Source organism: Anomaloglossus baeobatrachus, chromosome 5 (assembly GCF_048569485.1).
Source record: "Anomaloglossus baeobatrachus isolate aAnoBae1 chromosome 5, aAnoBae1.hap1, whole genome shotgun sequence".
NCBI lineage: Eukaryota > Metazoa > Chordata > Amphibia > Anura > Aromobatidae > Anomaloglossus > Anomaloglossus baeobatrachus.
This window is the reverse complement of record NC_134357.1, coordinates 146,717,346-146,789,434: the sequence shown is the minus strand read 5'-3', so window position 1 is coordinate 146,789,434 and position 72,089 is coordinate 146,717,346.

The following is a 72,089-nucleotide window of genomic DNA, read 5'->3' as shown; positions in this document are numbered from 1 at the left end:
TCTATTCACACTATTGTAACGATATTTGCAGCACGTCTGCCTGCATTGCACACTCAAACTTTTTTAAACTAAGCCATTATACTAGCAAACACTCAGTGTACCTAGTGGCATCCTAAACGTGGCTATTGTACTTTTGTCTATTCACACTATTGTAACGATATTTGCAGCACGTCTGCCTGCATTGCACACTCAAACTTTTTTAAACTAAGCCATTATACTAGCAAACACTCAGTGTACTTAGTGGCATCCTAAACGTGGCTATTGTACTTTTGTCTATTCACACTATTGTAACGATATTTGCAGCACGTCTGCCTGCATTGCACACTCCAACTTTTTTAAACTAAGCCATTATACTAGCAAACACTCAGGCGGGCTTTGCACACTACGACATCGCAGCCCGATGCTGCGATGCCGAGTGCGATAGTGCCCGCCCCCGTCGCAGCAGCGATATGTGGTGATAGCTGGCATAGCGAAAGTTATCACTACGCCAGCTTCACACACACACTCACCTGCCGTGCGACGTCCCTGTGGCCGGCGACCCGCCTCCTTGTTAAGGGGGCGGGTCGTGCGGCGTCACTGCTACGTCACACGGCAGGCAGGCAATCAGAGCGGAGGGGCGGAGATGAGCAGGATGTAAACATCCTGCCCACCTCCTTCCTTCCGCATATCCTACGGAAGCCGCAGTGAGGCCGGTAGGAGACGTTCCTCGCTCCTGCGACTTCACACACAGCGATGTGTGATGCCGCAGGAGCGAGGAACAACATCGGACCGTCGCGTCAGCGTAATCATGGATTACGCCGACGCTGCACCGATGATACGATTACGACGCTTTTGCGCTCGTTAATCGTATCATCCAGCCTTTACACACTGCGATGTCGCATGCGATGCCGGAAGTGCGTCATTTTCAATTTGACCCCACCGACATCGCACCTGCGATGTCGCAGTGTGCAAAGTGCCCCTCAGTGTACCTAGTGGCATCCTAAACGTGGCTATTGTACTTTTGTCTATCCACACTATTGTAACGATATTTGCAGCACGTCTGCCTGCATTGCACACTCCAACTTTTTTAAACTAAGCCATTATACTAGCAAACACTCAGTGTACCTAGTGGCATCCTAAACGTGGCTATTGTACTTTTGTCTATTCACACTATTGTAACGATATTTGCAGCACGTCTGCCTGCATTGCACACTCCAACTTTTTTAAACTAAGCCATTATACTAGCAAACACTCAGTGTACCTAGTGGCATCCTAAACGTGGCTATTGTACTTTTGTCTATTCACACTATTGTAACGATATTTGCAGCACGTCTGCCTGCATTGCACACTCAAACTTTTTTAAACTAAGCCATTATACTAGCAAACACTCAGTGTACCTAGTGGCATCCTAAACGTGGCTATTGTACTTTTGTCTATTCACACTATTGTAACGATATTTGCAGCACGTCTGCCTGCATTGCACACTCCAACTTTTTTAAACTAAGCCATTATACTAGCAAACACTCAGTGTACCTAGTGGCATCCTAAACGTGGCTATTGTACTTTTGTCTATTCACACTATTGTAACGATATTTGCAGCACGTCTGCCTGCATTGCACACTCAAACTTTTTTAAACTAAGCCATTATACTAGCAAATACTCAGTGTACCTAGTGGCATCCTAAACGTGGCTATTGTACTTTTGTCTATTCACACTATTGTAACGATATTTGCAGCACGTCTGCCTGCATTGCACACTCAAACGTTTTTAAACTAAGCCATTATACTAGCAAACACTCAGTGTACCTAGTGGCATCCTAAACGTGGCTATTGTACTTTTGTCTATTCACACTATTGTAAACATATTTGCAGCACGTCTGCCTGCATTGCACACTCCAACTTTTTTAAACTAAGCCATTATACTAGCAAACACTCAGTGTACCTAGTGGCATCCTAAACGTGGCTATTGTACTTTTGTCTATCCACACTATTGTAACGATATTTGCAGCACGTCTGCCTGCATTGCACACTCAAACTTTTTTAAACTAAGCCATTATACTAGCAAACACTCAGTGTACCTCGTGGCATCCTAAACGTGGCTATTGTACTTTTGTCTATTCACACTATTGTAAACATATTTGCAGCACGTCTGCCTGCATTGCACACTCCAACTTTTTTAAACTAAGCCATTATACTAGCAAACACTCAGTGTACCTAGTGGCATCCTAAACGTGGCTATTGTACTTTTGTCTATTCACACTATTGTAACGATATTTGCAGCACGTCTGCCTGCATTGCACACTCAAACTTTTTTAAACTAAGCCATTATACTAGCAAACACTCAGTGTACCTAGTGGCATCCTAAACGTGGCTATTGTACTTTTGTCTATTCACACTATTGTAACGATATTTGCAGCACGTCTGCCTGCATTGCACACTCAAACTTTTTTAAACTAAGCCATTATACTAGCAAACACTCAGTGTACCTAGTGGCATCCTAAACGTGGCTATTGTACTTTTGTCTATTCACACTATTGTAACGATATTTGCAGCACGTCTGCCTGCATTGCACTCTCCAACTTTTTTAAACTAAGCCATTATACTAGCAAACACTCAGTGTACCTAGTGGCATCCTAAACGTGGCTATTGTACTTTTGTCTATTCACACTATTGTAACGATATTTGCAGCACGTCTGCCTGCATTGCACACTCCAACTTTTTTAAACTAAGCCATTATACTAGCAAACACTCAGTGTACCTAGTGGCATCCTAAACGTGGCTATTGTACTTTTGTCTATTCACACTATTGTAACGATATTTGCAGCACGTCTGCCTGCATTGCACACTCCAACTTTTTTAAACTAAGCCATTATACTAGCAAACACTCAGTGTACCTAGTGGCATCCTAAATGTGGCTATTGTACTTTTGTCTATTCACACTATTGTAACGATATTTGCAGCACGTCTGCCTGCATTGCACACTCAAACTTTTTTAAACTAAGCCATTATACTAGCAAACACTCAGTGTACCTCGTGGCATCCTAAACGTGGCTATTGTACTTTTGTCTATTCACACTATTGTAAACATATTTGCAGCACGTCTGCCTGCATTGCACACTCCAACTTTTTTAAACTAAGCCATTATACTAGCAAACACTCAGTGTACCTAGTGGCATCCTAAACGTGGCTATTGTACTTTTGTCTATTCACACTATTGTAACGATATTTGCAGCACGTCTGCCTGCATTGCACACTGCAACTTTTTTAAACTAAGCCATTATACTAGCAAACACTCAGTATACCTAGTGGCATCCTAAACGTGGCTATTGTACTTTTGTCTATTCACACTATTGTAACGATATTTGCAGCACGTCTGCCTGCATTGCACACTCCAACTTTTTTAAACTAAGCCATTATACTAGCAAACACTCAGTGTACCTAGTGGCATACTAAACGTGGCTATTGTACTTTTGTCTATTCACACTATTGTAACGATATTTGCAGCACGTCTGCCTGCATTGCACACTCAAACTTTTTTAAACTAAGCCATTATACTAGCAAACACTCAGTGTACCTAGTGGCATCCTAAACGTGGCTATTGTACTTTTGTCTATTCACACTATTGTAACGATATTTGCAGCACGTCTGCCTGCATTGCACACTCCAACTTTTTTAAACTAAGCCATTATACTAGCAAACACTCAGTGTACCTAGTGGCATCCTAAACGTGGCTATTGTACTTTTGTCTATTCACACTATTGTAACGATATTTGCAGCACGTCTGCCTGCATTGCACACTCAAACTTTTTTAAACTAAGCCATTATACTAGCAAACACTCAGTGTACCTAGTGGCATCCTAAACGTGGCTATTGTACTTTTGTCTATTCACACTATTGTAACGATATTTGCAGCACGTCTGCCTGCATTGCACACTCCAACTTTTTTAAACTAAGCCATTATACTAGCAAACACTCAGTGTACCTAGTGGCATCCTAAACGTGGCTATTGTACTTTTGTCTATTCACACTATTGTAAACATATTTGCAGCACGTCTGCCTGCATTGCACACTCAAACTTTTTTTAAACTAAGCCATTATACTAGCAAACACTCAGTGTACCTAGTGGCATCCTAAACGTGGCTATTGTACTTTTGTCTATTCACACTATTGTAACGATATTTGCAGCACGTCTGCCTGCATTGCACACTCCAACTTTTTTAAACTAAGCCATTATACTAGCAAACACTCAGTGTACCTAGTGGCATCCTAAACGTGGCTATTGTACTTTTGTCTATTCACACTATTGTAACGATATTTGCAGCACGTCTGCCTGCATTGCACACTCCAACTTTTTTAAACTAAGCCATTATACTAGCAAACACTCAGTGTACCTAGTGGCATACTAAACGTGGCTATTGTACTTTTGTCTATTCACACTATTGTAACGATATTTGCAGCACGTCTGCCTGCATTGCACACTCAAACTTTTTTAAACTAAGCCATTATACTAGCAAACACTCAGTGTACCTAGTGGCATCCTAAACGTGGCTATTGTACTTTTGTCTATTCACACTATTGTAACGATATTTGCAGCACGTCTGCCTGCATTGCACACTCCAACTTTTTTAAACTAAGCCATTATACTAGCAAACACTCAGTGTACCTAGTGGCATCCTAAACGTGGCTATTGTACTTTTGTCTATTCACACTATTGTAACGATATTTGCAGCACGTCTGCCTGCATTGCACACTCCAACTTTTTTAAACTAAGCCATTATACTAGCAAACACTCAGTGTACCTAGTGGCATCCTAAACGTGGCTATTGTACTTTTGTCTATTCACACTATTGTAACGATATTTGCAGCACGTCTGCCTGCATTGCACACTCAAACTTTTTTAAACTAAGCCATTATACTAGCAAACACTCAGTGTACCTAGTGGCATCCTAAACGTGGCTATTGTACTTTTGTCTATTCACACTATTGTAACGATATTTGCAGCACGTCTGCCTGCATTGCACACTCCAACTTTTTTAAACTAAGCCATTATACTAGCAAACACTCAGTGTACCTAGTGGCATCCTAAACGTGGCTATTGTACTTTAGTCTATTCACACTATTGTAACGATATTTGCAGCACGTCTGTCTGCATTGCACACTCCAACTTTTTTAAACTAAGCCATTATACTAGCAAACACTCAGTGTACCTAGTGGCATCCTAAACGTGGCTATTGTACTTTTATCTATTCACACTACTGCAAATCTATGTGCAGCACCTCTGCATGACACCCTCCTGCTCTGTTTTTAATAAGCTATAATGATAGCACAAAATACTGCCATTTAGTGGCATCATAGAACTGGCTGTTGTATTCCATTAGTGCCCCACTGGTGACAAGCTATTTCTAGAACCTCCACATGACACCCTCATGCACATTTTGCTACGCTAATGTTATAGCAAAATCATGGAATTCATTGCTGCATTTCATAATTCGGAGGGATAGAAAGTCAGGCTTCCTTTAGCTTTTCCTTCTGTTCATAGACAGCATCTCCAAGAGCAATTTCCCCTCCACGTCTAAGTGTGGAGAGGCAGCTAGTGCGCATGCGTGTGCCGATGTACCCCAGCTGCAGCATAATTACAGTGTTTCGCCTAGTGAGTATGCTCAGCCTGACTGTGTTATTCCTGACGCTAAGTCTTCTTTTCGGGATACAGCGCATGCTCCCACACTAAGTGTGAAAAGCCTCTTTGCACAGGTGCTTGCATTCCGTGCCGGGTCTAAGTCCTGTTTTGTGCCTAGACACCATGCTAAAGCTGATAGTCTTTTTTCAGAGACTGTATTTCATGCTACTGAGCATGCTCAGGCACTTCCTGCATCAGAGACTAGGTCCGGTAATGAACTCTTTGGCCCTGGCCCTGATGTGGGGGTCCCATATAGACCACAGGGCATCAGGTGTCCTCCCAAATGGCTTGCAGGGGCCCACACCTATGACTTGTCACCGCATTATTGATGGTCAGACGATGACTGGTGAGGTGTTTGGGTCATGGCAGCCATGAGGTCATCATTGAAGTTGCGGTTCCAAATAGGACGCTAGTTATGCCACTCATGACGTGTCACTCTACTTTTGTCTCCAGGAGTTGCATTGTGGTTCACCCTGGTTTGGGGTGGACCCAGGTTATAAAAGGGGCTGGAGCCAACAAGGAGGTGCGCAGTCTTCTATTATGCTCCGAAAGAGCACACCTCCATGTGTTGAACCCATTGCGGCTTTAGGCCAGAGGTAGGCAGGGATAGGGTGTCGATGCAGGCCACCACCACAGTTGGTAACGCAGAACGGTTAAGACCAGCTCCTGTCCTACCAGTCCTGCTTGTGCAGCACAGTGGCATTAACAGGCCTGCTGCTGCTGATGCGCCTGCTGTCCACAGGTGTGCCCCTACGCACACGGTCAGCGTACTCAATGGCCCCTGTGTTGTTAACAGGGAGTTCCTGGGCTGGGTGGGCATGTGGACCCTGTGACGCTAACAGGGCTCCCAGTCTCCAGATCCGAATGGCGTCTAACTCGGTTCAGGCTACTATTAGTTTCATAGCCACACAGCTCTGTATCCTCCACCAAACCTTCCAGTTGCCAACCTCTCCTTTTCCAACTGGGAGCACGGTGGACACTGACTGCTGATGGGGATATATACCTTTCTCTTTCTTTTCTTATTAATTTTCGTTATATAGCGGTCACAGATTATATACCACTTTATCCAAATCTGCCAGTCCCACTGTAACAGATGGTGTTTCTTCAGCAAATGTTACAGTTGCTTAACCACCAAATCCACGGACCAAAACTTTTTTCCCCTTTCCAACACATCTGTTCCCCTTTCCAACAGCATCTGTCCTTTTTCAACTCATTTTGGGATATGACCAAAAGTGCAACTGTGCAGGGACACCGTACTCAACGCCATCTCAGCACAGCAGCCATCCCTCGGTCCCTCCGATGTGGACAAGTAAAAGACCATTTCCTCCTATCCATGACAAAGCGTTGAGATTCACTCTGTGCAGCACTGGTGTTTAGTGGAAAAGTAGATCTAAGATTGCGTACCACACTCTGCAGATACTCCTGTATACGTGCGTCCATTTCTCTGGCAGGAATTAGTTCGCCAAATTTTGTCTTGTACCGGGGATCTAACAGTGTGGCAACCCAGTATTCAGGATTACTTCAAATTCATACAATCCGAGGGTCATGTAGGTAGTGCAGCAAGAAGGCGCTCATGTGTCTTGTGCATCCAGGAGGACGAAGTCGTTGGTGTGTTGGTGGCAGAGAGGTGAGAATCGTGCATCCTTCCTCTGCCCTCTCCCCACAACCTCGCACAACCGAAATGTGAGCAAGCTCTCACTCATCTGCTGAGTCTTCCATGCCCATCGCCAGTTCGTCCTCCATTTCTTCATGGGCTCCTGCACTTTCATCAACACTTTTTGCTGATACTATGCGCCCTTGTTAATCCCTCTCCCTCACCATGAATGCCGCATAGGTGCCGCTGACCATCTGGACCTCGTAGATCTTGTTATCCCTTCCGCATATGACTCCTCCTGTACTTCCTCCCCTTCCTCTTGTCCCAACACCTGACTCCGAATAATAATTACAGTGTGCTCCATCATGTAGATGACCAGAATTGTCACGCTGAGAATGACATTGCCAGTGCTAAACATCTTCGTCGACATTTGTGAACTGTGTAGCAGGGTGCATAGGTCCTTGATCTGACACCACTCCAGCAGCGTGATCTGCAGCACCTCTTGATCAAGTTATCCCAGGCTATATGTCATACCGTATTTCAGCAGGGCTCTGCGGTGCTGCCACACACGCTGCAACATGTGCAGATTCCAATTCCTGCGTGTCAGAACATCGCATTTCCGGCGTTTAACTGCCAGACCCTAAGACTTCCGGAGTGATGAAAGTTGTTGAGCTGCTGTGTGCGCACGATGGAAGTGAGCACATAGCGAGCGTGCCCGCTGCACAAGGCCATGTAGGCCGTGATGGTGTTTTAAAAATTGCTGGAGAATTCGGTTCAACACGTGAGCCATACAAGGCACGTGTGTCACATTGCCCTGAGGATGGCCCGCAGCCAGGTTTGCATCATTGCCGCACACGGCTGTTAAGTCACCAACGGAGTCCGCTACGTCAATTTGTACTGCGGTCGCCAGGTGACAACGTGTTCCTTTCATGAATAGTGCTGATGATGGGAGAGTAGTCGATGCCAGCGGCGCAGGTGGACGCAGGTTATGCTCACCCACTGGGCTGCATTACCTTGACAGATGCAGAATCTCTGGCTGAATGTAGCTGGTGGGTATCTCACAGATGAAATACCATCATTCAGCTACAACCAATGGGAAGACACCACACCCTTTTTTATGCCCATCCTGTCTGCAGACCACTGCCAGACATAGCTATGAACCTCTGGTTAATTTTACCCCCAGTTCAGTTTTATGATTTTGTGTGCTTGTTACCTGACTACTTTTCCTGCTTGCTGTTTATGTACCTTGTTGGCCGATCCGCATTTCACCTCTGCTTGTTTACTGATTAAGTCCTGGCCGTCCCATTCTGTTCCTGTTCCTCAATTAATGTTTTGACCCTGCCTGACTACTATTCTCTGGAATAGCGGTGTGACTCACATTTCCCATACATTTCAAAGTAAAACTTTGACCGCCTGATGGCATTGAGCTCTGCTGCCAGCATAGTAAGGAGGTGTGTGGTAGTCCTTGTGCGCAGTTGCAAGGAAGGGTGGCCTGACCACACAGGGTTTGCGCCAAGGTGGAGGACCCACACGAGGTTGAAGAGGCAGAAGCAGTGTATTAACTTCTACATACAGAAGAAGGATTGAAACAACTCGTGGGGACGGCAAGACTTGTACAGCAGACCCTTCTCCATCTCTCACCATAGTTTGCCAGTGCCCAGTCAGTGACATGTAATGACCCTGTCTATGCTTACTGGTCCAAGTATCTGTGTTGAAATGCACCCTGTCGCACACAGATTTTCTCAAGGAAGTGGTGATGTTGTGTGCGACATGCTGGTGTAGCGCGGGCATGCTTTTCTTGGAGAAGCAGTGGTGATTGGGCATCTGGTACTGGGGCACAGCGACAGACATAAGGTCTCTAAAATCCTGTGTGTCCACTAGGCGGAAAGGCAGCATTTCGGTAGCCAACAGCTTACAGAGGGATAAAGTCAACCACTTAGCTTTGTCATGGGTCGCAGGAAGTGGCCTTTTATTTGACCACATCTGAGGGACAGAGATCTGGCTGCTGTCTGTAGACGGTGTTGAGTAGGGTGTCCCTGGAAAAATGCAGGTTTGTGAGGAAAGTGCAGGCGGAGACATGATGTTGCCTTCATCTTGCCTTCAGATCTGTTCATCTTGTATCATTTTTAAAAAACACAGCAAGCAAGGGTTACTCCAAGTGGAGTCTCCCTTTTTCCCAAAAATTGGGCACACAGACACCCCATCAGTGGCAGCACTTGTGCCCTAGTTGCAAACAGGATGTTTTGATTTGCATCAAGCACATTCAAAAATACGCCATAATTAACCGTCCCCAGCATGACACCGGGGTAGGTAGATAAAGTCTTTGCTGAACCATGACTTGGTCATCTTGGCTCCTTTTAAAAACAATGTAAGCAAGGGTTACTCCAAGCGGAGCCTCCCTTTTTTCCAAAAATTGTGCCCCACACACACCCACCCATTCAGTGGCAGCAGTTGTGCCATAGTTGTACACTTCACAGCTAGATTTGCATCAAGCACATTCCAAATCCACAAGCATTTACTCTCCCCAGGATGACACAGGGGTTGTAAATTCCTTCTGGATCCATGACTTGTTAATTTTGATGAACGTCAGTCTGTCCACATTGTCACTGGACAGACGCGTGCGCTTATCTGTCAGCACACACCCAGCAGCACTGAAGACACGTTCAGAGACAACGCTGGCAGCTGGACACGACAAAATCTCCAAGGCGTAACTGGATAGCTCTGGCCATTTTTCTAGATTTGAAGCCCAAAATGAGCAAGGCTCTATTTGCAAAGTCATGGCATCGATGTTCATTTGTAGATACTCCTGTATCATCCTCTCCAGCCGTTGACTATGTGTCAGACTTGTTGTCTCTGGTGGCTTTGCAAAGGAGGGTCTAAAAAAATTATGAAAAGATTCCATTAAATTGCTGTTACCAGCACCAAATACGGTCCTACTGGTACGTGTAGACTGTTGAAGATGACGAGACCGTCCCATGTTTGTCAAGTTACAACTGGGAGATTCACTCCCTGCACCTGCACGGTTGTTTGGTGGAAAAGCGGATCTAAGATCGAGTAACAGCTTCTGCTGATACTCCTGCATAAGTGCGTCCCTTTCTATGGCTGGAATTATGTCACAAAATTTGGACTTGTACCGGGGATCTAATAGTGTGGCAAGCCAGTAGTCATCATCACTTCTAATTTTGACAATACGAGGGTCATGTTGGAGGTAGTGCAACAAGAAGGCACTCATGTGTCTTGCGCAGCCATGCGGACCAAGTCCACGCTGTGTTTGTGGCATAGAGGTGCTAACCGTTCTTTCTTCCTCTGACATCTCCCCCCAACCTCTTTCAACTGAAATTTGACCAAGGTCCCCCTCATCTGCTGAGTCTTCCATGTCCATGGACAGTTCGTCCTCCATATCTTCATGTCCTCCTGCACCTTCCTCAACATCTCGCCTGCTACCATGCGCCCTTGTTGATCTCTGTCCCCCATGGTCCCATGCCTGGCGCCTTGGTGATGATGAACGTCTGGACCTTGGTGATGTTGTTGTGTCTTGCGCATATGAATCCTCCTGTAGTTCCTCCCCTTCCTGTTGTCCCACCCCCTGACTCCGAATAGTGTTTAGCGTGTGCTCCAGCATGTAAATGACTGGAATTGTCATGCTGATAATGGCATTGTCAGCGCTAAACATATTCGTCGCCATGTCGAAACTGTGCAGAAGGGTGCATAGGTCCTTGATCTGAGACCACTCTAGCAGTGTAATCTGACCCACCTCTGTATCTCATTGGCCTAGGCTATACGTCATGACGTAATGCACCAGGGCTCGGTGGTGCTGTCTCTGTATCATGTGGAGAGTCGAATTCCAGCGTGTCGATACATCGCATTTCAGGTGATGAACCGGCAGGCTGAAAGACTTCTGGAGCAATGCAAGTCAAGTCAGCTGCGGCGTTTAAACGGCAGAAGTGAGCAGAGAGTGACCATGCCCTGTGCAGAAGGCCATCTAGGCCGTGATAGTGGGTTAAAATTGCTGGACAACAAGGTTAAACACGTGAGCCATACAAGGCACGTGTGCCAGCTTGCCCAGGCGAAGGGCCGCACCCAGGTTTGCAGCATTGTCGCACACGGCCTTACCAGGCTGCAGGTTGAGTGGAGACAACCATTTATTAAACTCGGACCGCAGAGCTGACCACAACTCCTCAGCTGTGTGACTCTTATTTCCAAGACATGTCAAGCTAAAGACCGCCTGATGCCGTTGCGCTCTGCTGCCAGCATAGTAATGAGGGTTGCGTGATTCCTTCTGCGCAGTGAGAACGCTGGTGGCCTGACCAGGCAGGCTTGGGGCGGAGGTGGAGGACCCAGATGAGGTGGAGGATGCAGAAGCAGTGGCGGAACTTGGACAGACAGAGGATTGACACACAAGTCGTGGGGACGGCAAGACTTGTGCAGCAGACCCTTCACCATCTATCACTATAGTTACCCAGTGGCCAGTCAGCGACATGTAACGTCCCTGTCCATGCTTACTGGTCCAAGTATCGGTGGTGAAATGCACCCGTTCACACACAGAGTTACTCAAGGAAGCGGTGATGTTGTGTGCGACATGCTGGTGTAGCGCGGGCACACCTTTCTTAGAGAAGTAGTGGCGACTAGGCATCTGGTACTGGGGCACAGCGACAGACATAAGGTCTCTAAAATCCTGTGTGTCCACTAGGCGGAAAGGCAGCATTTCGGTAGCCAACAGCTTACAGAGGGATAGAGTCAACTTCTTAGCTTTGTCATGGGTCGCAGGAAGTGGCCTTTTATTTGACCACATCTGAGGGACAGAGATCTGGCTGCTGTGTGTAGACGGTGTTGAGTAGGGTGTCCCTGGAAAAATGCAGGTTTGTGAGGAAAGTGCAGGCGCAGACATGATGTTGCCTTCATCCAACGTTGGTGCTATCGATGTTTGAGAGAGCTGTACACAATCACTTGTTTCCCCTTCCAAACCAACTGACGACCTACCAAGCAAACTGCCTGTTGCGGTTACAGTGGTGGAAGTTGTGGGTGGAAAAACAGGTGTGACAGCTGTCCCCACAGTCCTAGAAGATGACGAGCGCGCGGATGCACTGGAAGGGGCAGGCGGTGGATGGTTGGCTCCGCTAGGCCGCATTGCAGCACGGTGAGCTTCCCACCAGGCCATATGATATTTATTCATGTGACGATTCATGGAAGAAGTTGTCAAACTGCTGAGGTTTTGACCTCTACTAAGATAACCATGCCAAATGTTACAGATCACATAATTTGGGCGATCTTTTTTTATGTCAAAAAAGGACCAGGCTAGGCAAGGCTTAGAGGCCATGCGACCTGTTGATCCACCCCGAATAATGCTCAGAGGCAGAGTGGTGGCTGAGGATGCAGTTGTAGACGTGCTACCAGTGCTCCGACTGTGTCCAGGAAGACGCAAGGTTACTTCGTCGTCGGTTGCATCCTCCTCCATCGCCTCTGTTGACCTCCTCGAGTGTCTGACTGTGGGTTGACAGTAGGTGGGATCTAGAACTTCATCATCAATTGTTGTGTTTGCACTCCCCTCCCCCTCAAACCGAGCCTCTTCTTGCCCTGACCGAATATTTAAGTTGTCATCCCAATCGGGTATCTGCGTCTCATCTTCATCAGTATGTTCCTCATTGTCTATAACCACAGTTGTTGGAAAGGCAGCATTTTGGTAGCCAACAGTTTGCAGATGATGAAAGTCAACCTCCAAGCCATGTCATGCCCTTCTAAAAGCATGTAAAACACAGCGAGGGGACTCCAACCACAGTCTCCCTCGTTTCCACTAACTGGGCCACACACACCCCACTTGACTGGCATCGGTTGAGCCCCCTTTTGAAAAAGAAAAAGATGCTTTGCATGAAGCACTCTCAAAAATACGCGTGCCTTTCCCGTCCCCTGGCTGACCCAGGGGAAGAAAAGTCCTCTGAGAGCCATGACTTGTTCATCTTGGTTCTTTTAGAGACACAGCGAGGGGACTGCAACCACAGTCTCCCTCGTTTCCACTAACTGGGCCCCACACACCCCACTTGACTGGCATCGGTTGAGCCCCCTTTTGAAAAAGAAAAAGATGCTTTGCATGAAGCACTCTCAAAAATACGCGTGCCTTTCCCGTCCCCTGGCTGACCCAGGGGAAGAAAAGTCCTCTGAGAGCCATGACTTGTTCATCTTGGTTCTTTTAGAGACACAGCGAGGGGACTCCAACCACAGTCTCCCTCGTTTCCACTAACTGGGCCACACACACCCCACTTGACTGGCATCGGTTGAGCCCCCTTTTGAAAAAGAAAAAGATGCTTTGCATGAAGCACTCTCAAAAATACGCGTGCCTTTCCCGTCCCCTGGCTGACCCAGGGGAAGAAAAGTCCTCTGAGAGCCATGACTTGTTCATCTTAGTTCTTTTAGAGACACAGCGAGGGGACTGCAACCACAGTCTCCCTCGTTTCCACTAACTGGGCCACACACACCCCACTTGACTGGCATCGGTTGAGCCCCCTTTTGAAAAAGAAAAAGATGCTTTGCATGAAGCACTCTCAAAAATACGCGTGCCTTTCCCGTCCCCTGGCTGACCCAGGGGAAGAAAAGTCCTCTGAGAGCCATGACTTGTTCATCTTGGTTCTTTTAGAGACACAGCGAGGAGACTCCAACCACAGTCTCCCTCGTTTCCACTAACTGGGCCACACACACCCCACTTGACTGGCATCGGTTGAGCCCCCTTTTGAAAAAGAAAAAGATGCTTTGCATGAAGCACTCTCAAAAATACGCGTGCCTTTGCCGTCCCCTGGCTGACCCAGGGGAAGAAAAGTCCTCTGAGAGCCATGACTTGTTCATCTTGGTTCTTTTAGAGACACAGCGAGGGGACTGCAACCACAGTCTCCCTCGTTTCCACTAACTGGGCCCCACACACCCCACTTGACTGGCATCGGTTGAGCCCCCTTTTGAAAAAGAAAAAGATGCTTTGCATGAAGCACTCTCAAAAATACGCGTGCCTTTCCCGTCCCCTGGCTGACCCAGGGGAAGAAAAGTCCTCTGAGAGCCATGACTTGTTCATCTTGGTTCTTTTAGAGACACAGCGAGGGGACTCCAACCACAGTCTCCCTCGTTTCCACTAACTGGGCCACACACACCCCACTTGACTGGCATCGGTTGAGCCCCCTTTTGAAAAAGAAAAAGATGCTTTGCATGAAGCACTCTCAAAAATACGCGTGCCTTTCCCGTCCCCTGGCTGACCCAGGGGAAGAAAAGTCCTCTGAGAGCCATGACTTGTTCATCTTGGTTCTTTTAGAGACACAGCGAGGGGACTCCAACCACAGTCTCCCTCGTTTCCACTAACTGGGCCACACACACCCCACTTGACTGGCATCGGTTGAGCCCCCTTTTGAAAAAGAAAAAGATGCTTTGCATGAAGCACTTTCAAAAATACGCGTGCCTTTCCCGTCCCCTGGCTGACCCAGGGGAAGAAAAGTCCTCTGAGAGCCATGACTTGTTCATCTTGGTTCTTTTAGAGACACAGCGAGGGGACTCCAACCACAGTCTCCCTCGTTTCCACTAACTGGACCCCACACACCCCACTTGACTGGCATCGGTTGAGCCCCCTTTTGAAAAAGAAAAAGATGCTTTGCATGAAGCACTCTCAAAAAAAAGCGTGTCTTTCCCGTCCCCTGGCTGACCCAGGGGAAGAAAAGTCCTCTGAGAGCCATGACTTGTTCATCTTGGTTCTTTTAGAGACACAGCGAGGGGACTCCAACCACAGTCTCCCTCGTTTCCACTAACTGGGCCCCACACACCCCACTTGACTGGCATCGGTTGAGCCCCCTTTTGAAAAAGAAAAAGATGCTTTGCATGAAGCACTCTCAAAAATACGCGTGCCTTTCCCGTCCCCTGGCTGACCCAGGGGAAGAAAAGTCCTCTGAGAGCCATGACTTGTTCATCTTGGTTCTTTTAGAGACACAGCGAGGGGACTGCAACCACAGTCTCCCTCGTTTCCACTAACTGGACCCCACACACCCCACTTGACTGGCATCGGTTGAGCCCCCTTTTGAAAAAGAAAAAGATGCTTTGCATGAAGCACTCTCAAAAATACGCGTGCCTTTCCCGTCCCCTGGCTGACCCAGGGGAAGAAAAGTCCTCTGAGAGCCATGTCCACATTGTCAGTGGACAGACACGTGTGCTTATCTGCCAGCAGACCCCCAGCAGCACTGAAGACAGGTTCCGAGAGAACGCTGACTGCAGGACACGACAAGATCCCCAAGGCGTACGTGGCGAGCTCAGGCAATTTATCCAGATTGGAAGTCTAAAATGAGCAGGGCTCAAGTTGCACAATAATGGAATCGATGTTTCCTTGCATATACTCATATATCTGTGTGTCCTCCTCTTTTTCCTTGTCCACCTGTTTTGTTTTCGCATGAGTATATGTCCTTGTCACTTTCCCATGTGTTTGAGTTGCTTGTCACCTTTTGGACACCTTTGAGGGTGTTTTCTAGGTGTTTTTCTGTGTTTGTGATTGCCTGCCATTGTTTCCTATGCAGTTCGAGTTCGGTTCGTCGAACGTTCGACGAGCCGAACTCGAACGGGACCTCCGTTCGGCGAACCGGCCTCGAGCCGAACCGGGACCGGTTCGTTCATCTCTACACAGGACCTTCTTCCAAAATGTAACTGGCTTGTCCAAATGTGCTTTTGCATACCTCAGGCGACTCTGTTTGTGGCGTGCTTGCAGAAACTGCTTCTTTCACATCACTCTCCCATACAGCTTTACTTGTGCAACGTGCGCTGCATTGTTGACCGATGCACATTGACACCATCTGCAGCAAGATGATGCTGCAGGTCTTTGGAGGTGGTCTGTGGATTGTCCTTGACTGTTCTCACCATTCTTCTTCTCTGCCTTTCTGATATTTTTCTTGGCCTGCCACTTCTGGGCTTAACAAGAACTGTACCTGTGTTCTTCCATTTCCTTACTATGTTCCTCACAGTGGAAACTGACAGTTTAAATCTCTGAGACAACTTTTTGTATCCTTCCCCTGAACAACTATGTTGAATAATCTTTGTTTTCAGATCATTTGAGAGTTGTTTTGAGGAGCCCATGATTCCACTCTTCATAGGAGATTCAAATAGGAGAACAAATTGCAAGTGGCCACCTTAAATACCTTTTCTCATGATTGGATACACCTGCCTATGAAGTTCAAAGCTCAATGAGGTTACAAAACCAATTTAGTGCTTTAGTAAGTCAGTAAAAAGTAGTTAGACTGATGAAACAAAGATTGAGTTGTTTGGTCAAACAAAAAGGCATTATGCATGGAGGCAAAAAAACACGGCATTCCAAGAATAGCACTTGCTACCCACAGTAAAATTTGGTGGAGGTTCCATCAAGCTTTGGGGCTGTGTGGCCAATGCCGGCACCGGGAATCTTGTTAAAGTTGAGGGTCACATGGATTCAACTCAGTATGAGCAGATTCTTGACAATAATGTGCAAGAATCAGTGACAAAGTTGAAGTTACGCAGGGGATGGATATTTCAGCAAGACAATGATCCAAAACACCGCTCCAAATCTACTCAGGCATTCATGCAGAGGAACAATTACAATGTTCTTTAATGGCCATCCCAGTCCCCAGACCTGAATATCATTGAACATCTGTGGGATGATTTGAAGCGTGCTGTCCATGCTCGGCGACCATCAAACTTAACTGAATTGGAATTGTTTTGTAAACAGGAAAGGTCAAATATACCTTCATCCAGGATCCATGAACTCATTAAAAGCTATAGGAAGCGACTAGAGGCTGTTATTTTTGCAAAAGGAGGATCTACAAAATATTAATGTCACTTTTAGGTTGAGGTGCCCATACTTTTGCACCGGTCAAATTTTGTTTAAATGCGGATTGCACATTTTCTGTTAGTACAATAAACCTCATTTCAATCCAGAAATATTACTGAGTCCATCAGTTATTAGATATATGAAACTGAAATAGCTGTTGCAAAAACCCAAATTGTTATAAAGAAAAAAGGTTAACATTAATAGGGGTGCCCAAACTTTTTCATATGACTGTATCTTGTTTAAGTTTATAAAAATTAAAAGTTTGAAAATTGCTAATTTTTTTTTAACACCTCCATCAAATTTCAGACATTTTCATTTACCACTAATACAAAGTATACTGTGAGACGAAATAAAACAATTCTAGAATTGCAATGATTTGTATATGCATTCAAACGATACGATCACAGAAAGCGACATGCTAGATTTTCAAAATGGGGCTTGGTCATTAACGCCAAAACCAACAAAGCCAAACACTGTAAATATTGTAATTAAATTATAGTATCAATGCTTTGTTTAGTATCATGTTTCTAAGATAAAAAAATTGATGCTGTTAAAAATACCAAGCTAAGTAACCTGAATATTGGAATGTGAAGATTATAGGCAGTGTGTACGAAAGTACTAAGAATCGTCAATGGTTAATGTATATTTTAGGGGTGCCCAAACTTTTTCATATGACTGTATTTTTCTATGTGTTTTTTCTATAACTAATCTTATTTTTCTTTATGAGTAAAGCTAGTGTCACACATAACGACGACGACAACGACGTCGCTGCAACGTCACCATATTCTGTGACGTAGCAGCGACCATAGATGATCGTTAGTAAGCTGTCAAACATGTTAGAAAAAGCAGCGACGGAGCAGCGATCATAGCGACGTCGACGGTCGTTGTGTGGTTTCAGACGTAGCGTAGCGTCGCTGCTGCGGTGTCAAACACAAGGATTATCAGCTTATCAGCATGGCGCAGCGGGATAGCAGCGATCAAAAAATGACTTCGAGCATTCAGGAGCGAGCAACGATTTCGCAGCAGGGGTCTGATCGTTGTTATGTGTCACACACAGCGACGTCGCTGTTGAGGTCGCTGCAACGTCACAGAATATAGTGACGTTGCAGCGACGTCGTTGTCGTCGTCGTTATGTGTGACACCAGCTTAACAAGAGCCTGTAAGCATATCTAGGCCAAGGTCAGCATCTGATATTGTGAAACAAGGGAACAGAATTAAAATGTTGATAATGATGACTGCCTGTATCAGAGTAAGTTTGGATCTGTTCCTAATGTGCTATGTGATAAGGACTTAGCGAGCTATGGCTAAAGAGGAAATAAAATTCCAAAATCATGGATAAACGTTACAGGCTTTGTGCATATCTTTTTAATATAGCCAATGGCATACTTAGGAATTTTACTAAGAGATAAACTCATTATCGCTCTATAAAAGGCTTGTAAAAATAAAGCACGTCACTCTTGTGCACCTTCACTGAGAAGCAATTCATACCAGATATATTGTGTGGTCTGAATTTCTCTGCCGGCTTTCTGCGACCTTCAATCAGAGATTACATTGACATTCACTGTTAAGAAGGAGATTCCCAAAAACTATTGAATTTCTCCTTGACAGATGGTGCCAGACTCGGATCGCTCCAGGAAGGAATGGAGACTTAGGAGACCGATACCAGATGTCTCTGTGGTGACTGCGGGCCGCCTAACCCTTCGGAATCTGATCAATTCCAACGGACTACAATAAGAGTTTTGATTTATAATCATTCTCTTATCTGTGTCCTTGGGCAGCCCTCATTAGCCTTGGTCATTCTAGTTGGTTCCGTGAGTCTATGGGGTGCTTCACACACAGCGAGCTCACTGCCGAGATCGCTGCTGAGTCACGCTTTTTGTGATGCAGTAGTGACCTCATTAGCGATTAATTAACCCGATGTGTACAGCAGCTAGGAGAGCAAGGAGCCAGCGCTAAGCAGTGTGCGCGGCTCCCTGCTCTCTGCACATGTAGCTGCATTACACATCGGGTTAATTAACCCGATGTGTACTGTAGCTAGGAGAGCAAGGAGCCAGCGCTCAGTGTGCGCGGCTCCCTGCTCCCTGCACACACAGCTAAGCGATGTGCGCTGGTAACTAATGTAAACATCGGGTAACCATACCCGATGTTTACCTTAGTTACCAGTCTCCGCAGCTTCCAGACGGCGGCTCCGTGCAAGCGCAGCGTCGCTTGCACGTCGCTGCTGGCTGGGGGCTGTTCACTGGTCGCTGGTGAGATCTGCCTGTTTGACAGCTCACCAGCGACCATGTAGCGATGCAGCAGCGATCCTGACCAGGTCAGATCGCTGGTCGGATCGCTGCTGCATCGCTAAGTGTGAAGGTACCCTATCTCTACAACCAAATTCCCTTCCTCCTGGGCGAACTTAAAGAACCCGGAAGGTTGTGTCTGTCTGTTGAAATTGTTCTCGGGGATGTGTTTAGTTAGTTGTGTTTTCTGACGCTGGATTTTCTGTGGGAATTGTGTTGTGTAGACAAGGTATGCTTGATTGGTAGTAGTGGCAAACTTAAATGTCATAAGACCCGTTTAAGGTATATGCCCTTGCTACAGACTTTGGACTAGTCGTCTTCTGAGTAGTGGGAAAAGGCCAATCAAGGTCCTGGTTGGATGTCCCCCTGAGTGGACACAGGGTTAGGTACTGTCTCAGAATTCACAGCTGGTCGGAAAATTCCCCAAAAAATAGATGCCTTTAAGTCCATTTTTAAGTCTGATGGTGGCTTAAGCCCTGGACACATGAAAGCTCGTGATTTGGTTACCCACCAAAAAGAAACGTGAGAAGGAAAAAAAATGAAATGAAGAAGTTGATGCTAATTTGCATTAAGCGGGCTTTACACGAGACGATAGATTGTGCGATATGTCGTCAGGGTCACGGTTTTCGTGACGCACATCCGGCATACCGCACGACGTCGTCTCATGTGACAGCTCCTAGCGACGCAGTATCGCTCACATATCGTGAGTCGTGTACTCGTCGCTAGGTTTCATAAAATTGTTTAATTAAAATGGTGGTGGTTGTTCATCGTTTCCGTGGCATCACACGTTGCTCCATGTGACACCACGGGAACGATGAACAGCAGCTTTACCTGCCTCCCGCGGCACCCGATGGCTTAATGGAAGGAAGGAGGTGGGCGGGATGTTTACATCCCGCTCATCTCTGCCCCTCCGCTTCTATTGGCCGCCTGCCGTGTGACGTCGCTGTGTCGCCGAACGTCCTTCCCACTCCAGGAAGTGGACGTTCGTCGCCCACAGTGAGGTCGTCCGGAAGGTAAGTATGTGTGATGGGGGTTAAACGAGTTTGTGTGCCATGGGCAACTAATTGCCCGTGACACAAAAACGACGGGGGCGGGTACGATCGATTGTGCTATCGCACAATCTATCGTCTCATGTAAAGCAGGCTTAATGTCAGAATGTGGTCGATTACAACATGAACAGTGGAATAAGGCATTGAAAGAAAAAAGGGAATTTTGGAAGATGCAGGATTACATAGGACAGTCTAAGCTTGGTATGGAGTACTCTGAACAATTGTAAAAGAAAGATATGTGGAAGAAGAAGTGCGTGAAAAGACGATGTATTGTGTTATGTTTACGACAAGTCTCTGTTACAACCACTGCACTATAATGGCGCCGAGAGCCCACAGTGTTCTACTAGCCCACACTGTGCCCAGCAAAAACCCTCCCACTGCCATGTACTGTGCTTCCTCTGGGACCTCCCGCCCCTCGCCCACACCACCCTGTATTTCCACACCCTCCGCCCCCTCTGATGTCAAGCTGCCTTCACTCAGTGACGTGGTTACCCATGTGATAAGTTCCTCCCCAGACAGCAATCTTGGTACACCCAATGAGCAGCGTACACCCAGTCCCAGCCATGTTTCCCTATATCCATTACAGGCAGCTGATGGAAGTTACTACTTGTAGCAGCTCTGTTCCCACACTTAACTTCACTGCAAAATTTTTTTTTATACTCCAGCTTTTAAAAATGATCTCTGCAAAAGATGTGATGTTATTGAACCCAGTGTGATTTTCCCTGATCTCGGCCCATCATCTGCCTCTCCCAAGGAAACAGGTCCCGATCCCTAGGCCTGCGGTCAACTGATACCTGCCACAGTAACCTTCTCCACTCCTAACCATTCCTCATTAACTAAAGATGAGGACATTCCTGATCAAAGGGACAATTTCAGAGGTGCTCGAAATCTGGGACCCGATCATGCATTCCAAAATAAAGCCTCTATCAGATCGAAAATTGATGACACCAGACACGAATACCCGAGCTCCCCACTAAACAGGTTCTCCTCATTGCTAAGTCAATTCAGAAGAAATCTGCCTCCATCAATTTAACCCTTGATATTATGCCAGTTATGTATAAAGCTCCTGTTAACCAAGACCAATAAACCCAGCGCCAGATGTACCCTCCTCTTCAAGTCTACTCACCTCAACAACCATATCCAGGCGGGCTTCAACAATGCCTTCCACCCAGGAATCTTAAAAATACTATGTGTTTCAGATGCGGAATCTATGGACATGTCAGAAGTAACTGCAGGACCCGTATACAGGGGCCACACCCTGTCGGATACAGTGGTCACCCACAAAACAACTACAGCAACCATCCACAACAAATATCCCATCCATAGGAAATCATCAAGCCTGTGTCAAATGCTTTTACAAATATTATTGTCACCAATACTCCTTCTAAATCAGGCCCCATACCGACAGTATTTTTTTATGTTAATGGGCAAACCTTGCCTTTCTTTCTCGACACAGGTGCAGCTGTAACAGGGTGAAAATGTATATAAGATAAAATTGCATGTTTGTTAATGTATAAATTTATGCTAGAATTTAAATGGCCACTAGGTGTCACTAGAGAGCAGGCACACTGCTAGACAGTAAGGGGTTACATTAGGTTTCTCTGGTAACGTAGTCTGAGAGAGATGGTTGAAAAGTTCTGTGGGAATGCGCAAGAGAAAGACGACTGTCATTTTCCCGTGTTTGGATTTATAGGATTGCCTGTTTTTTTTCCTTATTGTGGACTGCTTACTAATTTTTTTCTTTGGAGCTCCTACTGCCCCTGACAAGGGGAATTCATCTGAGTGAATCTTTCTCCAGAAACTGTTTGGATAAAATCATCTAAGAGTAAATCAGAAGCAGTCTGAGGGGACGGACGCCATCTTGGGTGAAGACTTCAGTGAGTAACAACTGACCTGAGACCGATCGGTGTATAATAGTCAGGGACAGACAGATAGGATAAAGGAGAAGAAAGATTATTCTTCAACAGATTATTCACTGAGAAGGAGCTGTGTTTCTTGTTTATCCTGAGGCGTTTGCTCTGAAGGTATTAGAGATTAAGCTGTGTTGTGCTGATAATAGCAGAATATTCTGCATTTGCTTCATCACACTGTCTGGGGGCAATGAGGTACATAATATTGAATAGAGGTATATGTACATATATTTGCTTGTTGCTGACTGTATATGGGAAGGTGGCCAGGTACCCTGATTGAATTGTAAACATAAGGGGAGGTGTTTGTAAGATTATATCCTTGGAGGGATCAGGTGCCATTATCTGTAGTAGTGTACCCGGAAAAGCCCCATTAATAGATAAGGGAGGGAGCGGTATAGTGGGGGGAAATATAGTCCAGTTCATCCCTACAGACCGACACTTGAAGTCCTCTAAGTTGCATAAACTGTTATTGTTTATTCCGGGCTGTTGTGGCCCATACGTTGTAAGAAAACTGTTTTTTTTTTGTAAAAAAGAAAATGTTTTGAGACTTATAAAGAAAACTGTTATCCACCATCTTTGTGTCCCTGGGTTTTCCATAGTGCCATCGTATCTTAATAGTCATAATGACCGGCATTCAGTCGTTACACAGCCAGATCAGTTATACGCCTCCAGGGCTTAGAAGACCTATCTTTGATATCCCCAGATTGCTTAACCTGTGTAGGGGTTGACAGTGGGCACGCCTCTCCCCCACTAACTTACCCTATTCCTGTTGGACAAGCTCAAAAAGTAATTTCATGGCTCAGAGCTTCAATTGTATATACTGAAGATGGGATGCACTAGTTTATGCCCGATTCTCTGATGCTAGAAGATGCCTGCCTTCTCCCCCATTCCTCTTCATTGCCACGGCACCGCCTCCGATACCAGAATACTACAGTATTTCAATCAAATCCCTTCAGATCTCTGGTCAAAAAAGCCCAGATGACATGTCACACCTTCTGGTTTCACCTGCACAGGTTTTCCTAAAACCAGGAATCACCATACCTCGATTACCTCAATATCCCCTCAATATCCTAAGTTATATGTAAAGGGTTGTTAAAAATCCACATTTAACTTTTAGGATCGTTACTTCCAATAGGTGGCGCTGCACTAGAGTTTGTCTCCAGTCCTGGAGAGACAATTTGAATATTTTGCAGAGGGGCGTGGCAGCTATAAGTCCCCTTACTTGAAAGCAGCCAGACTGGCTTGCAAAGTCTCCATAAGGAGAATAGTGTTCCCCCGTGATCCCCACATAGCTTTCTCATGAGCCAGATCAGACACCCCATACTTTGCACTGAATATCCCCTGAAGGCCAACTAAGAGAAATGCCTTGAGGAACAAATCCAATCCTTCCTCACAAACGGTGCCCTGATAAGATTCGTCTCACCTGCCAATATTCCTCTATTTCCAGTAAAAAAAGAAGACTGCCAAGAGATAACCAGAATGGGAAAAAAACCCCTGAACATATTATCCTAAGTCACCCCATCACTATCCTTGTCCCACAATTTCTCAAGCCTATCCTCGAATAAAGTCAACAGAAGAATATCTCCTCACAAAGGCATACAAGACTCCAGTGCGCCTTGCTCCTACTCTCCAATGTTATGTTCCAGTGCTGTATTACTTTCAATCCATTTACTGCTTCCTCTTTCAAGGGGGAATACTTCTTCACATGGGATATCCCTTCCTGGTCTATGGACATTGATTATGAAGACCCGAATACCCAGGAATATGATTGCCTTGTACTTATGCGATCTGAGTGCTCCCACCTGCCCACACTTACAGAGACACTTTTGCCAGATGTTGATCTGACCTTCTTTATGGATGTCTGATGAGGCAGGATGGTTTCACACAAGTTACTCTGTTGTGGTGCCTCTGGATATCATTATTGCAGAACCAGAACCATTGCCTCCACACAAATCAGCACAGGAAACCGAACTTACCGCTCTCACTATAGCCTGCAAACTGGCAGAAGGAAAGATGCCCAATATCTACACAGACTCCAGATATCTACACAGACTCCAGATATCTACACGGACTCCAGATACACATCTCTGTGGGCACTATGAGGCTACAAAACAGCCAGTGGAGCACCCATAATGAACTCTGAAGCTGTTGCAGCATTGATCACAGCTCTCAAACTACCAACGGCTGTGGCAGTAAAAAAACTAAAGCACATGGGAAACTAAACTCAAGGATAGACTTAAGGACTCAAATAGAAAAATAATTTAGGGGGGACTCTGAGAGTATAATATATTTTTCTATGTGCTTTTCTACTGTGAGAATCCAATATATATTTTTCTATGTGCTTTTTCTATAACTAAGCTTATTTTTCTATGTGAGTAACAAGAGCCTGTAAGCATGTCAATGCCAAAGTCAGCATCTGATATTGTGAAACAAGGGAACAGAATGAAAATGTTGATAATGATGACTGCCTGTATCAGAGTAACTTTGGATCTGTTCCTAGTGTGCTGCGTGATAAGGACTTTGCGAGCTATGGCTGAGAGGAAATCAAATTCCAAAAAAATGGATAAACGTCACAGGCTTTTTGTCTATGTTTTTAATATAGCCAATAGCATACATAGGAATTTACTAAGAGATTAACCCATTATCGCTCCATAAAAGGCTTGTAAAAATGAAGCACATCATTCTTGTGCACCTTCACTGAAAAGGAATTCATACCAGATATATTGTGTGGTGTGAACTTCTCCACCGACTCTCAGCGACCTTCAATCAGAGATTACAGCAAACATTCACTGTTAAGGAGATTTCCCAAAAACTATGGAATTTCTCCTTAACATAGGCCCGACATATGCACACAGCTACAGACTGCAATTTCTACTGGAAGATAGTCGTAAATGACCTTTGCTAAATTTACTACCGTAGTTTCACTATTATCTTGTCGCATATACAATCTGCTGATCACTCAAATGAGCAAAACGCTTCTTCACTAGATAAAATGATCTTTTCTGAAGTGCAAAAAAAAACATTTTTCTCAGTGGTGCATCATCCTGTGTAAACAGGAGTTTCACTGCCAAGAATCATGGCCGCACTGCTGAGTGATCTAGTATAGATTGCTTAGAGTGCATTGCTTACTTTGGCCTGCTTGTGTATACAGGCATTTTTTTTAAATGACTGCTGATTGTTAAAAGTTGTGTAAAAGAATGTGTCTTGCTTAAGATTGAGAATAATAGTGAGTAAGAATGATTGTTCAGGGTGATAATATACTAAAAAGTAATAGGCATATGAAAAAAAGAATATCTAATGTAATATAACAGAAATTAACTTATAAAAAACAGCGAGGGTGTAAAAAGATGGGGATGTGTGTGAACCCTTAAAAAAAAAAAGAGGGTGGAAAGGAAGATGTAGGGAGAGAGATAAGCATTTAGATCATGCATCTATATTAAATATGTCAGTATGCATATGTCGCGGGCGGAGGAGGGGGACGCTGCGCTCTCCCACTGCCCGGGTCCGGATGCCGCTGCGGCTGCGGCCTGCTGCTGCTCGGTGGCTCGAGCGATGGGCCGGATCCCGGGGACTCGAGCGGCGCTCCTCGCCCGTGAGTGAAAGGGGTTTGGTTGTTGGGATAGTTTATTGTCCGTGACGCCAGTAGTTAGGAGTGTTCAAATCAAGAAATTGATAAGTGTGCCCATACTTTTGCACCTGTCAAATTTTGTTTAAATGCGGATTGCACAGTTTCTGTTAGTACAATAAACCTCATTTCAATCCAGAAATATTACTGAGTCCATCAGTTATTAGATATATGAAACTGAAATAGCTGTTGCAAAAACCCAAATTGTTATAAAGAAAAAAGGTTAACATTAATAGGGGTGCCCAAACTTTTTCATATGACTGTATCTTGTTTAAGTTTATAAAAATTAAAAGTTTGAAAATTGCTAATTTTTTTTTAACACCTCCATCAAATTTCAGACATTTTCATTTACCACTAATACAAAGTATACTGTGAGACGAAATAAAACAATTCTAGAATTGCAATGATTTGTATATGCATTCAAACGATACGATCACAGAAAGCGACATGCTAGATTTTCAAAATGGGGCTTGGTCATTAACGCCAAAACCAACAAAGCCAAACACTGTAAATATTGTAATTAAATTATAGTATCAATGCTTTGTTTAGTATCATGTTTCTAAGATAAAAAAATTGATGCTGTTAAAAATACCAAGCTAAGTAACCTGAATATTGGAATGTGAAGATTATAGGCAGTGTGTACGAAAGTACTAAGAATCGTCAATGGTTAATGTATATTTATTATGGCCCAGACATAAGAGCTATTACAGAAGAGATGTAAACTTAGCAGTCATGTTCTCTCCTACTAAGATGGTGTCCACCCCAATGCATGCTTTGGCACCAGTATTTGGGGGTGGTGCAGTCCCAACATTATGTAGATTTTAGACTTACCAGGTGAGGTGTGGGTGGGCACACGAGCAACGGGCATCAGGTGCAATAGATTAATGAGGAACACAGTATACTGACAGCTGAGCGACATTAATCTTAGACAGGAGATGTTCAGAGAACAGAATCTGTGACCAGCAGCCGGTAAGCTGGAACCGTAGGCAAACAGGAGATGAGGAGACCACAGGAAGGCAGGCGTGAGATGTCAATGAGACCGCAAACAGGTGGAACACTGGAAATCACAAGAAGGCGGGAGACGTCCCGAAGATTGTAGACAGCAGCTTAGCAGGTCAGGGTGTATTGAGAAACCCAGCGATGAGCAACATTGAAGTTTTAATATGAAGGCATAGGTGGGTGTCTTGGTGAGAATATAATATATTTTTCTATGTGCTCTACTGTGAGAATCCAATATATATAGTCATATGACAAAGTTTGGGCACACCTATTAATGTTAACCTTTTTTCTTTATAACAATTTGTGTTTTTGCAACAGCTATTTCAGTTTCATATATCTAATAACTGATGGACTAAGTAATATTTCTGAATTGAAATGAGGTTTATTGTACTAACAGAAAATGTGCAATCCACATTTAAACAAAATTTGACCGCTGCAAAAGTATGGGCACCCTTATCAATTTCTTGATTTGAACACATCTAACTACTTTTTACTGACTTACTAAAGCACTAAATTGGTTTTGTAACCTCATTGAGCTTTGAACTTCATAGGCAGGTGTATCCAATCATGAGAAAAGGTATTTAAGGTGGCCACTTGCAAGTTCTTCTCCTATTTGAATCTCCTATGAAGAGTGACATGGGCTCCTCAAAACAACTCTCAAATAATCTGAAAACAAAGATTATTCAACATAGTTGTTCAGGGGAAGGATACAAAAAGTTGTCTCAGAGATTTAACCTGTCAGTTTCCACTGTGAGGAACATAGTAAGGAAATGGAAGAACACAGGTACAGTTCTTGTTAAGCCCAGAAGTGGCAGGCCAAGGAAAATATCAGAAAGGCAGAGAAGAAGAATGGCGAGAACAGTCAAGGACAATCCACAGACCACCTCCAAAGACCTGCAGCATCATCTTGCTGCAGATGGTGTCAATGTGCATCGGTCAACAATACAGCGCAGGTTCACAAGGAGAAGCTATATGGGAGAGTGATGCGAAAGAGGCCGTTTCTGCAAGCACGCCACAAACAGAGTCGCCTGAGGTATGCAAAAGCACATTTGGACAAGCCAGTTACATTTTGGAAGAAGGTCCTGTGGACTGATGAAACAAAGATTGAGTTGTTTGGTCATACAAAAAGGCATTATGCATGGAGGCAAAATAACACGGCATTCCAAGAATAGCACTTGCTACCCACAGTAAAATTTGGTGGAGGTTCCATCAAGCTTTGGGGCTGTGTGGCCAATGCCGGCACCGGGAATCTTGTTAAAGTTAAGGGTCGCATGGATTCAACTCAGTATGAGCAGATTCTTGACAATAATGTGCAAGAATCAGTGACAAAGTTGAAGCTAGGGACCCCAACGTAGAGAAATACTTTGGCGTAGTGTTGGGGCTCTATTGCATTGATCAATTCAGTAGCTAAATTTCTCTTGATTCATATGTTCATGGCAGTAATGCAGATTTCATTTTTCACATTTTCACTCTTACATATAGCTATTGGATTTTTCAAGTCAGTATTCACACAACAGTTTCTGCTATTTCATGTATTCCCCTTACATAGTCACTGGTGTGCATACCTTATCTCCCCATAGTGATGTTTTTTTTAGGTTTTTTGCACCCAGTTCAGACTTAGAATGGTGTTCCAAACGTTATTCCTTATTGTTAGTAGTTTTTCGTTTGTGAACCCTCCCCAACCACACTTATTGCCAATCCATATCATACGCATAAAAAGCCTGGGTCTCAGCTTCCCATACACGGTAAGTTTTTTAACTGCATGAGAGGACACACACAAGCTAGGGACCCCAACGTAGAGAAATACTTTGGCGTAGTGTTGGGGCTCTATTGCATTGATCAATTCAGTAGCTAAATTTCTCTTGATTCATATGTTCATGGCAGTAATGCAGATTTCATTTTTCACATTTTCATTCTTACATATAGCTATTGGATTTTTCAAGTCAGTATTCACACAGCAGTTTCTGCTATTTCATGTATTCCCCTTACATAGTCACTGGTGTGCATACCTTATCTCCCCATAGTGATGTTTTTTTAAGTTTTTTGCACCCAGTTCAGACTTAGAATTGTGTTCCAAACGTTATTCCTTATTGTTAGTAGTTTTTCGTTTGTGAACCCTCCCCAACCACACCTATTGCCAATCCATATCATACGCATAAAAAGCCTGGGTCTCAGCTTCCCATACACGGTAAGTTTTTTAACTGCATGAAAGGACACACACAAGCTAGGGACCCCAACGTAGAGAAATACTTTGGCGTAGTGTTGGGGCTCTATTGCATTGATCAATTCAGTAGCTAAATTTCTCTTGATTCATATGTTCATGGCAGTAATGCAGATTTCATTTTTCACATTTTCACTCTTACATATAGATATTGGATTTTTCAAGTCAGTATTCACACAGCAGATTCTGCTATTTCATGTATTCCCCTTACATAGTCACTGGTGTGCATACCTTATCTCCCCATAGTGATGTTTTTTTTAGGTTTTTTGCACCCAGTTCAGACTTAGAATGGTGTTCCAAACGTTATTCCTTATTGTTAGTAGTTTTTCGTTTGTGAACCCTCCCCAACCACACCTATTGCCAATCCATATCATACGCATAAAAAGCCTGGGTCTCAGCTTCCCATACACGGTAAGTTTTTTAACTGCATGAGAGGACACACACAAGCTAGGGACCCCAACGTAGAGAAATACTTTGGCGTAGTGTTGGGGCTCTATTGCATTGATCAATTCAGTAGCTAAATTTCTCTTGATTCATATGTTCATGGCAGTAAGGCAGATTTCATTTTTCACATTTTCACTCTTACATATAGCTATTGGATTTTTCAAGTCAGTATTCACACAGCAGTTTCTGCTATTTCATGTATTCCCCTTACATAGTCACTGGTGTGCATACCTTATCTCCCCATAGTGATGTTTTTTTAGGTTTTTTGCACCCAGTTCAGACTTAGAATGGTGTTCCAAACGTTATTCCTTATTGTTAGTAGTTTTTCGTTTGTGAACCCTCCCCAACCACACCTATTGCCAATCCATATCATACGCATAAAAAGCCTGGGTCTCAGCTTCCCATACACGGTAAGTTTTTTAACTGCATGAGAGGACACACACAAGCTAGGGACCCCAACGTAGAGAAATACTTTGGCGTAGTGTTGGGGCTCTATTGCATTGATCAATTCAGTAGCTAAATTTCTCTTGATTCATATGTTCATGGCAGTAATGCAGATTTCATTTTTCACATTTTCACTCTTACATATAGCTATTGGATTTTTCAAGTCAGTATTCACACAGCAGTTTCTGCTATTTCATGTATTCCCCTTACATAGTCACTGGTGTGCATACCTTATCTCCCCATAGTGATGTTTTTTTAGGTTTTTTGCACCCAGTTCAGACTTAGAATGGTGTTCCAAACGTTATTCCTTATTGTTAGTAGTTTTTCGTTTGTGAACCCTCCCCAACCACACCTATTGCCAATCCATATCATACGCATAAAAAGCCTGGGTCTCAGCTTCCCATACACGGTAAGTTTTTTAACTGCATGAGAGGACACACACAAGCTAGGGACCCCAACGTAGAGAAATACTTTGGCGTAGTGTTGGGGCTCTATTGCATTGATCAGTAGCTAAATTTCTCTTGATTCATATGTTCATGGCAGTAATGCAGATTTCATTTTTCACATTTTCACTCTTACATATAGCTATTGGATTTTTTAAGGCAGTATTCACACAGCAGTTTCTGCTATTTCATGTATTCCCCTTACATAGTCACTGGTGTGCATACCTTATCTCCCCATAGTGATGTTTTTTTAGGTTTTTTGCACCCAGTTCAGACTTAGAATGGTGTTCCAAACGTTATTCCTTATTGTGAGCACCCATAATGAACTCTGAAGCTGTTGCAGCATTGATCACAGCTCTCAAACTACCAACGGCTGTGGCAGTAAAAAAACTAAAGCACATGGGAAACTAAACTCAACTATAGACTTAAGGACTCAAATAGAAAAATATTTTACAGGGGACTCTGAGAGATTAATATATTTTTCTATGTGCTTTTCTACTGTGAGAATCCAATATATATATTTCTATGTGCTTTTTCTATAACTAAGCTTATTTTTCTATATGAGTAACAAGAGCCTGTAAGCATGTCAATGCCAAAGTCAGCATCTGATATTGTGAAACAAGGGAACAGAATGAAAATTTTGATAATGATGACTGCCTGTATCAGAGTAACTTTGGATCTGTTCCTAGTGTGCTGCGTGATAAGGACTTTGCGAGCTATGGCTGAGAGGAAATCAAATTCCAAAAAAATGGATAAACGTCACAGGCTTTTTGCCTATGTTTTTAATATAGCCAATAGCATACATAGGAATTTACTAAGAGATTAACCCATTATCGCTCCATAAAAGGCTTGTAAAAATTAAGCACATCATTCTTGTGCACCTTCACTGAAAAGGAATTCATACCAGATATATTGTGTGGTGTGAACTTCTCCACCGACTCTCAGCGACCTTCAATCAGAGATTACAGCAAACATTCACTGTTAAGGAGATTTCCCAAAAACTATGGAATTTCTCCTTAACATAGGCCCGACATATGCACACAGCTACAGACTGCAATTTCTACTGGAAGATAGTCGTAAATGACCTTTGCTAAATTTACTACCGTAGTTTCACTATTATCTTGTCACATATACAATCTGCTGATCACTCAAATGAGCAAAACGCTTCTTCACTAGATAAAATGATCTTTTCTGAAGTGCAAAAAAAACCCTTTTTCTCAGTGGTGCATCATCCTGTGTAAACAGGAGTTTCACTGCCAAGAATCATGGCCGCACTGCTGAGTGATCTAGTATAGATTGCTTAGAGTGCATTGCTTACTTTGGCCTGCTTGTGTATACAGGCATTTTTTTTAAATGACTTCTGATTGGTAAAAGTTGTGTAAAAGAATGTGTCTTGCTTAAGATTGAGAATAATAGTGAGTAAGAATGATTGTTCAGGGTGATAATATACTAAAAAGTAATAGGCATATGAAAAAAAGAATATGTAATGTAATATAACAGAAATTAACTTATAAAAAACAGCGAGGGTGTAAAAAGATGGGGATGTGTGTGAACCCAAAAAAAAAAAAAGAGGGTGGAAAGGAAGATGTAGGGAGAGAGATAAGCATTTAGATCATGCATCTATATTAAATATGTCAGTATGCATATGTCGCGGGCGGAGGAGGGGACGCTGCGCTCTCCCACTGCCCGGGTCAGGCTGCCGCTGCGGCCTGCTGCTGCTCGGTGGCTCGAGTGATGGGCCGGATCCCGGGGACTCGAGCGGCGCTCCTCGCCCGTGAGTGAAAGGGGTTTGGCTGTTGGGATAGTTTATTGTCCGTGATGCCACCCACGGTTGTGGTGATTGAGTGGAGACCACCGCTGCTCTGGCTGGGGATCCCGGGAGTGGTGGTATGGAGCAGCCAGTTGTTGATTTGCCCCTCCGTGGGTAGGGGATTGATGGTCCCGGGGCCCAGTGATGGGGTTGGGATGATGGACAGGCGGATTATGGGGCCGGTGGAGGTGCAGGGGCGCAGGGGCAGTGCTGTGCCGCACGGCACGGAGGTACTCACTCAGCCAGTAAACACGACACAGTTCTCGGTAAACAAACGGCTGGTTGGACAGGTCCCTCGGACGGTTACGGTGCTGATGTTCCCTGCAGTTGACGGTGACGGTCTCTTCCCTGCACCTATGTGTAGTCTGTTGGTAGCGATGGGTTCCCACCGGTAACCCGCTCCCCAGCTTGGACATGAGCCGGAGGAGCCCCTCTCTTGCCCGCAGGCGCTGGCCCTGGGAAACTGGTGCCTTGGCGGTGGCGGTGTCTCCCCTTAACGGTCGGACTGTTGCCTTCAAACGGGACTTGGTTGTTGGGAGACAGAGATCCCCTTCACTGACGGATTTTGCAAATTATGGCGACTCCTAGCCTTGCCGGGATCCAAAAGGCCCCTGCCCTGGTGCTGACTGTTCTTTGTATACCGCTCCGGTACCGCCGGGTCACCACCCGTCCACGGTCCTTTCGGCAACCTCCGAGCAATCTCTCCTGCAGACGGTCACCGCCGTCTGTCAACCTTGCTGTCTCAGTCCGGGGCACACACCCGGACTAACTTCAGGCTTCTTGCTGTCACTTTCTCTTTTCACTACTCTCACTTTCTTCTTTCTCCTTCACTGTTTACTCCTTCTACTTCAAACTCCAAACCTAATCTGCCTGGTTCTCCCGCCTCCAGAGCTGTGAACTCCTCGGTGGGTGGAGCCAACCGCCTGGCCCACCCCCTGGTGTGGACACCAGCCTCTGGAGGAAGGCAACAAGGATTTTAGTTTTGACTTCGGTGTACCTGCAGGGAATGTGGGGGGTGTGTGGTGTTATGACCTGTGACCCCTGGCTTGCCCAGGGCGTCACACATATAACCAATGTTGAATGAAGATGATCCTTGAAAGTAACTATCAGGAAGATTCCTCCTTGTAAACAATGTCAGCCATCCATTAATACCCGCTTTCAATATAATTTCTTAGAATCAAAAGGCAAAACATCATGTGAATATCAAGCCACTTAAACAGAAAGGGCTGAAACCCAATTCCACTGGGGTGAGATGGTCAGGGAAAGAGCAAAATCAATAGTCTTAGTGAGACCCAGGTGGGGAACAGTCTAAAGAGTCCATATCCTTTTGGCTTCCAGTTAGGTCACACTTTGACTAATATTTTCTTTAATCAATGTGGGTAGATGAAAGGGTTAATGGCCATGCTGCTGTGGAAGGAATCCAAGAGTCAGGATGATAGGAATCTTTCTTTGTCAACACGTTTCAGAGAAAATTTTCTTTCTTCAGGATTAAAATCACATAAAAAAATCACATTACATGTGATTTTTGTTCTCAAGAAGGAGAATGGTCTCTGTAACACGTTGACAAAGATCACGATCATCCGTCATCCTGATTGTCGGGGATTCCTTTCACAGCAGCATGATCATGAATCCTTTAATCTACCCACATTGATTATCTGCCACCGGGGACATGCGGCAGCGGTATTTCATGCTACTACAGTGGTTGTTACTTCTGACAACCATGAGATGAGCCTTCCTACTCCATTTGGAGTGTACTAATATCCAGGATAAAACCCTGTCTACGCTTCTTTTGTCTTTACAGCTATTGTCTAATTTTTTTTATGATTACCTTAATCAATGCAGTGTATGCTCAGAACTTTCAGTTTGGATGAGTCAATTTGTCATGTAGATTTATGTATTTAGGTAATACATTCAAAGATATACCCTCATCCACAAAGCAATTTGCTATGATGTCCTGGCCATTTTATCAGATCATTTAAATTTTCTCGCAAGGCATATATTTTCGGATAACGCCATGTGGCATTATACCCCCTTGTTATAGAACTAAGATGTTGAGTTAATGTATATAATTTCTGTTTCTGTTCTATGAAACACTCAACCAAGTCATTAATTGGGCAAGCCGAACATTTTCCATAAGAAATGAGCTTCAACACAATCTTCCATGACTTTTAGGACCTTTAATTACTTTGGGCTCATATTTTTTAACTAAATAATCCCTCAGGTTCTATATCAAGCAGGAATGCTAATGGGATGAGTGTAAGTTTTTTTTCATTGTGAGATGAGCTATTAGGATTTGCCAGTATTACTCAATGCATGCATTCACCCTTTGCCAGCCGGAGTGATCATCTGTAATTAGTCGCACCCTGTTTTCAGGCACACATGTCTTATAAGATTGTAAAACTTAAGGCCACGTCTCACTAAGCGACATCGCTAGCGACATCGCTGCTGAGTCACGGTTTTTGTGACGCAACAGCGATGTTGCTAGCGATGTCGCTGTGTGTGACATCCAGCAACGACCTGGCCCCTGCTGTGAGGTCGCCGGTCGTTGCTGAATGTCCTGGACAATTTTTTGGTCGTTGCTCTCCCGCTGTGAAGCACACATCGCTGTGTTTGACAGCGAGAGAGCAACGATCTGAATGTGCAGGGAGCCGACTTCTGCGGACGCTGGTAACCAAGGTACACATCGGGTAACCAAGCAAAGCACTTTGCTTGGTTACCCGATATTTACATTGGTTACCAGCGTCCGCAGCTTCTAGAAGCTGGCTCCCTGCTCCCTGCACACGTAGCCAAGGTACACATTGGGTAATTATAAGCAAAGCGCTTTGCTTAGTAACCCAATGTGTACCATGGTTACGAAGCACAGCGTCGTTACACGGGTCGCTGGTGGCTGGTGGCTGATCTCTGATTGCTGTGGAGATCCGCCTGATTGACAGCTCACCAGCAACCATGTAGCTCCAGTGATCCCTACCAAGTCAAATCGCTGGTGGGATCGCTGGAGCGTCGCTAAGTGTGACTGTACCTTTAGTGTCTAGGGAATTTCATGGTTCTACCGTATGACTTCTTCAGGCAATGATGGCTGTATGTTCTTTACATAAATCTCTTTCTGAGATCTTCACCTCATACTTTAAAGTCCCTGATCGTAAAGCACTCCTATCTCATCCTAACAAATTGTCCTATGGTTAAACACTATCAACTGAAAAGTGGATGTGGAGAGAATAAAATAATTAACAGATTGCATTACAAATAACATCCATTTGTAGTGTACCCTTCTGATCTTATTTGATCATGACATCAAGGAATTCAGTCATCTGATGATGAGGATTGTATGTGAGTCAGATCTTCTGGTTATTGTATTTCAGTTGAACTATGAACTATTCCAATTTAGCAGATGTTCCCTGCTGGACCAAAATCATGTTGCTGATGTGCTACACCCAAAATAGGGCTCACTCCACTAGCACATATCAATCTGACAGGAAGGGTTTCCTCTCCAACAGCACCCAGGATCAAAATAGCATATTAGGGCACACAAATTGCCCCCATTACAGTGCCCTAGATCTGTAATAAAAAAAGGTCCTCTTGCAGTCGAAAAGGTTAGTGTTTGAGCACAAAATCCAAAAGTTGTACACTAACAGCCATGTAAAGAAAATGCAACTTGTATGCTGTTTGTGTGTCTGATGCTTGTATACAGTAATTCAATATCACATCTAATGAGCTTCATATCCCTATCGACATGTGATCCATCTTTTGTAGAAAGTTTGCTGTATCACAATTGTTTGACTGTACACTTTCAAGGAAGGTGTTTTAATTGAAAATTAATGTATTTAGGGTTGGACAAAGGGTACACTAATCACCGCTACCATGGATAAGTACTGTACTTTATTATACCAGCCATTCAATTACTGCCACTATTTATCAGTTACATGTAGCTAGTGTAGAGGACACAGCAATCTTTCTTATACAATTGTTGCATTTTGTAATTACACCTGCCATTTAATCATTGTTGTGATATATAAAAATAATCTGGTTAGTTCATTTGATTTATGCTGGCACTGATTAGGTAATCAACTTACCTTTAACTTTATTATTTTATTCCTGTGAACTGTTCTTGCTGCTATGATTTAATGATTGTGTCTGCACTAGTTGATTGGTGGTTTGTTATGATCCGGAACCATGGAAGACCATCACAAATCATTGGCAAAAAGGTGACAAGAGCATTGGCAACTAATCTGGCCGCCATCCCCTTACTAACCAACACAACTAGAAGTAGCCGAGGGGTGAACTAACATCCTGTGCACCGCGAACCCAGCCGGAGAACTAACTATCCTTAAGGTAGGAAAGATGAATAACTCTCTGTCTCAGAAAATAGACAAGAATAGCAAGCCCCCCACATTCAAAGACTGCGGTGATATAGGAAAAACACAATACACAGGTAGATGACAGGATTAGCAAAAGGTGAGGCCCCCGCTGACTAAAATAAGAAAGGACAGGAAAGGGACTGATGGTTGCCAGAGAAAAACCCTGCAAAATACCAACTTCCTGATAGTACAAAAAGGCCCTCAGATCGATCGATCTGAACTCCGTCCTATACCAGGTGCCCTTGTCATACCAATGAACAGAAAACAAGAATTATAACAAATTCAACAAGCCACAAACACATGGACCCAAAAAGGAGCTATACTCCACATAGAACTGCAGGGAGTTCCTCAACAATCCACTGAGGGGGAAAATCCCTGGAAGGAAATAAACTGAAACCAACCACAACAAATGACAAACCCAGATAAGCAAAGAACCAGACAATAAATAAAGAGCAAGCACTTATCTGGGGAAGATGTGGTGTAGAGCAGGATCAAGCAGGCTGGAGATACAAAGAACAACTGACATCCGGCACCAGCCTGCAATCAGACCAGGACTTAAATAGGCAGAGAGTTAGGAAAGGAAACACCCACTGCACAACACACCTGGTCTCTATCCAAACCCTTCCTGGCCACCAGAGGGAGCCTCCCAGCAGCCAAGACATAACTAACATTCACAACAGTGGTTATTAATTAATTTGAATGTAATTATGGTTTTTACTATGAAGCATCATTGCTATTGCAGAATTGTTATATCTACCGTGTTTTCCCGAAAATAAGACCTCCCCCGAAAATAAGACCTTCCAGAAGTTTTCAGGGAAGCTTTAATATAAGACATCCCCTGAAAATAAGACCTAGCTACTGTCAATAATGAAGTGTCATAGAGCGGTGAAAAAGTTAAAGACACTGCAGGACACTTCATTATAAGCAGCGGGCACCCCCAGAAGAGAGAAGACAGAAAAAAGAAGACCCCCGATCATACTTACCGACGCCGACCGGGAGCAGGTGAGCGCATCAATGTCCTGCAGTGGTTGAACACACACGCACACACACATCAGATCACACACACTCACACACACACACACACACACACACACACTACAGATCGCATCCACACACTCACCACATCCAGCAATATCGCATGCTTCTCGGCGGCGATACTGTGCACTGTGCGTGCAGTGATCTTCCAGGACCTGCCAAGGATCACATGGCCGGAACCATGTGGTACCTCCGGCTGTTGTGAGTGTGTGCGCACGTATGTGCGATATTGTGAGTGTGTGTGTGTGTGTATGCTGTCTGATGTTTGTGTGTGTATGTAAATGAATGTGATCGGATCTGTGAGTGTTGGCAGGAGGCAGAGGAGGACGGCATGCAGCACAGCTGCTGGGACCGCCTACCGGAGAGCATAGGGAGAAGTGATGTGTGTGTGTATGTGTATGTATGTATGTATGTATGTATGTGTGTATGTGTATGCATGTGTGTGTGTGTGTGTGTGTGTGTGTATGCTGTCTGATGTGTAACTGTGATCTGATGATGTGTGAGTGTTGGCCAGATGCAGGGGAGCACAGCTGCAGGGAGATCATAGGGAGAACTGATATGGTGTGTATGTGTGTGTGTGTGTGTGTGTGATCTGATGTCAGCCAGATGCAGGGGAGGCATGCAGCGTACCTGCTGGGAGATCACAGGAGGATCTGGGAGCCATACAGACGCTCGGGGCTGGTAAGTATGACGATCCTGGGATGGGGGGACCTGCTTTTTGTGGGGGGTAAACTTACCCCAAACCATGTCTCCTCGAGAATAAGACACCCCCCGAAAATACTGAAAATAAGACCTAGTGCTTTTTTCAGGGCAAAAAAAAATATAAGACAGTGTCTTATTTTCGGGGAAACAGGGTAGTACAGTTGTGATTTACTAATATATGAACTTTGCTAGCATTGGTTAAATAATTATTTATACTTATTCCATTCTAATCCATTTTAATTTGATCGTGAAATTGCTGTGAGATTTGTTCCCTTCCTCACCTTGAATTTCTACCTACTGACCTCCTTTTATTCTATTATTAATATTTTTTATTATCTGTCAATAAAGTAATTTTTTTTAGTATTCATTTGAGGGTGGTCCTTTAGTTACTCCATTTTTCATTTGTTGCAGAAGTTATATTGTGCAGACTTACATCACCCGGTTATCTTTGATACATATTAATGAAGGAATTGTACGTTTGAGTCATGCTATTAGCCTGGAAAATTAAAGTGCTCTATGTCTATTTTGTGGTATGAATATATTTACACATATTCTACTACCTAATATTATTGGGCTAATCTATGATGATGGATTCTTATAAATGATTGCTGTGCTGCTGCTGCATGGCCGTGCATTATACCAGCGATCAAACTAGGAAATGTTAAATTCCCATATAGGGCCTAAATAAAAAAGTTAATAAAAGAAAAAAAAAAATACAAAAACCTTGCAAAATGTAAAAAAACCCCAAAAAATTATACCCAAAAATACATTTATTTCTATAAAACAAAAATAAACAAAAAAAGTACACATATTTGGTATCACAACATCCAGCCAGACCTGATCTATAAAACTGTCACACTATTTAACCCCTTCAGTGTGAACAGTTTTTAAAAAAAATGCATCAAAAAATTATTTTTCATCATACTGCAGAAAAAAAGTGGAATAAAACGCAATCAAAAAGTTGAACATAATTAAAAATGGCGTTACTGAAAACTACATTTTGTCCTGCAAAAAAAGAGCCGCTATACAGCTCCATCAGAGGAAAAATAAAAGGTTACAGTTCTGAGAATACAGCAATGCAAAAACATTTTTTTTTCTAAAAAATAGTTTTTATTATGTAAAAGCGGCAAAACATAAAAAAAATTACATAAATGTGGTATCGGTGTAACTGTACTGACCAGAAGAATAAACCTGTGTTGTCACTTTTACCAAACAGTGAACGGCATAAAAAAAATAATCACAAAAACGAATTACTGAATTAAGCGGGCTTTACATGCTACGATATCGCTAGCAATTGCTAGCGTTATCGTATGCAAAAGCACCCGCCCCCGTCATGCATGCGATTTCGTGTGATCGCTGCCGCAGCGAAAATTATTGCTACGGCAGCGTCACACGCACTTACCTGGTCGGCGGCGTTGCTGTGACTGCCAAACAATCCCTCCTTCAAGGGGGAGGGACATTCGGCATCACAGTGACGTCACAGTGACGTCACCACGACGTCACTAAGCGGCTGGCTAATCAAAGCTGAGGGATGGAGATGAGTGGGACGTAACATCCCGCCCACCTCCTTCCTTCCGCATTGAGGCCGGCGGCAGGTAAGGAGACGTTCCTCGCTCCTGTGGTGTCACACACAGTGATGTGTGCTACCGCAGGAGCGACGAACAACATCGATAATCAACCATTACCGATTTTTTGTTTTGGAATGACCTCTCCATGGTGAACGATTTTCACAATTTTTGAGGTCGCTTAAGGTCGCTGGTAAGTGTCTCACGCTGCGATATCGTTAATGATGCCGGATGTGCGTCACTAACAATGTGACCCCGACGATAAAACATTAACGATATCGTAGCGTGTAAAGCCCCCTTTACTGTTTCATGTTAATTTTACCTACCAAAAATGAGAATAAAAAACAATCCAAACATTTTATTTGCCTGAAAATGGTACCAGTAGAAACATCAACTTGTCCCACAAAAAAACAAGACCTCACATGGACGGTTCTCCAAACACGACATGGCGTCCGCTATCTTTTCCAGACAATTGTGCGCTCTGAATTCAAATGGCGCTCCTTCCCTTTCCGAGCCCTGCTGTGTGCTCAAATAGTAGAATTCCACCACATATGAGGTATCTTCATACTCAGGAGAAATTTCAGAATAAATTTTATAGTGCAATTTTTCCTGATACCTTTATGAAAAAAAGATATCTGGTTGAATTAACAATTTTGTGGTAAAAATGCATTTTTTTCATTTTAACACTTCCAATTTTACAAAATTCTATGAAGTCCCTGGGGGTTCAAAGTGCCCACCAAACATCTAGATAGATTCCTAGAGGTGTATAGTTTCCAAAATGGGTTCACTTGCAGGGGGAGCTCCACTGTTTAGGTGTCGCGGGCGGGGAGGAGGGTGTCAGCACTGCGCTCACCCCTCTGCTCGGGTCCGGCTGCTGCTGCTCAGTGGTGGCTCGAGCGGTGGGCCGGATCCCGGGGGTTCTCGAGCGGCGCTCCTCGCCCGTGAGTGAAAGGGGATTGGGTGTTGGGATAAAGTCTATTGTCCGTGACGACACCCACGGTTGTGGTGATTTGTTAGCACCACCGCTGCTCGGTGTGGGGATCCCGGGAGTGATGGTGTGAAGCAGCAAGTTGTTGTGTTGCCCCTCCGTGGGTAGGGGTTGGTGATCCCGGGGCCCAGTGGTGAGGTGGGAGATGCAGGGCTTGGTGGGCGCAGGGACGCGGGGGCAGCGCTATGCCTTGCGGCACTGTGGTACTCACTCAGCCTGAGACGTTGACACAGTTCACGGTAAAACACACGGCTGGAAAGACGGTTCCCACGGACGGCTGCACTTGCTTTCCCCAGTAGGTGACGGTGATGTCCCTTTTCCCTGCACCTGATGTTGTTGATGGTCTCGATGGGTTCCCACCGGTAACCCGCTCCCCGGCTTCAAGCTGGACCGGAGGAGCTCTACTCTTTGCCCGCAGGCGCTGGCCCTTAGAAACTGGTGCCCTGGCGGTGGCGGTGTCTCTACTGTAATGGTTGGGCTGTTGCCTTCAATCGGGGCTTGGTTGTTGGGGGATCTACGTCCCCTTCACTGACGGATTTGGCAAATTATGGCAACTCCTAGCCTTGCCGGGGTCCGAGAAGCCCCTGCCCTGGTGCTGACTGCCCTTTGTACACTGCTCCAGACCGCCGGGCCACTACCTGTCCGCGGTCCTTCCAGGAACTTCCAAACGGTCACCCCTCCGGACAATCACCGCCGTTGCTGACCTTGCTGACTCTGTCCTGCACACAGCTGGACCACTTCAGGCTTTCTTACTGTCACCGCTCTTACTTTCCTCCTTTTCTCCAGTTTTCTTTCTTTGCTCCACTACCACTTCACTTCCTTCTACTTTCACTTGTCTACTTGTTTACTCCTCACTCAAGCCCTGCCTGGGCTAAAACTTCCACTCCTTCCACTTCCTCCTCCAAACTCTATCTCTGATCTGCCTGGTTTCTCCCGCCTCCAGAGCTGTGAACTCCTCGGTGGGCGGAGCCAACCGCCTGGCCCACCCCCTGGTGTGAACATCAGCCTCTGGAGGAAGGCAACAAGGATTTTTGGTTAGCTTTGGTGTTCCTAACTGGGGTGTAGGGTGTGGTGGTGTTATGACCTGTGACCCCTGGCTTGCCCAGGGCGTCACATAGGCACCTCAGGGGGTTTCCAAACGCAACATGGCGTCCGCTAATGATTGCAGCTATTTACAGTCAAATGGCGCCCCTTCGCTTCCGAGCCCTCCTGTGCGCCCAAACTGTACATTTCCACCACATATGAGGTATCTGCGTACTCAGGAGAAATTGCACAATAAATTTTATGGTGCTTTTTTCCTGACACCCTTGTGAAAAAAAAGCTACCTGGTCGAAATAACAATTTTGTGGTAAAAATGTATTTATTTATTTTCATTGCTCAAAGTTATACCTTTACGTGAAGCCCCTGTGGGTTCAAGGTGCTTACCAAATATCAAGATAAATTCCTTGAGGGGTCTAGTTTCCAAAATCGGTTCACTTGTGGGGAGCGCCACTGTTTAGGTACCTCAGGGGGTCTCCAAATGTAACATGGTGTCCGCTAATGATTCCAGCCAATTTAATTTTCAAACATTCAAATCACGCTTCTTCCCTTTCAAGCCCCGCCGTGCATCCAAACAATTTATTTCCACCCCATATGATGTATCGGCGTCCTCACAAGAAATCGTACAACAAATTGTATGGTGCATTGTCTTCTGTTACCCTTGTGAAAATGCAAAATGTGAGGCTAAACTAACATTTTTGTAGGAAAAAGTAAAATTTTCATTTTTTCCTTTCACATCGCTTTAGTTCCTGTGAAAAACCTAAAGGGTTAATAAACTTCTTGGATGTGGTTTTGAGCAGTGTGAGGGGAGCAGTTTTCCGAATGGTGTCACTTTTGGGCATTTTCTGTCACCTAGGCCTCTCAAAATCACTTCAAATGTGATGTGGTCCCTAAAAAAACGGTTTTGTAAATTTTGTTGGAAAAATCTTTCTAACTTCCTAACAAAAAAAAAAATATGTTTCAGAAATTGTGCTGATGTAAAGTAGACATGTGGGAAATGTTTTTAGTAACTATTTTTTGTAGCATAACTTTCTGGTTTAATGTCATAAAAATTAAAAGTTTCAAAATTGCAAAATTTTCAAAATTTTCGCAGAATTTCCGATATTTTCATAAATAAACGCAAATGATATCATCTTAATTTTACCCCTATCCTGATGTACAATATGTCATGAAAAAGCAATCTCGGAATCACTGGGATCTGTTGAAGCATTCCAGAGTTATAAGCTGTCAAAGTGACATTGGTGAGAAATCAAAAATTGGCCCGGTCACGAAGGCAAAAACAGGCTCTGGCATGAAAAGGTTAATTGCATTTCAAATAAAGAATATTTTCGGTGTTTCTGTTTGTTTCTTTTCCCTTACAGATTAGTAATGGATGGGGGTCTCAGACCCTCCCCATTACTAATCTAGGGCTTAGTGGCAGTTGAGAGCAGTCATTAACCCCTTATTACCCAAATTGCCACTGCACCAGGGCAATGAGGATGAGACGGGTAAAGTTCTGAGATTGTCGTGTCTAATGGATGGGACAATTCTGGGTGGCTGCAGTCTGCTTTTTTTATTCTGGGGGAATCCCAATAACCATGGGCCTCTCCAGTCTGAGAATACCAGCCCCCAGCTGCCTGATTTATCATGGCTGTGTGTCAAAATTGGGGGACCACACAACAGTTTTTATTTATTTTTTTTAAATAATTATAAAAAGCCGCATGGGGTTCTTCTTATTTTTATACACAGCCAAGATAAGCACATGGCTGGGGGTTGCAGCCTATAGCTGTGTGTCTTACCTGTGCTGGGTATGATAATATAGGGGGACCCTATGCCAATTATTTGATTTATTTATTTTTACACTATGATAGGAACACACACACAGTGAAGAAAAAAACAAGTAAGCCAGCTCAACTCAAAAATGGCATGTATTATAGGATGTGCACTGCACTAAAAATTCCAAACTGTACATTTTAAAATTTGAGATTTTTGGCAAAAAATTGCAATTTCTTGAGCTACCCCGCCACATCATGACAAATCTGTAAAATATTTTCATTTAAAATGTGCCATATGGCCTCACATGAAAAAGTAGAACTGTTTATAGCAGCACTTACCTGGTACTTTTCCATCCCATACCCATGAATGAATCATGACTGTGGGCGGGACAGGCCCAAGCAAATGCTGCATGAATTAGCTTGTGGACAGGGGTTGGTGGCTGAATATGTTTTTTCTACACACACACACAGTGTCTGATGATTGCAAGCAGATACAGGATGGCAGCGTGGTCTGACTGCAACCAGAGACGCCGGGACTACCGGCAGGTAGGGAAATCAAAAATTAAGCAAAAACTCACAGCAAAAATGTATTGGGGGTCTTGCTGCATCCTGCTAGTGCATTAGTTTCTTGGCCTGGGCAGATCACAACCGCTGCCTTTTTTTGTTGTGAGTTTTTGCTTAATTTTTGGAGGATAATTATTCCTCTTTTTGTTGTTTTTTATATATACATATATTAGTGTAGGGACCACAAGAATGAGGATCCGTGATGTGGATTGTGGGCACCCGTATTTTGGCCATAATACCAACCAATACCTCATATATATTTTATATATATTTTTCTGCACATAACATTTTATACAGGATGCAGCTAGGCCTCTTTTTGTTAGGCCTTGCATATTGGAGTCCGTATCCCTGTATAGTGCACATATGTATTACTGGCGCAGCCCGCCTGATCTAATAGTATGGACGTACCTAATAAGCTGATTACCAGATATTGTGCACCTGCATGTGTGAACGGTAGCCTATGCAATCCATAAGTGTGCAATTTAATCATCAAGCAATCGCCCCCTCCATTTTTGGAAGTGTGTGAGTGATTTGCAACTCTTGCACCTGTGGTTCCTCCATTTATTGGGGGTCTTGTTGCATCGCTGCCTTTTTTGCTGTGAGTTTTTGCTTAATTTTTTTGAGGATAGTTATTCCTCTTTTTAATGTTTTTTATTTTTTCAGCTGTGCTAGCATGAAAAACACGGGTTTTCAAGGGATTTCTAAACATCCATTAGCCTTATAACACAGTTAGTAAGTACAATGTACCATTAGAACACTGGAGTGGTGGTTGTTGGAAATGGGTCTCTATACGGCTATATAGATAATGCATTAAAAAACAGACGTTTGAAGCTAGAATAGTCATTTACCACATTAACCCCTTAACGACCGCCGATACGCCTTTTAACGGCGACAAATTAGGGTACTTCTTCCGATCCGCCGCTTTTTAACGGCGGTCGGAAAAAAGGGTCTAGCGCCCCCCAGAGTCAGAAAATTTCCGGGGTCTCAGCTGCCGGGGGTAGCTGAGACCCTGGAGATCATGATTCTGGCCGGTTTTTCCAGTCCCCGCTCACCTGATGACCGGTATACACCGTATACCGATGATCAGGTTACAGTAAATGACCGCGCCGGTAAAAAATGATTTATCTCCCAAAAAATGATTTATCTCCCATCTGGCATGATCAAACATGCCAGAAGGGAGATAAATCTTTTTCCCGGTTCCCTCCGGTCCCCTTGGTATCCCCAAAGTGCCCCCCCCCGACCCCCAACCCCCTCCCGAAAATCCAAGATGGCCGCGCGCACCGGCGAGCACAGCAGCGCGCCAGCCGCATTTCCCCCTTTCCTATGGTTTCTGTCGCATGTGCCATAACACATACGACAGAAACCTGCTCCCCAGGCCCTGCCGGGTCCCCCCTATCCCCCCGGTGTTCCCCGGTGTCATACATACCTGTCGGAGCGCTGATCCCCCGCGGCCCCCTCCTCCGGCTCCTTCTCAGCAGACGCCGGTCACATGTGCCGAGCAGCTGACAGCTTCCTGTGTTCAGTGTGAGCTGCTGCTGCTGCTCGGCACTTTGCAGTTGTGACCCAGGGAGAGTGGGTGCAGATTCATTGCACCCACTCTCCTCAAATGGAGGGTCCTCACACCTAGAAAATGGGGGATACGTTCCCTGAACGTGTCCCCCATATTCTAGAAGGTCCAGAGTCAACGTGGGACGTCCAAATGGATTACAGCGGATTTTTTTTTCTTTTCTTTTCAATAAATTGGTCAATCAGGGAATGTTTTGGGGAGTGTTTTTTCAAATAAATTTTTTTTTGTTGTCAATTTTTTTTTTTTATTACTGTCAATTAGTTATGTCGGGTATCTGATAGACGCCGTGACATAACTAATTGCTGGGCTTGATGCCAGGTGACATTACACACCTGGTATCAACCCCATTTATTACCCCGTTTGCCAACGCACCAGGGCGCGGGATGAGCTGGGGCGAAGCGCCAGAATTGGCGCATCTAATGGATGCGCCACTTCTGGGGCGGCTGCGGCCTGCTATTTTTAGGCTGGGAAGAGTCCAATAACCATGGCTCTTCCCATCCTGAGAATACCAGACCCCAGCTGTCAGCTTCACCTTGGCTGGTGATCTAATTTGGGGGGACCCCACGTTTGTTTTGTTTTTTTTAATTATTTATTTATAAATAATTAAAAAAAAAAACAGCTTGGGGAGCCCTCCAAATTGATCACCAGACAAGATGAAGCTGTCAGCTGTGGTTTGCAGGCTACAGCTGTCTGCTTTACCCTAGCTGGCTATCAAAAATAGGGGGGACCCCACGTCATTTATTTTAATTATTTTTTTTTTCTTTTTGGGCTAAATACAAGGCTAGGCACCCTTTAGTGCCACATGAAAGGCACTAAAGGGCACCAGCTTAGAATATGCAGGGGGGTGGGACGTTATATATGTTTGACATCTATCCATTCATCCATTGTAGCATTTTAGGCTGTGTGCCCACAATCAGGGTTTGCAGCGTTTTGGGCGCAGAGTGTTTTCCCTGCGTCCATAACGCTGCATTGTGCAGTAGAAGCACAGTGGAAGGATTTTTAGAAATCCCGTGCCCACTGTGCTTCTTTTCTCCGCAGCATAAACCGACCTGTGGCGCAGCTTCCCGAGCCTCAGCATGTCAATTTATGCTGCGGAGATGAGTGTGCTCTGCAGGTAGCATAGAGCTCCACAGCAGCCTGAACCCAAATCGTGGGCATGGGCAGCTGCGTTCTCCCGTGGACAACACTCACATCTCTGCAGGAAGGCTGACACTGTGTACTGGACGCCGTGTCGCTGGATCATGGCCACATAGCCTAAAAGAGAGAAATTTGTTGCTACGGCAACATTTTTGTGAAGTACCTGTGGATTCAAAATGCTTACTATACTTCTGAATAAAATCCTTGAGGGGTCCAGTTTCCAAAATGGAGTCACTTGTGGGGGGTTTCTAATGTATAGGTACCCAAGAGGCCCTGCTAATGTGACATGGTGCGCGCAATTTATTTCAACTTTTCCAAAATTCAAATGGTGCTCCTTCCATTCCAAGCCCTACCATATATCCAAACAGAGGTTTTTGGCCACATATGGGGTATCCCTGCGCTCACAAGAAATTGGATAACAACCTGTGGGGTCTACGTTTTGTTGTTGCCTCTTGAAAAAGTGAGAAATGTGATGCTAAAGAAACATTTTTGTGAAAAAAATGAAAATTTTCAATATGGCAACCTAAGCTTATCAAATTCTGTGAAGTATTCGTGGATTCAAAATGCTCAATATACACCTAGATAAAAGCCTTGAGGTTTCTTGATTCCAGAATGGGGTCACTTGTGGGGGGCCTCCACTGTTTAGGCACTTTAGGGGTTTTCCAAATGCGACATAGCGTCCACTAATTATTCCAGCCAAATGTTCAGTCAAATTGCACTCCTTCCCTTCCAAGACCTGCCGTGTGCCCAAACAGTTGATTTCCACCACATATAAGATATCACCAAACTCAGGAGAAATTGCAGAATACATTTCATGGTGATTTTTTTCCTGTTACCCTTGTGAAAAAAAAGCTACCTGGTTGAAGTAACAATTTTGTGGTAACATTTTATTTTTTTATTTTCATGGCTCAACGTTATAAACTTCTGTGAAGCACCTGGGGGTTCAGGGTACTCACCAAACATCTAGATAAATTCCTTGAGAGGCCTAGTTTCCAATATGGGGTCACTTGTAGTTGTTTTTTGCTGTTTACGTACCTTAGGGGTCCTCCAAATGCAACATGGTGCCCGCAATCTTTTTCAGCCAAATTTCCTTTCCAAAATTCAAATATTGCTCCTTACGTTCCAAGCCCTCCCATTTGTCCAAACAAAGGTTTCAGACCACATATGAGGTATCACCGCGCTCATAAAAAAGTGGGTAACAAACATTTGGGTCAAATTTTTGGAATTACCTCTTGAAAAAGTGAGAGAATTGATGCTAAAGCAACATTTTTGAGAAAAAAATGACAATTTTCAATATGACAAAGTAACGTTATCAAAATCTGTGAAGTACCTGTGGGTCCAAAATGCTCAGTATACCCCTCAATAGAAGCCTTAAGGGGTCTAGTTTCCAAAATGGGGTCACTTGAGGGGGGTTCCTGCTGTTTAGGTACCTTAGGGGATCTGTAAAAGCAACATGGTGCCCGCAATCTGTTTCAGCCAACTTTGCTTTCCAAAATTCAAATATTGCTCCTTTCATTCCGAGCTCTCCCATTTACCCAAACAAAGGTTTCTGACCACATGTGGGGTATTGGCGCGCTCATAAGAAAGTGGGTAACAAAGTGTGAGGTCCAATTTTTGGTGTTACCTCTTGAAAAAGTAAGAAAATTAGTGCTAAAGTAACATTTTTAGGTAAAATGTTAATTTTTATTTTTTTTCATTCCATATTACTTTAGTTCCTGTGAAGCACCTGAAGGGTTAATAAACTTCTTGAATGTGGTTTTGAGTACCTTGAGGGGTGCAGGTTTTAGAATGGTGTCACTTTTGGGTATTTTCTGTCACCCAGGCCTCTCAAAGTCATCATCAAATGGGATGTGGTCCCTAAAAAAATGGTTTTGTAAATTTTGTTGAAAAAATGGGAAATTGCTGATGAACTTTGAACCCTTCTAACTTCCTAACCCCAAAAAATTTTTTTTCAAAAATTGCGCTGATCTAAAGTAGACAAGTGGGAAATGTTATTTATTAACTATTTTGTGTGACATAACTCTCCGGTTTATGGGCATAAAAATTAAAAGTTTGAAACTTGCAAAATTTTTAATTTTTTTGTCAAATTTCAGATTTTTTCACAAATAAAATAAAAAAATATCATCCTAAATTTACCTCTAACATGAAGCCCAATATGTCACGAAAAAACAATCTCAGAATCACCGGGATCCATTGAAGCGTTCCAGAGTTATACCCTTATAAAGTGACACTGGTCAAAATTGCAAAAAAATGGCCTGGGCATTAAGTACAAATCTGGCTTCGTCCTTAAGGGGTTAACAATGTGTAGAGTGTATTTCCGTTTAATTTAATGTTAGCTTCATTGAAAAAAAATGTGTTGCTTTAAAAAATAAGGAAATATCTAAGTGACTCTAAACTTTTCAACGGTAGTGTGTATATAAATATATATAAATATATATATATATATATATATATATACAGTACAGACCAAAAGTTTGGACACACCTCATTCAAAGAGTTTTCTTTATTTTCATGACTCTGAAAATTGTAGATTCACATTGAAGGCATCAAAACTATGAATTAACACATGTGGAATGAAATACTTAACAAAAAAGTGTGAAACAACTGAAAATATGTCTTATATTCTAAGTTCTTCAAAGTAGCCACCTTTTGCTTTGATTACTGATTTGCACACTCTCGGCATTCTCTTGATGACTTTCGAGATGTAGTCACCGGAAATGGTCTTCCAACAGTCTTGAAGAAGTTCCCAGAGATGCTTAGCACTTGTTGGCCCTTTTGCCTTTTGCCTTCACTCTGCGGTCCAGCTCACCCCAAACTATCTCGATTGGGTTCAGGTCTGGTATTTGTGGAGGCCAGGCCATCTGGCGTAGCACCCCATCACTCTCCTTCTTAGTCAAATAGTCCTTACACAGCCTGGAGGTGTTTTTGGGGTCATTGTCCTGTTGAAAAATAAATGATGGTCCAACTAAACGCAAACCGGATGGAATAGCATGCCGATGCTGTGGTAGCCATGCTGGTTCAGTATGCCTTCAATTTTGAATAAATCCCCAATAGTGTCACCAGCAAAGCACCCCCACACCATCACATCTCCTCCTCCATGCTTCATGGTGTGAACCAGGCATGTAGAGTCCATCCGTTCACCTTTTCTGCATCACACAAAGACACGGTGGTTGGATCCAAAGATCTCAAATTTGGACTCATCATACCAAAGCACAGATTTCCACTCATCTAATGTTCATTCCTTGTGTTCTTTAGCCCAAACAAGTCTCTTCTACTTGTTGCCTCTCCTTAGCATTGGTTTCCTAGCAGCTATTTTACCATGAAGGCTTGCTGCACAAAGTCTCCTCTTAACAGTTGTTCTAGAGTAGTGTCTGCTGCTAAACCTCTGTGTGGCATTGACCTGGTCTCTAATCTGAGCTGCTGTTAACCTGTGATTTCTGAGGCTGGTGACTCAGATAAACTTATCCTCCACAGCAGAGGTGAATCTTGGTCTTCCTTTCCTGGGGCGGTCCTCATATGAGCCAGTTTCTTTGTAGCATTTGATGGTTTTTGCCACTGCACTTGTGGACGCTTTCAAAGTTTTCCCAATTTTTCGGACTGATTGACCTTCATTTCTTAAACTTGTTTTTCTTTACTTACCTGCTTTTTATTTGCCATAATACAAATTCTAACAGTCTATTCAGAAAATAAAGACAAGTCTTTGAATGAGAAGGTGTGTCCAAACTTTTGGTCTGAACTATATATATATATATATATATATTGCACACAATTAGTATAATTAAGGGGTTTAAATATTTTATTGTGAGAAATTGTAGAGTAGTAAGATGATGTACTGCGATGGAGATATGTGCTCTGTATGTAATTTAAGGTATGCTATTAATAAAAATCACTGAAACAAAACTGTATACAGTTGTATCTCCTGCTGAAGAATCAGACAAATTGGCAGTGTACCCTGAAAGACAAGAATAAGAATTTAAATATTTGGCTTCATCACATAAACATATTGATTGGCCTTTTACAGTTTTTAAAGGAGGAGCGGGATAACTGAGGATGATGATGCGGTAGTAGAACAACCCCCCCCCCCTCCCACACACACTACAACACTCCTTCACCCTCTTTTTGTTTTATAAAAAAGATTTACTGTAATCCATAGCAATGATGCGCGACGTTCCCCTAAGGCGAACCGGAAAGACATAAGACAATTATTAAAGAAATAAAGATAAAAAGACACCTTCAAGTTTTTAAATCCGTCCACAGCTTCTGTCTCCTCCACCTCCTCTAGGGCCTTCACCCGTGCCTTCAAACTCTCCCTTAAAGGGGTTATCCGGCTTATTTTACTTCCTTTTTGTTGTTTCACTAATGGGCTACATTGGGCCAGGTAAGTATATAGCAACTACCTACCTGCCCTGCTGTCAGTTCCTCTCCCCTGGCTCAGAGCGGTCATGTGACCGCTCCTGCCGTGATTTTGCTGCTTCCTATGATGATACATCAACAGGGGCTGTACCTTGTTGATGGGCATCACAGCCGACGTCATGTTGCCGCTCTGCAACCGACCAGGTACAGTGTGATGAGCCCTCGCCCTCTCATCTTTCCCCGCCCCCTCCCCACATTCCGTACTCTCCCCCGCTCCCTGTGCGCTGCTATCTGTGTCATGTATGTGCCCGGGTCCTGGACAAACAGGGTTGCCCTCTTTGTCTAGGACACCGTCAGCGCTGTTTGCAACAGCTCATTGTGATGTATGGGGCCCGGGTAACTGTGTCCCACTCCCCCATGCATTGTCTCTCTCCTCACACTGTGATGAATGCAGCCTCCAGTGCTCCTGGCTTTTGAATACAGCCAGGAGCAGAGAGCAGGGACGTCATCTGACACCAGTGAACAACAACACTGAGCTCTGCATCGCCTAGCTGTAAGCAGGCTGCACTCATCACAGCACGGAGGAGAAGATAAAGCATGGGTGAGAGAGGGGGGCAGAGAAGGGAGTGCAGGGGGAGAAAGAGTGCACGGGTGAGAGACAGAGTGGGGGCAGAGGAGACAGAGTCCATGAGGGGGGATTATATATATTATATAACTGTAGGTGTGTGTGTGGGTGGGTGTATGTGTGTGTGAGTATATGTGTATGTAAGGGGTGGATGGACCCCTAGAACGAAGAAGCAGTTTTCCCCCCCTGAAGATGCCCCACGCTGGGGTAGCCAGGGATGTTAAAGATGTTGATGTGATGTTATTTGTGTTTTACAGCAATAACGGGTTTCCCCACTAGGTGTCAGGGTGGAACAGTGGTCCCCATGGGAGCAGTATAGGAGAAAGGAGGAGCAGGACAGCCTAGGGGGAGGGATAGAGGGCTCTGTAGCAGAGTGAGAGTAGTAGTGAGAGAGTCTGTTGGTGCTGAGAGAAGAAGCAACGGGGCAGAGTGTGTGAGCGACCGTGGCAGATAGCCAAAGAGAGAAAGAGAAAAGTGCCTTGATCAAGAACCAGCAGTGTACGGGTAAGACCCGCAGAAGCATAGACAGAGAAGCAGAAGCTTATGGGCAAAGCCTGTAGTAGCCGGAGTACGAGCATAGTTAAAGAGAAACAAGAGTAGCCGGGTAACGCCCGCTGAAGCGAAACAGGAGTAGTCCCCCGGCAAGAATTGTGATTTGGAAGCTGGAAGATTTGTGTACCGAAACTGTATAGAAGTTATGTGCAATAAAATGCCTTTTGGTTCACCAGAAGCCTGTCTGCGGTGTTTACCTGAGTCTGGCGAAATGCCCATACCATCCACACTCTGCCCCACCAGTGGAACCCATGCTTTAATAGTGATGGCTGGGCCGGGGGTCAGTCTGATGCATAAAGCGGCCATTACAGCAACCCCCCAGGCACCCCCGGCACACCGTTACAAGTGGCGCTGCGAGCAGGGTGAAGCCTGTCTGAAAGGAACCCCGATTCAAGAATGTGAGGAGGACCAAGTAGTGCCTAAGGCGTTAGACTGGTCGCAAGATGGCGGTAAGATGGCCGCCACCCTCATAGACTCAGCGAAGGCGCGGAAGATTGGCGCCAAACGCAAAACACTGAGCTGGCCGGTGAAGAAGAAGAAGTGCAGAGTGCGCCGCCCAAAGAGGGGAGGTACTTGCCCCAAGATGCTGCAGAAGACTAGAGACGTGAGCGGCGCTGCAGGAAAGAAGAGGCGTCGCCTATGCTGGGTCGACCTGGTGAGTGAGGCCAGGGGTGGAGTGTATGCAAGAGTGGGAAAAGAAGGTCCGCCTCCACCTTTCTCGGCGCCATTACAGCTAGAGCAACGGGAGACGCCAACTCAACGGCCTGCACTAAGCAACATGGAGACACAGGCAGGCAAACGAGCCGAGGCAGGCGTGCTGGTGACAACTGGCCTAGGAAGAGGACGCCCGAGGTGGAGTGTAGCAGAAGAGGCACCTACCATAACGTTACCGGCTGTGACCGGAGGACCGGAGAGGCCCGCCAAGGTCACGTGGGTCACCTCGCGGGATGCTGTCACCGGGGAGACGACCACAGAAGTCCGGGCTACCTACACGACCCAACTGACGCTGGGAAGTAGGACACTCGGAGCACCCCTTCAGAGTCCGGAGGCGGCTGCATTGGTCAAGGTAGGGCCTCCGCCTCCCATAGAAGTCCAGGCCCCGGGCTGGCAAAATACCACAAAGTTCGAGGAAGATGAGTGGGGGTTTTTCTGTGAGCCAGTGAAGCCGTCGCCCCTAACCCAGCGACAGTCCCCACCGCCTGAGATAGATCCGGTGCAAGAAAGGCTTCTGGCCGAGACCGTGGCAAGGGAAATGATGGCCGGGTCCCGCAGTGAAGAGTTTGACCGGCAGTGTAGCATTTTCACCATGGTCAAGTTTAATCAGGCTGAAGGATACGGGTTTATAGAAGATAATGAGACCGGAGAGCACTTCTTTTATAATCGGGTCAATCTGGACACTGAGGGGTTACCCCAACGTCTCCATACCCTGTATCCGGGTGAGAAAGTAAAGTTTCGAAGAGAAGTGGGTTGCCGGGGCCTGTTCGCAGTGGGAGTGACCCGTATGCCCACTGTCCAGGAGGCCGCGCAGTGGCAGCAAGAGATAAAGTGGGAGGATTGTCAGTACTGGAGACGCATGCAGCAGAGACCGGTGATTGCTGATGTTTGTCGGCCAAGAAGCACTCCGGCGGCATCGCCAGAAGCAGTTGCTGAACCGGTAGCCGAGCCGGCAGAAGGGGATCAGGCGAAGGAAGCACCGGCGATATTGGCGATTCGCCAGAGCATGGTGTCGCATCCGGTGGTCGTTGTTAGCAGCCCACAGCAGTCCCGTACAGCTACCCCATCACCCCCGCCGGGGGCTGAGGGGCAAAACCCGGAGGCCGGGGAGTCAGAGCCGCAACCAAGTTACGAGCCGTTCCGGAGGCTGCGCTGCTTACCAGGCCAATCCCTCTCCGAGTACGTGAGGGCCCAGCGGGCTGAATGGCTGCGCGCTTACCACCCTGCGTGAGATACCAGTAAACAGAGGTGATGGACATAGATGTTTTCAAGAACCGGTACTGTTCCAAGCCGGTGACTGTTCTCAGTTGCAGCAACGTTCAAGGTACTGAGCCCGGGAGGAGCCTGATGCCGGACTGTGCAGGGACTCCCTCCGTGACTGTTAAGGAAATCTTATTGTTTGTTATTTGTCTACCCACGGAAGACCGGGAGCGCTAGGAATAGCCTCCGGGCGGAAGGTCAGCTAAGACCGGGAGCGCTGAGAATAGCCTCCGGGCAAAGATACTACTAAGACCGGGAGCTCCCTTGGAGGGACTCCGGGCACCGGACTTGTGTGCCCATTGGTTGTGCTTTTATGTGATGGTTTTAAAGTGTTATTTGATAAAGAGAAAAGATTGCTTTGCAACCAGGTGTATGTGTTTTGTTGGTCAGGTTTTGTCTTGCAGATCCGAACCTTGCCGGGAGGCTAAGGTAAAAGAGAGGAGGAATGTAAGGGGTGGACGGACCCCTAGAACGAAGAAGCAGTTTTCCCCCCCTGAAGATGCCCCACGCTGGGGTAGCCAGAGATGTTAAAGATGTTGATGTGATGTTATTTGTGTTTTACAGCAATAACGGGTTTCCCCACTAGGTGTCAGGGTGGAACAGTTGTCCCCATGGGAGCAGTATAGGAGAAAGGAGGAGCAGGGCAGCCTAGGGGGAGGGATAGAGGGCTCTGTAGCAGAGTGAGAGTAGTAGTGAGAGAGTCTGTTGGTGCTGAGAGAAGAAGCAACGGGGCAGAGTGTGGGAGCGACCGTGGCAGATAGCCAAAGAGAGAAAGAGAAAAGTGCCTTGATCAAGAACCAGCAGTGTACGGGTAAGACCCGCAGAAGCATAGACAGAGAAGCAGAAGCTTATGGGCAAAGCCTGTAGTAGCCGGATTACGAGCATAGTTAAAGAGAAACAAGAGTAGCCGGGTAACGCCCGCTGAAGCGAAACAGGAGTAGTCCCCCGGCAAGAATTGTGATTTGGAAGCTGGAAGATTTGTGTACCGAAACTGTATAGAAGTTATGTGCAATAAAATGCCTTTTGGTTCACCAGAAGCCTGTCTGCGGTGTTTACCTGAGTCTGGCGAAATGCCCACACCATCCACACTCTGCCCCACCAGTGGAACCCATGCTTTAATAGTGACGGCTGGGCCGGGGGTCAGTCTGATGCATAAAGCGGCCATTACAGCAACCCCCCAGGCACCCCCGGCACACCGTTACATGTATGTGTGTATATATCCTATAGACTCACATTGGGGGTTATATATAGTCATTACTTAGTATTCATTTATCTATCAGGTGCTGGGGCAGGATACTGACAGGGAATGTGTATGCAGAGGGAGAGGCTGGACAGTGAGGCCAGGCAGTGCCAGCTCTGACTTTGAGGTTTTGAATAGGAAGATGTCATGTTTGGTTGAGCTGCAGGTAAACAATGAGCTGCAGAGAATAAATGGATAATTCCAGAGGAACAAAAGTTAGAAAACAAAAAAAAAAAATAATGTATGACAATACAGCACAGATTAGCTTAACATTTTTATAGGAGGTTATGTCGGACAACTCCTTTAATGTGTTCCACATTCCAACAGTGCAGAGAGAATCCCTCCAATTCCATAATGCGCAGCCAGGCAGTGTATATAAAAAGGCATTGGGGTAATAGATGTGGTGTACGTGGGGGTCAGTGGGAAAATTACTCAAAGCTCTACCAAACAAACACTAGCTCGACCTATCCAAAGACAACTGACAACTTCTGTTAGAGGATGGGCTATACCACTCCCTTCTTTTGGTAGCTGCACAGTGATATAACTTATAGATGAGGTCCAGAGAGAGGATGTGCTACATTGGATGGCAAGTGCTGAATCAAGTGGCTTCTCCTCTTCCTCAACATCACACACACAGTGAAGTCATCAGGGGTGGCACCCCAATTACCCTTTTTTCTCCTCGCATGAGTCTGCCGAGCTGTTCACACATTCTAGTCAATAGGCATCAGAGCTCTGCTCCAAAGATTAACAGGCTCTAAAGGAGGAAAGCATCTGCAACAATCCCCAAAATCTTTGTCAGTTGGATCTGTGGCCGGACAAAGTGACCAGAATCCAGACTCTAGTCACCAGATGTTAATCTCTGGGGGTGGGGTGGATCATGATGAGACTCATACCTGATGCGCACACGTACCGTACTGTCCTGTCAGGGCAAGAAGAGGAGGCAGGTGACTCTCAGGGTGAGGAGTGGGACAACAGAGAGGATGATGATTACGTTCTACATCCCACTGCTGAGTAGCTCAGCAGAGTAGGTAGACAAGGAGGTTCTGTTGTGGCTTCCCACACAGACACGGAGGGATGCAATCGTAACAATCACTGCATCCTTAGTCACAATTCTGGCTGTGGCCAGCAATGATCACGTGGCCTCAGTTTGCATGGGTGGCAAGGATTGCCTAGCCTGGGCCTCTTTTGAGACCACAAAGGATGACCCAACTCACGTTATCTGCCAACTTTGTTAACGAGTCAGTAGAGGCAGAAATTCCAATAATTTGATTTCTACATGCATGAACTAGCACACCTTAGTCGGGGAATGTTATTGCGCTAAAACACGGCCTAGCCAACCACCGGCCGCCCCATCTACCGCATCTGCTGCTTCTTCCTACGTCACCATCCAAGTGTTCTCACACAGGTCTCCAGCTGTGGAACCTCAACTTGTTTACCCTCTGCAGGCAACATGAGTGAGAGCCCGCCAGCTGTTACAGTAGTGGACATGCCTGCTGTTGTTGACCGATTTCAGACAAAGAGAACACTACATCTTTCTCAATCCACCATAACATCTTTGTCTGCATCTCCCTCACAGTCCAGTTTGTGGTGTACATCCTACTAAACCCTCCTAGCACAGCAGCCAGCCCTCAGTCCCAGAATTTTGGCCACATAAAAGATTTCCTCCTATACATGCCAAACCTAACAGCTTTAACTTCAAAATATCCAATATGTTGGCCCCGTAAATTATTGCTGTTATTATTGTTTATTATTATTATAGCTCCATTTACTCCATGGTGCTTTACATGAGAAAAAGGGGTATACATAAAATAAGTACAATACAAGGCACAGGAGGAGAGAGGACCCTGATCGTGAGGGATCACAGTCTACAGGGGATGGGTTAGAATATAGTAGGCGAGGGTAGAGCTGGTTGTGCAGCAGTATAGTGGACTGAGGGTTGGTGCAAGTTGTAGGCTTGTCGGAAGAGATAGGTCTTCAGGTTCCTTTTAAAGGTTTCCACGGTAGGTAAAGGAGAGTGGCAGTGGAATTGGGTTGCAGGAGCAGTTATTTGATGGGAGAAAACCAACTACTCCACCATGCTTTGTTCTGGGATGGGGGGTGAAAGATGGAAAACATCATAAGAAAGTGCAGTAGGAGAGGCTGTCAGAAGCCATGAGCCAGGTTTCATTGATGGCAAGGAAGAAAAGATTGTTAGTGATGAAAAGATTATGGATGTATGAAAGTTTGTTCCACAGAGCTCCTGTTAGGACTGCGGGAACGAGGTCTTCGTGAATGGGTATGAGGTTAGAAAGATTGCTGACAATCATGGTTTATCGTGGATCAGGGCTACCAGTGACTGTGGAGATGCGGTGAGGAGGGCTGGCAGTTGGAGAGATATGACCAGCAGTGCGGTGAAGCAGTGGGAGTGTTAGTAGGTGGGAGCAGGGGAGGCCATGAGGTGGCTGTGTGTCTGTAGACAGTGGATTTTATGAAGAAACAGATGTGAGGAGAAGATTTAGATGGATGGAGAGGATGGAAGTTGAGATGATCAGTTCATTGCTAGGTATCAGGAGTAGTGGCGATATTAGGAAATGAAGGACTATAGGAGTGATAGTGGAACGAAACACAAACATTGTTTACAGTGACTATGGATCCAGTTATCTTCAGTTCCGTTATGGTTAAATTCATTACAATACGCTTATAGATGTACAAATGCTGTCTTTCTGTCTGTTGGCTGCAGACGGTTTCCAAAATCTGATTGCCGTCGCAGTCCCCCAGTATCAGTCACCGTTACTTCTGTAATAATTCAGTGCCTGTGCTACACCAGGATGTTGCAGCCCTCAGCCATTCAACTTTGAGTTCGTCAGGTTACATTTCAGCACTGACATCTGGATGAACAAGCATGGCCAGGCATTACATCTCACTGACGGGGCACTGGTTGACTCTGGGGGGACGACAGTGGGCTGCTCCACCAGTATCGACATGCCCCAGACTTGTGGGATAAACCTCTGTATCTACCACTCCCTCCACTGCTTCTGCCTCTTCCACCTCCTGTAGGGCCTCCAGCTGCACCCTGACTGACTCCCTTAATGTGACGCATTTCAACATTGCAGAGAGAATCCCCACCTCTGTACATCCAGGGCTCACCACAATCAGGCAGTGTTTAAATTAGAATGCATTTGAGAATGCAGTGAGTCAACCAGCTGCAGAGTTGTGGACAGCTATCCAGGCCAAGTTTCAGCAATGGCTGTCTCCACTCAACCTGGCAGCCAGGGAGGCCATGTGCAATAACAGTGCAAACATGGTGGTGGCCCTAGGCCAACCTCACACGTGCCTTACATGTCTCATGTCCTCAACCTTGTTGTACAGTAAATTTTCCCTTACCCATGACAGCACGCTTAAAGAGAAGTCCGCCCCTCCAGGACAGGAAACGCATTAAAATAAAAGGGTGGCACCTTACTAACGCATCAGTTTGGTTTCGTGTCGTAGATGGGAATCCGCAGAAGCTGGCGGCTTGAGGTCCCAGGGGTGATCCGATGCTGGAAGTATGGGTAAGCTGTGGCGTTGGCACTCGGCCCTAGAAGCACCTCCCCAGGGCTTGTGTGCCTCTGTGGTGGTGGGTGCATGTATGGCAGGGTCGGACGCGATCTTCTGCCTGTTGTTGCTCAGGTCTACATGTGTGTACGGCATCCACATGTGGGTTGCCCTGTCGCTAAGCACACTGGATGAAGATTCCAGAAGTGAAGAAGTGCTGGCAGTTGCTACAGATGTGATGGTCAGTGCATGCATGGGCCATCACAAAATAGCGCGACCCATCCCTGGATTGCTGGCACATGGAGACCGGAGGCCTTCTTAAAGGGACCCTTCCTGGGGTAGTGACGTTCATGTCTCCTCCTACAATGGAGAACCAGCAGAGCCATGAAGAGCAGCAGCATCAACTAGGGCAGCAGCAAGCTCAACCAAAAGGCAGAGGAGGTAGTCGCACTAGCAGGGCCAACAAGAGATCAAGGAATTCCTAAAATGATAGACCCTGTGTGCTCGTCCAGTCTCCAGAACCAATATCTCCAGGTTTCTTTGGGGGGTGAATGCTCTCCAATGTATTCTTTCTAAAAGTGGTTCCCCTTCTCTTGTTGTTCCCCTTAGGAGAGACCTAGGAAGAGAACGACAAAGCTAAAGAATAGGGAGTGTGCCCTATGTACGGACCCACTACCAGCTGGGGTACATAAAAATCTGTGCACCTTATTTACACAGGAGGCTATCAGGGTAGAGGCCCCTGACTTTGCATCAAGTTTAAAATCTATATTAAGAGCAGAGGTAAAATAATCCTTTAAATTGCAAGGAAAATTTAGGAAGGATAAGTAAAAGTAGGTTGTAGGGGTAGGTGGTAGGCCGTGCTTCCTAGTAGCAGAAACCAGCTGTTTAGTTAAAACCAATAGGTCCACTATGGGGCTGGTGGAGACAAGGGGGACAGAATCGGTAGCGGATATGATGTTCGGGGGGGGTTTACTTATGGTTTGGCTCCAGCAGTTGAAGCAACAACTTAAGGGCAAAACATCAAGGGAGGAAGTTCTATGTGCTCTGCTCTTATTGCACGGAGTGGCTGCTTTCTAGCAGATGCATCAGTGGATTCCATGCGGCTTTGTGCAAAATTGGTTGCCCTATCCAAATTGTCTAGAAGGGCCTTGTGGCTGAAGTGTTGACTTGGTGATGCCCAGTATTAAGCCAAGCTGTGCTCAATGCCTTGCTAAGGGGATTTCTTATTCTGCAAGACTCTGTACGACATCCTACAGAAGGTGGGAGACAATAAGAAAGGGTTTCCCACTACTGCCTTCAAAAACCAGTCCTTTCAGAGGTAAAAGTATGTGAGAAGGAAGTCCCCAAAAATCTAGAGAATTGGGGAGGAAGGAAAAAAAAGGGGATTGGTTTCATTTTTAAAGGTTCCTTTCTTGGGTGGTTTGGGAATCCTCCCAATGACGCCATAATCCAGGAGGGATAAAGGCTATCATCATTTCTGATGAATCGATGGAGGGGGGAGGGAGGAATGGAATCCAGCACCAAAAATATTTTTTATATAAAAATAAAAAATTTATTGAAACATATAAGTAAAAAATATGAAAACCGCAAAAGAGGAAGGAAAGGCATCATTACATCCTTACACGTTTCGGACAGCAGTTTTTTTTTAACCTCCTGTCCGAAACGCGTAAGGATGTAATGATGCCTTTTCTTTCCCCTTTTGAGGTTTTCATATTTTTACCTTATATGTTTCAATACATTTTTGATTTTTATATAAAAAATATGTTTGGTGCTGGATTCCATTCCTCCCTCCCCCCCTCCATTGATTCATCGTCGATTCCAGACTGGGCTACTCTGGAGGATCCGTGCACCTCTTACTTTTCCGGGGACCCTATATCCTGGTAAGCTGAAAATATTTTTTCTTATCATCAATTCTTCTTGCTTGGCAGAACATATAATCCAGCAGATGGATTCTAGATATAATAAGGGACAAGAGTAAGGGGTACTTTGCACGTTGCGACATCGCTACTGCGATATCATCGGGGTCAAATCAAAAGTGACGCACATCCAGCACCAGTAACGACATCGCAACGTGTAAAGCCTAGATGCACCGATAAATAATCACAAAAGCGTCGTAAGTCGGACATTTCCATAATGTCGCATTAATAGGAGATACAATGTTGTTCCTCGTTCCTGCGGCAGCACACGTCGCTGTGTGTGAAGCAACAGGAGCGAGGAACATCTCCTACCTGCGTCCACCGGCTATGCGGAAGGAAGGAGGTGGGCGGGATGTTTACGTCCTGCTCATCTCCGCCCCCTCTGCTTCTATTGGCCGCCTGCCGTGTGACGTCGCTGTGATGCCGCATGACCCGCCCCCTTAAGAAGGAGGCGGGTCGCCAGCCAGAGTGACATCGCAGGGCAGGTAAGTGTGTGTGAAGCTGCCGTAGCAATAATGTTCACTACGGCAGCTATCATAAGATATCGCAAGTGCGACGGGGGCGGGTACTATCGCGCATGGCATTGCTATCATCGGCTAGCGATGTCGCAGTGCAACCCGGGAATGTTGAAGTGTTATCGCTAAATCATTAGCAGCAACAGATGTTTAAGTGGCAGAAGCAATTTGTATAAGTAGTGGCACACTTTTTTAGTCCCTTCAGGGCACCAGCAGAAGGGAGCACAAGTCTGACAACTATTGGAGAGGAAGCTGTAGGAGTATCTAGAGCTCAAGCCATTGGGGAGGGAGGGAGGAGGGGTGTTGGACCCTTTAGCATTTTGATCATCAAAAATGGAAGAATGGCCTGAGGTAATCAGGTATGCCATGGATTTTTTGTCATGCCCGAGAGCCATCATTGCCTCTGAACGTGTCTTCAGTGCTGCTGGTGGTGTCCTGAAGGATAAATGTAGCGCCCCTGAATATATATCAGGGTGCTACAGGGAACTGCATCCTTCCCCTAGGGTACAGGGCCTACCACCCATGGTTCCAGGTTCCCAACAATCGGTGTCATTACCATCAGCACCACAAATACCAACCACACCTCACATCAAGACCTGTCAGACACACCAGTGGGTTGGTCAAACTGGAATAGGGCCACCCACCTAGGGGTCAGGCAGACTGGTGGGGGAGTTGGACAGCAGAAGAGTGAGAACCCTCAAAGAGTGAGGAACTGGAGTAGTAGCTCCCGGGGAGCTAGACCGAGGTTGGGTCACAGACGGTGGTCCGGGGCCAGAGGAGTCGAGGACCGGTAGCAGTGACATTGGAAAAGGGTGTGACGGACATAGTCTTATAGGACTGTCGGCACCAGAAAACCCAAAAGAACTGACCGGTACCGAGCACGACGGGGTACAGGACCCTAGGTCAGGAACCGATTCAACGTCCTGATAATTAACCTTTGAGGGAGAGTATCTTCACGAACTTCCTCAGGAGCTCAGAGATTGAAGGCATCAGCACAACGCAGGGGAAAGGGTTTTCCACATAAAGCAACCCACTAAAATCCCAAGTGCCAGCCATCAAGAGCACAGCTACACTACACATAGTGAACGGGGCCCTAACAGCTTTAAGCCACTGGGCCACAAACAGACAACTAATTGTGCATGGTGGCAGGCTCCGGACTACCAAGTGACACCAGTGGGAGCAGACACCTGGACGGGCTCCCCGCAGTGGTAGCGGTATGCGAAGACTTTGGTTTACCTGCAGTGTGTGTGTCTACTTTATAAACCTCATCCAACACCACGACTACCACAGTGAGTACCCTGATCCCTGCATCCTGCCTTCCCAAATAACCACCAACAAACATTCCCCTGAGCCCCGGGGCCTTCCCTAGCTGTGGAGGGACTAACATCAGGCTGCTTAACTCCATCTACCCCGATACTCCTTATAGCAGTGGCGGTACGCCCATTGCCGTAACCCACAGGTGGGTCACAAACATCTCCCCTGTAAATATCCCCTTTTACAGATCAAAGTGTCCGCCAAGCCGGGTCCGGACGACCCCCTCAAGCCAAGATCCCGGATCCGAGTAGCCCGACCAATATCGGGGCGGTACATAAACATATCCATCCATCACCTGAAAGTGTAGACCGCTAAATTTTCATCATCAAGATGAACCACTCATGGATCTCCAATAACTTTACCACCCCAGTCACAGAGTGTGCAGACTAGGCCATGGAGTAGTTTTCAGTGTACTGCATTGATCTCCCTTTATTGCAGTCTTTGACACCTTTGTTGAGGCTTCTGTGTCTGAAGATGGTTGCTACTGCTGATATTGTTAACAGGTGCCTTTGTGGTGCAACAATCAAAAGGTGTATAAACCACTGTTACTTTTACAATTTGGCTTTTTTTTAGTGTATGAAGCACCTAACATTCCTCCTATTCCTCCTTCTTTTGCTTGCTCCTGAATCACGATAAGTACATTTTTTGGTGAAAAATAGGTGTACAAACATCGACAGTTTCAGATCACAGGCACACATGAGGTCACAGTGACTCCCTCTGCCTCTTCCCAGTGTCACATGTTGTGATTCCATATGCAGGCTATCAGACACTGGGGTTAGATACCTGGATCATTGTAGTGTATCACACATGGGGTTAGATGTGTGGTCTTGTTCCATACACCTCAATGGGTGCAGTGGTGTAATGTCTGAGTGGACTGCACTGTCTGGAGCAATCTAATTCTAAGGGAGCGGTGGTGTAATATGACTCCTAAGGAAGCAGTAATGCAATGTGTGAGAGTTGTATCACAGATGATGGATTAGATACATGGCTGGGGGGGTTGACGTGGACAACAGCTGATGCACCTCTTACTGATCAATGTTTAAGGTAGAAATGCTGGGCCAGGCCCCGTCCCAGGCCCCATCCCATGCATCTGTACCGCCCCGGGCTCGGCCGACTGTCGAGCCGCTCGGATCCGTGCTTGTCGGTGGGTGGCTCGAGCTCCTCACGGACCCGGGGGTCAAGTCGCTCTGAAAGGGGGTTGGCGCTACGCGTAGGGACTTCGGTGGGGAGGTCCACGGCCAGAGCCGGTTGTTTGTTGGGGATTTGAGTTCGTGACACCACCCACGGGTTGTGGTGAATGGATGGACACCACCGCTGCCGTTGACTAGGCTCCCGGGGACGGTGTTGCGCAGCTTGGTGTTGACCCCTCCGTGGGTAGGGGGGATAATGGTCCCCAGGGCCTGAGGGAGGTGCTGAGGCGGGGGATTGGATGCGTGCTGGTGTGGCGGCACGGTGCGGCGCGATGCGTGGCCTGAAGGAACTGTTGTACTCACTATTACAAACACAATGGAGTCTCAGGTAAACCAAATAAGATGGTGGACAGTGCCCGCAGCCGGCTGCGCTGTTCCCCTGTTCAGCTTGGTGGTTTCCGCCTTTCTCCTGCACCCCACTTGTGTAGAAATGATGACTCATATGCCTGAGCAAAGGTAGTCCGCTTCCCAGCCTGGTGTATGCCAGTAGAGCCCGTGTGCCCGCAGACGCTGGCCCTTTGGGTCTCGATGCCCGAGCGGTGGCCTTTTACCCCATAGCGTTGGGCTGTTGTCTTCAGTCGGGTCTTAGGTGGGAAAAGTCTTAACGTCCAGTCCTCAATCAGTTGATTTGACTCGGCCCGGTTGTTTCTGGGCTTCGTACTGGGTCTGAGTACCCCTCCTGGTGCTCCGGTTTCCAATTGGTTCCCCGGTCCTTACGGTTCCACCGGCTGTAATCCCAGATCCTGCAGGTGGCCACCACCATCTGCCTCCTTGCCAGAGGTGACTGGGCTCCAACCCAGACACCTGGTGTTAGGCTAGAGCAGACCTGGGCACAGGTCTGCACTTGAACTCCACTCCACTCCACTGTCAAGACTAATCTCCCTTTTGTTTTTCCTGCCTCAGGGCCTGTGAACTCCTCGGCGGGTGGAGCCAACCGCCTGGCTCCGCCCCCTGGCGTGAACATCAAACCCAGAGGGAGGTGACAAGGTTTTTTAGGTTGGCTGCTGTCACCTTATTAAGGGGGAGGCGTGTGTGGAAGGGCCTACCTGTGACTACCTGGCTAGTCCAGGGAGGGCGTCACACATCCATAGTGCTCCATTATACTATTTGTACTTTGTGACAATTAATGCCACTTTAGTGGTGTCTGCCCAAATTTTTTGAAATGTGGAGACTTCAAGTTAGGTCTCCATGTTGTGTGTTGCCTGTAGTGCCAGAGGTCTCAGAGCACCAGGCATATACCTGTCACTCATCCACCTCTACATTTTAAATTAATTTGAAAGCTGTAAATACTGGCCCAGACCTTGTCTCGTGCAGGGCCCATAACTGACTGCTGCACCATGACAATATGTGTACTCTGGGACATTTGATGCCACTTTCATAGTGTCTGCCCCTAATTTTTTTAAATGGTTTGAGTTATCAATTACTATTTATCCCCAATGATATATGTGTGTTGGAGCCCCGCACAAGTATACAAATCTTGATCTCTGATGGGATACTGTGGTAGAAGCACAAAATCAAGTCAGCATTTATATACTGAAATGCCTATTTGCGGCAGGCCGTAGGACCAGAGATTTAACTATCAGAATTTAGAAGGTAAAATTGCAATTGCTGACAGGAACATATTTTGCAATCTATGTACAGTAGGTGAAGAAATGGTAATTTTTGCCTGGAGCACAGATTTAGCTCTATTTAGATGCACAAATCTCAATTTGGAGCTGGAACACAGATGAGGCCCTATTTAGATACAAACCAGCAAGTTTGAGCTGGAGCCAGTGGCGTAGCAAAGGGGGGCGGAGGGGGCGGTCCGCCCCGGGCAGCACATGTCAGGGGGGCGGCATTTTGGCCACTCGCCTTCAGTTCTGCTGTCCCCGGGCTGAGTTCCGGGGACCGCAGTCCTCGGCAGAAATCTGTGGCTGCCGTCCCTTTAAGGCAGGGGTGGGGAACATCCGGCCCGCGATGACCTTTTCTGCGGCCCCCGGGGCACTGGGGCAGATTCCCGGTGGTTGTGGTGCTCGGGCAGCCGCTCATCTTGTCTATTGCCGGCAGACAGCACAGGGGGTGGGACTTCCTCCCTCTGGCTCCTACATGCTCCCCTGTGAAACTGCAGCTAGAAGCAGAGTGATGGGGCAGGGGCCTGTAGTGTATAGTGCCGTGCGTTCTACCTCTCACCCTCCCGTTCTGTGCGCGGCTGCTCAGGTCTATCAGGTCTTTTCTTGGAGAGAAAAGAGGAGAATGAAGCCAGCCCTTGAGCTGAGCTGCTGCATCCATCACTTGTGCTGCACCTAATTTTACAGAGCAACTAAGCAGCAGGTACTTATATCTGTGTGTGCTGTGCATACGGCGTGTGTGCGCTGTGTATACGGCGTGTGCTCGCTGTGTATACGGCGTGTGCGCGCTGTGTATACGGCGTGTGCGCGCTGTGTATACGGTGTGTGCGCGCTGTGTATATAGCATGTGCGCGCTGTGTATATAGCGTGTGTGCGCTGTGTATATGGTGTGTGCGCTGTGTATACGGCGTGTGCGCTGTGTATATGGCGTGTAAGCTGTGTATACGGTGTGTTTGCTGTGTATATGGCATGTGTGCTGTGTATACGGCGTATGTGCTGTGTATACGGAGCGTGTGTGTGCTGTGTATACGGCGCGTGTGTGTGCTGTGTATACGGCGTGCGTGTGTGTGCTGGGTATATGGCGTGTGTGCTGTGTATATGGCGTGTGTGCGCTGTTTATATGGCGTGTGTGCGCTGTGTATATGGCGTGTGTGCGCTGTGTATACAGTGTGTGCGCTGTGTATACAGTGTGCGCTGTGTATACAGTGTATGCGCTGTGTATACAGTGTGTGCGCTGTGTGTTTGCTGTGTATACAGCGTGTGTGCTGTGTGATTGCTGTGTATAGGGCGTGTGTGCTGTGTATACGGCGTGCGTGTGTGTGCTCTGTGTATACGGCGTGCGCGTGCTGTGTATACGGGGTGCGTGCATGTGCTGTGTATACGGCGTGCGTGTGCTGTGTATACGGTGTGCGTGTGCTTTGTATACGGCGTGCGTGTGCTGTGTATACAGCGTGCGTGTGTGTGCTGTGTATACGGTGCGCATGTGTGTGCTGTGTATACGGCGCGTATGTGTGTGCTGTGTATACGGCATGTGCTGTGTATACGGCGTGTGTGTGTGCTGTGTATATGGTGTGTATGTGTGCTGTGTTTGTTGTGTTTGGCACTTAATAAAGTTTCATATTGTGAGGTTTATTGGTATATCTAATTCCTGGTGTACACATGTTTACATGCAGAGATTTTTTCTTCTCCTTATGTACTGTGTATACGGCATGTTGAATGCTATGTATGGCTGCAGCCATTCTCCCTGCCACTGTGCCAGCTCCGGATCTCCACTGCAGGCGTCCATTCACCTCACATTGTGATCCTGTCACCCCTTCACCCACGAGCACACTCTGCAATACGTGTGGAACCTTACCTCTATTTGTCCATCTCCGGTTGTCCCTCGAGACCCGCATTTCCCTATTCTGACCAGTGATGCAACAACCTTGAGAAAGGCTCTATGCCGAAACGTTGGTGCTGTTGCTCTGGTTAGGTTCCTTCTGCAGTGTGTCAGTCAATAAAATCACTCACGCATATTCCCTCTTTGTCTTCATTCGAGTGCTGGGGTTCATTTTACTATGGTGTAAAATATGACAACTGTGTCAAGGCTGTGTGCAGTATACGGCCAGTGTGTCAGAGTGGTGTGTGTATGTACAGTGTCTCCTGTGTGATATATATGATTTACCAATCTGCGCTCCAAACAAAGACAAACCTGGAAAACCAGTTGTGAGAAGCAAACATCACAGTCGCACCAAAGAGAATCAGCTCCGGCCGCCACAATAGGGGTATAGGGGAGAGTTAATTGTTTGACCAATTATAGCCGGATCATTTTCAAGTTAATAATTTGGTGCGGCCCCTGAAGGTTGGTATAATTTTCCAAATGGCCCCCAGCAGTAAAAAGGTTCCCCATCCCTGCTTTAAGACCACAGTGTCCTCCTGGTTTGAGCTTCATCTGTGGGCGGAGCTACCGCACGGACTGCTCAGTCCCACAGATGAAGGAGGCGCAGTGTCAGCCAGCGACCTCCGGCGCTGTGTGGGCCCCCTCTCCTGCGTGACCGAGCGGTAAGTGCTACCCCCCTCGACCTGTATACTCCCTCCCAGCCACCCGGTTTATGGGCCCCAGTGAGCTGCATGGGCTTTCCCCAACCCCCAGGAGCCACGTGTGCGGGCCCCCAGGAGAGGCATGTGCGGGCCCCCAGGAGCCACGTGTGCGGGCCCTTAGGAGCCACGTGTGTGTGCCCCCAAAAGCTGCGTGTGTGTCTATATGTGCAGCAGAGTTGTGTGTATGTATGTATGCAGTAGAGCTGTGTGTGTCTGTATGTAGCAGAGTTGTATGTGTCTGTATGTATGTAGCAGCTGCAGAGTTGTGTGTGTCTGTATGTATGTAGCAGAGTTGTGTGTGTCTGTATGTATGCATGTATGCAGCAGCTACAGAGTTGTGTGTGTCTGGATGTATGCATGTATGCAGCAGCTACAGAGTTGTGTGTGACTTTATGTATGCATGTATGCAGCAGCTACAGATTTGTGTGTGTCTGTATGTATGCAGCAGCTGTAGAGTTGTGTGTGTCTGTATGTATGCATGTATGCAGAAGCTACAGAGTTGTGTGTGTCTGTATGTATGCAGCAGCTGCAGAGTTGTGTGTCTGTATGTATGCTGCAGAGTTGTGTCTCTGTCTGTATGTATGCAGTTGTGTGTGTCTGTATGCAGCAGAGTTATGTGTGTCTGTCTGTATGTATGCTGCAGAGTTGTGTGTCTGTATGTATGCTGCAGAGTTGTGTGTGTGTGTGTGTGTATGTATGCAGCAGAGCTGTGTGTGTCTGTATGTATGCAGCAGAGCTGTGTGTGTGTATAATAGGCCTACATGTGTGTGAATAAGTGAAAGTCTAGGACTAATAGCAGCAGTCTACAATTAGATCTTTGATTGTAGTTCCATGAAAAATAAATATTTTAATGGTTTTCCGGATTTTTGAAAGTTTGTGGATTATCAACGGCCAATGGAGGGGGGCGGCAAATTTGACAACCGCCCCGGGCGGCAAAAGCAGTAGCTATGCCACTGGCTGGAGCACACACTTATCTATCACTAGATGATGAAATGCCAATTTTGTGGCACACTGCACTTTCCTATTCTACACTATCGCCCTACGTCCTAACTATCTAAACTACTTATGATTAAACCCCTAGCTAAGCTAACTGTCTAGCAACAGAACCATCCCTAAGATTTAGCAATCACAAAATGGCGTCGACGCCCATGTCAACATTTTATATGCAGAGAAATGTAACTTAGGCAGCCAATGACACAAGCCCTTGAGTCTGAACATTATGGATGTTTTGTGCGTCCTGATTGGCTGCCAGAAAATCCACACACAAAAAAAAAAAAGCTCCTCTGACCTCTCCCCACCCCCTCCCCTGATCAAACACATCCCCCTGCACATCATACAGCATCACTGTAGTAGCTAAAGTAATAGTAAAGTAGTAAAGTATTAGAAAAGCTGCAAACCGTTATCGAGCAAAACCGAACATTGCCAACTTTTGGGGAAAGTGTTCGGATTACTGAGCTGAATGGGCCAAGGCTCATACTGAATTTGAGATTGGCAACCTTTATCGAACAAGTTCACTCATCTCTAGTTATGATGCACTGTTATGGTGGTTGATCTCCTGCTAACAGTTATGGAGGTAATGTCTCCCAATCCTGTAATAATGTTCCCATCCTTGATCTTTTCCAGGAATTTATGTTCTCCATCCCTGTCCCATCCTGACAAATATGATCTCCATCTTGGAATATATGGCCCTCACACTGGTATATATGTTCCCCATCATGGACCCATCCTGGTGTATTTTCCTACCATCATGCCACAAACACACACACACACACACACACACACTCTCACACACACACACACTCACACACACACACACACACACACACACACACACACACACACAAACATTAAAAAGCCTTAAAAGAGAAACCATAAAGGATTCAAAAATAAAGGGGATGGTGACCACTTCATGATAAAATAATGTTTTTATTTAAATTGTTAAAAATAACATATATTAAAAATTCATAGAAAATACAAGACTGCATCAAATTCCCAAAAATATTAGCAGCGGTTTATCATGTTATAAAAGCACTTAGTGCAAGGACCAACCATGTATAAATATCAATTAATTATATATAATATAAATAACAAAGTGCCAAGTGCAAAAGTAATATTAGAATAACAAATAGTTATATATAATATTAGATATAAGGTATATTAAATAATGCCTAACAATGTAAAGTGCTGTGAAGTGCAAATTAATTAGGGATTTAGTATATCTTTAAGTTGGTCAAAGAAATCCTGCGTGCCGCTATACCCTGACGCGCATTTCAAGCAATCTTTTCCTCAGGTCGGTGATGGGGGAGCCTTTTTCTTCTGACAGAACCTTCTTGCACTTGCCACCTTATTGCAGCACTAGGCACTTTTTTACCATTCTGATATTTGAGATGTATATTATATGGTGGATTGACTTGTGGGGACATGTGATAGAGCTTTTATATGAATTTGACTATTTGTATAACTTATTGCACATTGCACTTTTATTACTGTCCCTGCATTGTATATGTTTTTTTCTAGAAACTGGAATTGACTGTTTTTCGATGAATTCAACTACAGTACTATATTTTATACCTCCCATATGTTGCTATTTTTTGTTCTGTCTTTTTACCATCCGTCTTTGTTATATATGTACCACTGGATTGTTGTCCTAAATAAATCTTTTTTGCACTAGAGACTCTTCTTCTCCCGTTTTTGTATGCTATTGATGAGTCTGTGCTGATGGTCATGTGACCACTCCAAGCACTAGCCTGTTCAAAATGCTTTATATGGCTTTTCAGGGTTTTTTATTTACTTTTTACACCTATGTAGATATTGCATTAAAAAAACAGACGTTTGAAGCGAGAATAGCCATTTACCACGTTAGCAATGTATAGAATTTATTTCTGTTAATTTAATGTTAGCTTCATTGAAAAAAAAATTTGTTTTTCTTTCAAAAATAAGGAAATATCTAAGTGACTCTAAACTTTTGAACTGTAGTGTACATGTCCAGTTATGCGCTGCCTGCTGCCAGAATGTTGACTGCTCCTCATGCCAGGATTATAGGAATGGGGAGTGGTGAATATTCATTCTTTTAAAAGCAAACACAGTGGCCCAGCCACTGCAGTAAGGAATTTTCTCTGTGTTTTGATTTTTTTTTACTTATTGGGTTAGTAATGGGGGGTCTCTTAGACTCCTCTACATTACTAACCTCGGGCTTGATGAGAGCTGTGATTTTTTTGACAAATCACAGCTGTCATTAACTCCATTATATTACCCCAATTGCCACCACTCCAGGGCAATCCGGATGAGCTGGATATAGTACCAGAATTGGGGAATCTAATGGATTCAACAATTCTGGGTCGGCTGCAGGCTGCTATTTTTAGGCTGGGTAGTGCCCAATAACCATGCGCCTCCCAAGCCTGAGAAAACCAGTCCCCAGTTGCCTGCTTTATCTTGGCTTGGTATCAAAATAGGGAGGGATCGCACATTACTTTTTCTAAATTATTTATTTAATTTTTAAAAACAAAAGCCGCAAGGGGTCCCTCATATTTTGATACACAGCCAAGATAGTGCACACAACTGGGGGTTGCAGCCTGTTGCTGTTTGCGCTGGGTATCAATATACGAGGGACCTAGAGAAGTGCATGGTACAGAGCAGCTCCATGGACAATTCAAAAGTAGAAATAGCACCAGCACAAATCCGTAAAAAAATTTGAATTAATTTAGTATGAATTAGG